The sequence below is a fragment of the Hakea prostrata genome, chromosome 2, assembly GCF_041222555.1.
Source record: "Hakea prostrata isolate BN-2017 chromosome 2, UWA_Hpros_2, whole genome shotgun sequence".
Classification (NCBI taxonomy): Eukaryota; Viridiplantae; Streptophyta; class Magnoliopsida; order Proteales; family Proteaceae; genus Hakea; species Hakea prostrata.
In genome coordinates, this window is record NC_142601.1 from 57,519,908 (window position 1) to 57,587,515 (window position 67,608).

Below are 67,608 nucleotides of genomic sequence, written 5' to 3' on the forward strand. Positions count from 1 at the left end.
TTTGGGTAATACTTGGAAACCCAAGAATATAACTCACAATATGGCTGCAAGTGGCAGTGGTGGTGGAGCAACGATAATGGCTAGCGGAAGAGGTGGATCACAACGGCACATAGGGCTTGGGAAATTTGGAGATTTGAGCCAGGTAGAGTTAGGGACTTGATTTTGTAAATTTTAAGCGTTTAAATGTAAAAATAAAAAATTGTAATTACAGATACACCCCTGTAGTTTATCTTACAACCGTCTGATTTATTTTGGAATACATGGCCAAATCTTGATTGTCAGTTGCAACTGCTGCAGCAAATGAAAATCCATCTGACATCTGACCAGCCTGTGCAACCTAATGGACTCGAAATAGCATGTTTACTTCAACAGAGGTACGATAACCCCCCCCCCCCCCCTCTTTTAAAAGAGCATACAGTGGAGTAGTAGGAACGAGTGTTCTTATATAACAGGTTACACCCCCCCCCCCCCCCCAAAAAAAAAAAAAAAAAAAAAAAAAAAAGAAAAAAGAAAGAAAGAAAAGGTGGTCTTATATAACATTGAGAAAAAAGATATATAAAACACAGATCAACAAGCTACACTAAAAGCATAGACTAAATAGAATATTAAAATACGGTAGTCAAGAGACTGAAGATCCTCCATGGTGAATGAACACTCGCGTCAAAGAGACTGAATATCCTCCATGGTGAATGAACAATTGCGTCAAAGAGACTGAAGATTCTCCATGGTGAATGAACACTTGCGTCAAAGAATCAGCCATGGTCTGCTTACCGATTTGCATCACCTCCATGAATCTGGATCAGCAAGTCAATGTTCTGAACAGACTGGAATTTGCATCACCCTCCTTCGGTCTCCAAATAATATGCTCGAGTTTGCTACAAAAGTTCTTGTAGAACTGCAGAAAAATTACAAAAAAAAATTATTATGAAAATTTGAAATAACTTATACAGCTTTTCTTTTTTGGGCTGAATAAAAATATATTATAGCTAAGCGTGCCTAGGAGGAATCGACAAAGAACCATCCAAAACCTAGTAACGACAATATGCTTGTTCCTTGAGGAATCTATCAGCGGTTTTGCCAGAAGGTGAGACTTTGGAGTTAACATCATTAACATCCTTGCAGATGGCCTTCCAAATCTTAGTCAAGAAATCTGGATTTGGCAGTCCATCAACAAATGTTGCACTCCATCCAAACATGAGCAATAAAAGCATCAAACATCAGCTCTCCAATGTGTCAGCAATTGATGAGCCTCCAAAAGTAGAGATAAGCCATCAACACTCAGTCTCAAAGGGATAGGGGGTGCTTGCAGCCAGGCCAAGGGATGCAAGTGGACAGTTCTAGATGGATGTAGGCAAGGGGTGGGAAGGAATAGGTTGGGGGGGGGGGGGTTGTGTCTTCCATCTAAGGGCAAAAGATGCAGGCGGGAAATCTTAAATTAAGTGGCCAATGAGAGGGATTGGGTGGGAAGGTAGAAGGAAGGGACTCTCCAAGCAAATTGAGGCTTGGGGACGGACATGACCTTTGAACCAGATTAGATTAGCTCAAAAGCCTTAGGTGATGGGGGCGGATGCGATTCTACACGGAGTCTATGGAGAACTGTTTATAGCTTTGTGGGGGCAGATGAGATCCCGGGCAGAGGTTATGGAAGACAGTTCTATAGCTTTGTGTCACAGACAATTGCAAATATGCGTGTGGGCCACTCATTTTCTGAATTGGTTCCACAAGAAGCCTAACCTATAAGATATATTGATCATGTGATAGCAATACAGTCAACATATATGTTGTCAATGGTACAGGTGGTGCATCATAATCTAAACATGCAAACAACAATTAAAGATCGATTTCATTCGGGTGCTTGCTGGGCATCTCTTGCCTAGCTTAATGTATAGTCAAGAAAGGCAAGTACCTGATTGATACTGATCTCTTGGTTGCACCCAAGTCACAGTAGGAGTACCTCTGAATCAAAGGTAACTAATACTCATTTAATAACAATAATGGCCTTTACCCTACTGTAACAGCATAAACACTAAATATATTTTCTTCATCTTGCAATTTTAGCTTCTGCATTCAAACATAAATGAGAATTCTTATAAGGAAAATATCCAGAACAAGACACCCAACCTTATGATATTCAAATGTATCACCAGCAGCCTTTCGAACATCAACCATGAAAAGGGAAGGAGCAACTTCATAAATCTGACATTGAAATAATAACTCTTTTAGCAAAAGTACTTTACTGGAGCCAAAGGCTCTACGTGGAGAGCCTGTTAAAGTATTGCAAATCTAAGACGCTAAATCACCTCTAGGGCAACAGCAAACTGTCCCGCTTTATTTGCAGATATTCCTTCGAACCTCACCTGCCACAAAATGATCAGATTAGGTTAATAATGGTATTGGACAAGAAATTAGTTAACTGCAACCAACTCATCAAGTAGCAGTCAAAGATTAGCAGCAATGATGGAAAAGAGGTAAGTTCAATTATCACAAAACACCGATAAATATCAAAGTGGAATTTAAGCCTGGACTGTAAGAAAATTGCAGTGTTCAGCACAGTTCCTTAACGTTTAATTATCACAAAACACCGATAAATATCAAAGTGGAATTTAAGCCTGGACTGTAAGAAAATTGCAGTGTTCAGCAAAGTTCCCTAATGTACTGATATATATTTGTGAAACTGCTCATATTCAGATCCAAAAAGTAACTGGAGATATCCAAATCCTTACCCAGTGCAATCTGTCGATATTCATTGATATTCCGAAACTTGAATCTCTCAATTCGACTTGCTTGTCGCCCAAATGACAGAAATTTGAGCATATCAATTTATTGAATGGGACTTAAATCATGAATATCATGGGTTCAAGTCTGGAAACATCTCTGCAGTACATTTGACCCTCCTGAAATTACTTTTGGACTATGTACTTCATGCAAATAGAGGCAGTACCAATCTTCCTAAGCAACATTGCTGCCCCTCAGCCAAAAGTTTCTGTTAAGACACCAATATCGTGGAGTACCCCATAGGGGGATAAAGGGGCTGTAGGGTATCAAACCCAAATGAATATGTGAGGGACAAGGACAAGTGGCAGTGGTTCATTGCAGAGCAGCCACATTTCATTCTGGTACCGTTTACAGAGTACGGCCTACGTGGAAAGTAGTTAGTCAGGATATTGGTTATATTAGAAGGAAGGCTGGGGTAGGAGGCTGGCAAGAAGTGAGTAATGGAGGGGCGAGCTATGCTCGCAGGGGAGAGGAAGAGACTCAGGCTTGGGCAAGTAGAATAGGATTTGCAGGGTTTCTGGGGGAGATATTGTATGGCATATTGGCCTTAATTGGGAGTTGATTGAAGTATTTCCCTTGTTCAGAATCCCTGTTCATCCCATTCATTTGCAGAATGAGTGAGTTGTGTGAGGATTGTAAGGTAGTTGCAGGTATATCGCACCAGAAGAGGAGCTCAGTTGTAGGGTTCGGCAGAGGGAGTAGCTGGTTTCTTATCAACTGGTATCAAACCAAAAGGAAAAGGATTATGACAAGAAGTATAAATCAAGGTTCATGCTCAAATCATTGAGATTCTATCCTTCCTGATCTGGTGAAATTTTGTTCAAATTTCAAATAACCAGGTGCTTTTCTTTCTGATCTTAGTTAAGTAAAACCATTAGAAAAAGGATGAAAGGACATTTTTCTTTAACATACCAACCAGAGGGCTTTTTTTTTTTTTTTTTTTTGGGGGGGGGGTGGGGGGGGGGGGGTGGTGACTGAATACAGGGTGAAAATTATTCTAGAATCTATAAAGCCATGCCATCACTGTGAAGGAAAGGTAGTTTCCCTCTTGGTTCATCGAAATCATTTACAGAAAATAATGGTCCAAACTTCCAGTCATCAATTCAGATATATTATCACAAAGAAACCTCATATATGAACAAAACGTATACATGAGAAGGTTCACCTTGTAGTTACGCGCGTGGACCTTGAAGCCCATGGATATACCAACTGCTTCAATAGTTGATATAATGTCTTTTGCTGGTCTACGAGAGACAAAACGAGTATGTCGTTTTACAAAGTCCTGCCAAAAAGAGAGATTTCCCAACACAAATGAGTCAATGAGCTGACATACTAGCATAAGACAAGTATGAAAAAGTAGCTGAAACACTAAGCTGATGCAAGACAACCAGCCAGGAATCTATTCAAACCAGCACCAAAGGCCACCTCAAAACATGAAAAAGACAGGCCAAAATACTGTTCACGTGAGTCACCGTTCACGTGAACAGTTCACATCACATTATTTGGCATATTGGGAATATTCATAGAAGATTTTGTGGGCCCAAGATCAGATTTGATGAAGGTTTATTCTTGGGAGATGGAGGAGCTTAGTTTAGTTTCTATTTTGGTAGTCTCTATTTTAGTTATTTATGCATTTGGCTGAAATATAAAGCCTAGTAGTTTCTATTTCCTTAAAATTCTATGGTCGTTTTTTGGTAATCCATAAGATTCTATTGTTATTAGTTACTAAGATATTAGTTTTTCTTTTTTGGTCTACTAAGTTTCTATTATTGCAAAGCTTTAGCCAAGCTATAAATAGACCTTTAATTGCAAAGAAAAGAAGACTTATGAAGAATTAAAAAAAAAAAAAAAAAAAACATCAAACAAAGAAATTGTTACCTGGTGGAAGTCCCTCTACTTACAGTTAGTGTACCCCTTTACTGCATCGCTCTGAAAATTCAAAATCCACCCCCTCTCAGCCCGGGGTGGGTTTCCCGGGGCCTCCCCTTCCTCCCCCCCCCCTTTCCCCCCCCAGACCTACGGATCTCTGGCCCAGAGCCACCCCACTGCATAATCTGATCTATCCTCAAACCCAAATGCCTACCCAACCACCAAAAACCCCCCCCCAAAAAAAAAAAAAAAAAAAAACAAGCGAACAAGGCTTTAACAAAAAAAAAAAAGAGGAAAAAAAAACCCCAAAAAAAAAAAAAAACCCCCCCCCGGGGAAAAAAAAAAAAAGGGGGGGAACCCCACCCAAAAACAACGAAAGAGCACCAAATCCGCAGGCGAGATTGGAAACCCGAGCGCCCCCCAAGGTGGTGGCCGGCGACCGCACCCCGCGAGCGGAAGAACCTGAAAATCCAAGACCAATGCCTCAAACCCCCGAATGGGGCCATATGGAGGTAAGGGCTTTTCCCCAGATGGATCTGGAGAAAGGGCAAGAAAAGAATAAGTGCTCAAGGTTTTCCACACCACAAAGGATGCAGCTTGGGTTAACAGGGATGTGGCGGCCAGAAAGGAACGATTGGGTGGGGAGGACAAGGTTGAGAGCTCTCCAAAGGGTGAGGGAGTGTCGGGGAATGTAGCCTTTGAACCAAACCAAAGGGGGCCAAGGGGGTTTGGGGTTGTGGGATTTGAGGAGGTTCCAAGCCAAAGACGTGGTGAAGGATTTGGTGGGGGAGGGGAGCCAAATGGGAAGGTCACAAGAGGAGCTAGAGAGACGAGGAAGAGATTCCCAAACCTGAGAGAGAATGGGTAGGGGGGAGGGGGTCCATGAGCCATAAGAAATGAAAGCTGACAAGGGGGTGGATTTGGGAATGCGGGTATCATAGACAGTGCGAGGACCAAAATGGTTATAAAGAATGCCCATTGGATGCACGGGTCTAGCCAAAAGGATGTGGAGGAGCCAGTAGACATGGAGATAGAGATGGCGGAGATGGCATGGGGGCGGAGTAAAAGGATTTTCCTCCAGACAGGGTTGGCAGGCATAGGAACAGTTCAGAAGGAATCCAACCGGAGGAAGGAAGAATAGACCCACCTAACCCAAATAGAGTCATGCTTTGAGGCAATCTTCCAGATAAGCTTGAGAAGGCCAAGTTAACATCAGAGATCCGGCGGATTCCCAGGCCACCCTCGGAGGTAGGGCAACAGATGGAAGACCAATTGACCGGGTGGATGAAGCGCGAGGCTTCCTACCCTTTCCAAAGGAAGGCACAAAATAAAGATTCTATCGCGTGGATGTTGGATTTGGGAATTAAAAAGATTCCACACCAATAAAGATAGGTGGATTGGAGAACAGAGTGAATGAGAATGACCCGACCGGCAAAAGACTGAAGCTTACCCTTCCAAAGCTGCAATTTCTTACTAATATTGTCAAGCATTGGGAGGCAGTGGTGGCAAGTGAGCTGACCGTGAATGAGGGGGAGACCTAGATAAACCACTGGGAAGGATCCGGGCAAGAAACCTGAGAGCTGGATGAGAGAGGCCCGGAGCAAATTAGGGATACCTAAAAAGAACATGGTAGACTTGTCAAGATTGACCCGAAGACCAAAGATGGATTCAAATTGCGAGAGAGCCAAGAGGATAGAGGAGACGGAGAGATGGTCCACTTTAGAGAAGATCATAAGATCTTCAGCAAAAGCAAAATGGGTGAGATTAAGGGACTTGCATTTAGGGATGGGGGAAATGAGGAGTTGATCAGTTTTGGAATGGAGGATGCACGAGAGGACTTCCAAGGCAAGAGAGAAGAGGTAAGGGGAAAGGGGACAACCTTGGCAGATGCCAACCCAGGAGGGGAATAAACCCACCGAGGAACCATTGGTGATGACGGAGATGCGAGGGGTGGAGATACAGGCATCGATCTAGCGGATGAAAGGGAGAGGGAAACCCATGGAAAGGAGGACCTCATTGATGAAATCCCAGCAAATGGAGTCAAAGGCTTTGTGAAGATCAACCTTAAGGAGAGCAGTCGGGGAATGGGAAGATATATCAAAGCCGCGGACAATCATTGCATATAGGAGAATGTTATCCGCAATGCTACGGCCCGAGATAAAAGCTGATTGATTCGGACTCACAAGAGAAGGGAAGGCCGCTTTGAGCCTATTTGCAAGGATTTTGGAGATGAATTAATAGATGAGATTATAGAGGGAGATAGGGCGGAAGTCAGAGAGGGAAGAGGCTCCTTGCTTCTTGGGGATGAGACAAAGGAATGTTTGATTGATGGAAGAGAGTCGAGAGGGGTTAAAAAAGAAGCTGCGGATGGCATGAATAAGACCATTCTCAATGAAGTCCCATGAGGCAAGGAAGAAACTCATACTAAAACCATTAGGCCCTGGGGCCTTATTGGCCTTGTGGGAGCGGATGGCAATAAGAATTTCTTCCGTGGATGGGATTGCGCAAATAGGGGATATTAGAAGGATCTTTATTAATGAGATTGGGAGGAATGGGGAGGCGGGGAGGAAGGGAGGGGGGAGAGAGAAGATTGGAAAAGAAGGAGACGATCTTAGCCTTAATGCTAGCTGGATCGGAAATGCAAGAACCATTGATGGTGATGAGGGAAGGGATGGAGTTGAAATTATTTCGGTCTTTGAGAGAACGGTGGAAATAGGCTGAATTGGAATCTCTGAGGTCAAGCCATTTGATTCTGGCTTTCTAACGAAGGAAGCTTTCTACAGCGATGAGGAGGAGAGAGAGATCAGAGGAAAAGGCTTTCTCATCCTCAGCCAGGGCGGGGTTTGCAGGGTCAATTTGAAGAAGGGATTGAGTGATAAGAAGGTTATATTTGCAGGAGGTGACCCTAGAGGTAATAATGCCAAAGGAGTTCTTCCAAGATTTAAGGGCTTCCTTAGTGTTGCAAAGCTTGCGGGCAAAGGCTATAAGAGGGAGAGAGTGGCAGTGGACCGGCTTGGACTAGGCTTCGCAAACAATGGGAATGAAGGAAGGGTCAGTAGTCCACATATCAAAGAATTTGAACAGCTTAGGGCTAAAGGAGGAAGGAGGTGAAAGTTGGATGAAGCAAGGTGAGCGATCAGAAAGATTGGAGTTAGCGAAAGCATGGGAAAAGGGGAAGGAGGAGAGCCAAGAAGGATTTGCTAGGAAGCAATCCAACTTTGAGGCAATTCTAGCTGGACCAGAGAGACGATGATGCTAGGAAAGGGGATGACCTGACCAACAATGCAGGTAGATCAAGGGAGGAAGAAGAGATGGCTCTAATATCATCCCAAAGGGGGGTGCAGTGGGCAGAGCGGCTGAAACCATAGATTACGGTGAGAAGGAAAGGAGAGGAGAGGAGAGATTGTCTAGGATACTCAGATGCATGAGCTGGGGAGAGGACCTAAGGAGGGAGTTTTGGAATCTCGAGGGATCCCAAAGAATCCAGAAACTACCATTGATAAAAGGGGAGGAGTTAGATATGAAAGACCAGTAGGGGGCAATAGACCGAGCAATTCGATGGGCATTATCCATATGGACATGAGTTTCAAGTAGGGCACAAAAGGAAACCTTAGCTGTTTTGATGGTGTTTCTAACATCTGCTTGTTTTGCAAGGGAGTTTAGGCCCCCTAACATTCCAAATAAAGAAATCAGACATTATAAACACAAAGGGGGGCATCACATTCACTATAGGGGGTAGGGGGTAGGGGCAAGAAGAGGGAATCTCACACAAGGGGGAGTTGAGAGGTGAAGGGGTTTCAAAGATATCAGGGTCTATAGATGAGCTAGAAGAAGGGGATGAGGGGTCGAGGGGGGCAAAGTAGCTTTTGTTTTAAGGGGAAACACTGCCAGGAGAGGTGAGTTGGATTGTTTTGAAAGTGGAGATGTTGGCTAAGGGGGTGTCGGGAACTAGGTTGTTAGAAGTAACACTGGTGGAGGGAATGGTTATATGGGTGTTAGAAGCGGGCTGGGATTTGGGGAGAGGGATTAGGGTGATGGGATTAGTTTTCTTGGATGTTGGGCTGGGCCAGGGTGAGGGGTGTGAAATGAGATGGGGACGTGCAGGGGGTTTGGGGTGTCAGTTTCACAGGCCGTGGGGAGCTCATCAAGGCCATTAACATTGGAGAGGGCTTTTGAAGAGATATTAAGATGTTTAAGGTGTTTTGGTGGTTTTGAAGGCCCATTAGGTATGGTAGTGGGAGGCCCAAAGATGGTAAGAGATTTTAACCCAATGGAAAAAGGCTTGGGGTTGTTGATGGGAGCTGGTCTGCGTGAAGTGGGCTTGGGCTTATGGGAGAGTTCATTGGGTATTGGGTTAGAGGTTAAGAGTGGAGGGTGATGAGGTAATATTAAAAAAAGGGTGATGGAATAAAAAGAGGTCGGTGACGGTGGGTTCAGCAGGGATCAGCGACTGGGTTATCAGGGTTTCGGTGGTCCTGACCAAGGCAATTGATGAGGATTTGGAACCGAGAATGGCAGGGATCATGGTCGCAGCTTCAGTTCTTACCATTTCCAGCGATTGAACAGAGGCTGTCGTGTCATCAGAAATTTTGGAAGCAGCAATCACAATGGAGGAAGCTTTCGATTCGTCGGTGGAAGCAGAGACGACTTTCTGAGTTGCAGGCAGCAGGGCTGAGCAGACGACTCTCACCTTATTTGCACTTCTCTCTCTCTCTTTTTGCTGCTGCTGATTACATTGTTTCTACAGCCTGTTTCTAGTAGTTATATCTATTTGCTGCTAAATCCATCTTACAATCCTGCTTTGCTGCTTTCTTGTTCAAACATTAGAATAATTGTCGGTTGGATTGGGTTCAAGGGTTTGAGTTTTCCTTTTGTCTTTCTACATTGGATGTAAACCTTGCACCTATACTGAGCAAAGTTGATTGTATTATGGCTAGCTTTTTTTTTTTTTGTCTTTGAATGTAATGCCCCTAACCCCCTTGCCTAGTAGCGTGGATTAATCACATAAGGATTCTAAAATTTTCTCTTGAGACTTTAGATATTTACACATTACTTATAATCTTTCTTGCTGAATTTTAATTCCATATTGTCTCCAAGTGTGAATTCAATTATGTGCCGTGCAAACCCCCTCACCTCATCCCTCATACTGTCTTAGTTGGCTTAGGATCCTGTTTCTTGTAGAATACCCTATTTTCTAGGGCTGTCCTACATCAATTTGATACCTGCATCATAAGCACTATGTAGATCCACACTTGTAGAAAATTATATTGCTCAAATGTGGCCAGAAATCATGTTTTTATTGATTTCTTGTAGATGAAGAACGAATCATATAGTATTTATCTTGCCAGATGAGGGATAAACACCAGTTTCAATTATACAATTTTAAGGGACAGGGTAGCCAACTCTTGTCCATTAGCCAGCACAATTAATCATCATCATCATCATCACCAAGCCTTGTCCCAACTAAATGGGGTCGACTATACAGATTTTTGCCTTCCAATCAGCTCTGTTTGAGACCATGCTAGATACAAGGCCTAAGCTATGCATATATTTTCTCACTTCTCTTAAGCTAGCTAGCACAATTAATGAGATCGTTTGATTTTATTCCAGTCATTTCTATGATGATATTGTAGGTGTTACACTAAAACAGCAAATTTTTAACTACCCCCACCCCCCCCCCCAAAAAAAAAAAAAAAATAAGAAAATAAAACAGGAAATTAATTCTAAACCTGTCATTACAGCTCTTGAGATCAAGTAACTATTCCATTGTCTTCAGAAGAGGAATGAAAGGTTAAAATGGATAATTATAGTTGATCAGCTGCCACTTTTACTTCCAGAAATCTGAAATGCCAGAAGGAAAGGAATAGTTGAAAAACTCTTATGAATGGTTGTGCATTAACCTTAGGTAGGCTTGTAAATGGATAACTAAAACCCGCTCCCGAATTCACATCCGCATTTAGGGGTATCCGAATCAGTCCGATTACTAATAGGATGCAGATATGGTATACCCCTTTCTAATTGGTTATTATCCGTCCGATAAAATTATCTGATTAAGTTGCTTATTTGGATTTGTTTTTCTTATTTTTATATGTTTTTTACTTGAGTTCTTTGAATATATTTCTTGGTTTTCTACTAAAATAACTACCAAAGTTGCTAAATTCTTAAATTTTGAACCAAACCCTCACAAATAAAGTGGTAAAGATGTTACCAGGTAGACAAAAACTTGTATTTAATCTGTATTCATTCCCATTTAGAAGAATCTATTCAAGAGAAAAACTATCAGATTATCATCCGAATCCGTTCGAATATAATAAGATGTGGATATGGTATTACCACTGTCCAATCCGTTTACACCCTAACCTTAGGGTATATTCCATGAAGAACCCACGCATTTAGCCTCAAGCCAGTCACACCATGTACTCTCAAAATTTCTTCAACCACCCTGGTTGTTATGAATTCATTACCATAGGTTCACTTTGTTAAGTGCTCAAAGTTAAGTGATGACATCATCTAGTTAACTATTTCCAAATGGTGAAACTACCTTATCATTGGTAAACTGACTGGAATAACCTTATTATCGAAATCCCAAAATAACCTTTCTATGTTGTGTTCAATACTCCAAAGGAGGAGCAATGAAGACAAAGAAAAGCTGAAATCAGACATAAAGCTTACCAAAGGATGGCTCTCCAGGATATTAGCCTCTTTGATTTCTTTCTTCACCTTTTAATGGTGGATGAGTTGCAGCCATTATTGAAGAAATTGTAGTTATTCTGTATGTCCTTAGAATTTTGTTTCATGGTTGTGAAAAGTTGCATGATGTACCACTTGAGTGGCAACCACTGTATGAAGACCAACTCAGTTGTGGTGTTACCATAGTGTTGAGAAAGTCAATTGTGGTAGAATGGCTTAAATAAATCAGTATGATTCCAAGCCCTTTATTTATAATAAAGTGGAAAGAGTACTATTACATAAATAACCTCACTTGGGCAATAAGAAATAAAATTACATGCACCACAACTCCTAACATAATTGAACTCCTAATAGAACTCAACCAACACTCTTTGCCCTAATGTTGAGGCATAGATATTAGTCATGTCTAACTTGCCTACAATAGGAAGAAAATCTCCTTCCTTCAAACCCTTAGTGAAAACATTAGGCACTTGGTCTCCAGAACTCACAAAAGGCATGCAAATGATCCCTTGCTCCAGCTTTCCTTTGGAAAAAAAACCTGTCAATTTTAATGTGCTTAGTTCGATCATGTTGCACAAGATTATTGGCAATACTAATGGCAGCTTTTTTGTCTTAATACAACATCATAGGGTTTGGAACTTGAACTCCAATATCTTCTAGCAGACCTTTTGATTAACTCCAACAAACCATACCTCTATATTCAGCTTTTGTGCTAAATAAAGCTACCACATTCTGTTTCTTACTCCTCCAAGTAACTAGATTAACTCCAACAAAGAAACAATAACCTGAAATTAACTTTATGTTAGGAAACCCAGCCAGTCTGCATCAGTGTATGATTCTACCCTTAGATTATCAGTGGGTGACAAAATATTCCTTTTCCAGGAGTTCCCTTCAAATATTGCAGTATTCTAGAAACAACCTTCATATGAGTTGAATATGGATTATGTATGAACTAGAACACTATCCATAAGCATAAGCAATGTCTGGCCTAATGTGGGACAAGCAAATAAGCTTCCCTACCAGCCTTTGATATCTTTCTCTATGCACTGGTTCTCCCTTACTTCTCCTTAAGTTTGCTTCCAGCCTCAATAAGGGTATCAACTGCTTTACACCCCAACATTTCTACTTCTGATAACAAATCTAGAACATACTTCCTCTGGGATAGGTACATACCCTTCTTTGATCAAGCCACCTCAATTCCTCGGAAGTACTGTAACTTCCCTAGATCTTTATTCTCAAACTCATTGCCAAGAAAATCCTTCAACCTTTGTATTTCCTCACCATCATTCCCTGTGATGACAATATCGTCCACATAAACAATGAGAAGTGTGATATTGGTACTTAACTTCCCAACAAACAGTGTATAATTAGCATTAATTTGCTTATGCCTAATAGAGGTCACTATCTTCTAGAGGCATCTAAAGCAGCATTTAGGAGACTATTTCAACCCATAAGTTTACCTTTTCAATCGACAAACTTTCCCTACAGTATTGTTATCAGAGTAACCATATGGGATCTCCATATAGACTTCCTCTTCCAACTCCCTATAGAAGAAGGCATTCTTTACATCCAGTTGGGGCAAGTTCCAGTCTTTGTTCACAGCTATAGAAAACAAAATTCTGACAGTGTTCAGTTTTGCAACAGGGGTAAAAGTCTCCTAATAATCAATCCCATAGGTCTGGGTAAACTCTTTTGCAACTAGTCTATCCTTCAACTTGTCTACCGATCCATCCATATTTTGTTTAACCACAAACACTCATTTACAGCCCACAGGTTTCGATCGGAATTTTTTTTAAGGGGTGCTGGAAGGCAAAAACCAGAATTAGAGGAGTTAATGTGTCATTGCAGGCTAACAGAAGGGCTTATAAGGCAAACAACCAGAAATCATAGGACTAATGGCACAAAACCAAAAATCATAGGACTTAAAGGTTCAGGTTGGGTTGGGTCTATGGGTTCATTGGCTCAGTTTTCTTTGTTCTTCTTATAGGTTTAGAAAGAGGAGAAATAAAGGCAAAAAGGATGAGTTGCAGGGACCTTGCTATACTATCTGGAGCAAGGAAGATGGTGTTTTCAAGGTATACGAGGTGGAAGGGATTCACGTCAAGCGATGGAAGTTAGGGAGGTGGCGATGGTAGAAGACAAGTATTGATAATGTTTTAGGCGAGGTGATGGTTTGCGATTATGAATGCAGGTCAGCAATGGAAGTTCAGGTGGTGTAGCAGCGGTGGTGGTGGAGATTTGAGAGTCAAGCGCGATCGATCTTTCCCTTTCTACTTTTTTTTCTTCTTTTTCCTAGTCGACTTGAGAAAGTCGATTGTGGTAGAATGACTTGAATTAATTAGTATGATCCCAAGCCTTTTATTTATAATAAAGTGGAAAGAATACTAGTACATAAATACCCTCACTTACGCAATAAGAAATAGAAAATTAAACTTCTATTTATTTTTGGCATATGCTAAATAAATTAGACTATTTTCTTTCTATTTTTAATCAATTGAGTAAATATTAATCTTTCCTAAACTATCCATTCTTTGTTATTAACAAGGACTATGTTTTTTACTTCTCTTTTTTTTTTTTTTTTTTTGGGGGGGGGGGGGGGGGTTGTCGCAAGAGAGAAGGCTGCTATCCCTTGTAACACAACCTAGTCCTCTCCATCTCTTCTCTCTTTTCTCTTCCTTGAAATATTTAATGCCCAAATCGTTTTCTAGCACTCTCAAATCCCATTGGTTTTTTTCTTCTCCTCAGCTTCTTCCATGAATGATACCAATTCCCTGCTATGAAGATTTTGGAGAGAGCTGAAATGGACATCTTAACTTTTATGAGTACAAGTAAGGAGGGCAAATGGACGTTTCAAGTTTTCAGTAAATGGTGTTAAACATCAAGGGCAAGGCAGAAAAATTTCAGTATGGAAGTGGCTTGAGGCCTAAATGCAGGGGCTGCCTAAAGATATACCCTGGACAATGAATATGAGTTTTTTATCCACTGGAACGTGATGCAAAATGTGTAGGGTAATGTCTTATTCTTATTCAAACTCAGAAACTTGATGTTTTATCGTTGAACAATTTCCTGCAATGTACAGATGTGACTGGAAGATGACAACACTCACTGAAGAGCACTCAGTTGATGCTAAGGATTAAAAGTAGCACAATTGGTTGTTAGGCAGAACTCTATAGCTACAAATAGCTGCAGGCAAGCACCTTTAACAAGCAAGCTAGCTTCCACCGAATTTAACTCTTTTCTCAAACTATTATTACTGTTCTACCATCTTGGCATCCCCCAGCGCCTCAAGCGATTAGGCAGGAGCAAGCCTGTAGTGTCTAAGGCACTTAATAGCCCATGCTAATGCATCACAAGTCTTTTCCATGGCTGTAGATTGTGCTTTGTATTCAATGAAGTTCTTGCTCAAGTGGTTGATGGTTTGTTCAGAATGTCTTTTGGACAAGGCTTGGCCATCATTGATCCCGTTGAGGTCTCTCTGACTGATAAATACAGCTACAGAGGTTGAATAACGGCTCACTCCTTCCTCTAATTTCCGCTAATCACTGACCAGCATCCTTAAACTTAACTAACTTGACATCCCGCTTACTCCTAGATGAAGGCTACATGCACAGTTGAGAAAACAGACGGGCTTTCTGCAACAGAATTAACTGACCTTTAAAAAGCTAAAATCTATCGAACTAGCCAGCCTGGAAGAAGCAGGGATTGAACCAGGGCATGTTGATCGACAATATATTCTCCTGTTCGCTAAAGGTTTGGGGGGTGGGGAGGGGGGAATATCGTATCAAAAGCAGGCACTACTTCTTTAGCTCCAAAAACGAAATGGAGAATTTATATATAATAATAATAAATATTAAAAAAATAATAATAAAAAACTCATGGAAGCTGCTCGTTTAACACAAGCTAGAATGGTGTCACCAACCAACCCCACTTTCAACAATGAAGATTTTTGGACTCCAATCCATAGATTTAGTACTCATGAGATATCACACTTTTCCCAACAGGCAAGACAAGATCCTAGGAAAAATAAAAAGGTGCAATATCTCGTGAGATATCTCAGCCAAGTTGAGATATTGATTCAACCAGAAATCCACCCAACTTGATATATGAATACCTCCAGAACTCAATCAAGTTAGAGCTATCTTGGCTCAACTTGATTGAGTTCTATTTGCTTTGCAGGAAGTTGTGTCCTTCACCCCTTGATTCAATATTTCACCAAATTTTTCATCAAAGTTGGCCCCTATGGATGATTGTGACTACAAGACTACATCTAGCCTACTTTCAAGCACACCCAAGAAATTTTAATTTGAATATTTCTAATGTTTAGCGAATTTGTTTTACATACGTATGATTTGATTACTCTTTATTACTAAATTATTTGTAGGATAGGGTATATGAGACTTTTAGTTTATCATAGCGATTATTACAACCTATGGTCCACAATCAAACTGTAATTTAGACTTTAATTTTCATAAATCTAACAGTGATATTGTGTTCAAAAGGCCTAAAATAGGCTATACACTAAGTTTCAGCCCCATCGCCCATCAAAAACCTACAGATAGCCATTTGAGTTGGCCCAAAAAAAATGCACCAACTCATCCATATCTCACTGACAGTTATTTGGGGTAGTGAGTTGGGCCCTCAGTTCGAGTTCAAGCTCTTGTTCATGAACCATCTTCCAATCTAATGCCAACTGGGACCACAACTCAACACAAATAGCTTTTTTCTCCAACACCAATGACATCTCATCATTGTTGACTTCTCTGGTTTTTCTTTAACCTAACAACCAAGCTTTCTCCAGTAGACCTTTAATTGATTCAAGGTTTTCCATTTCCCAGTTGGGCAGATAATACACTCCTATATAAGTGTGACATAGTCCTCAAAAATCTAATGAGTGCATTTTCAAGGTTGCACAGAAATCAACTGCGAAGTAATATTTTAGAAGCCAGTCACAATAGTTAATGTTACAACTAAATTTTGCCTCTAGATTCTGGAAATTTCTGAAAGCATGAAGCTATACCTGGCGCCTGTCAAACAGTGCTGATAGATTTAACCCTTGGGAAAGGGTAATCATCTCAAATGCATTCATCATCAGAGGACCCTTTTCAATGCCTTCTGACTGTTCAGAAACAAAGTTACCCTGCAAGAAATCACAGAACTATCTCATAATATATTAATAATTTGATGCACATAGCAGTGCAGCATTAATGATAAAAACAGATGCAAACAACATCAGCATATATTTCCCACATTGTGATCCCCTCGATGTTTCTTGATGATTGACAAAAATCTGCCTGTGTTTTGTCAGTTGCTGGTCCCAACATAGCTAAAGGAAGCTTGATGGGTATAGTGAACAGCCAGCATGTTAAAAACCTTAGGAAAACCATTTAGCATCAATCCTGTATATTTTACTTTTTCTAAGGTAGAATGGTGAAAGAGGATTCATGTGGCTAACTCCAGTTAGATGGGATAAGCCTCAATTGAATGCCGTTGTATTCAAGGACTGTTAATGAAAGATGGAATACAACCACCAGAAACCCAAAGAAACAAACAAACACCAACCTCAATGTCATCAAAAACTGCACGAACATCATCCAGATTTACTGTTTCATCTTCCACATGTTTGACAGCCAGATAGTTCTTCCTGAACCATGGATCATTTTTCATTTCTTCTATTCGAATTCGCTGCATAACCATGGGAACAAACCATGATAAGTGAAAGAAGCACGAAGAGAAGTTTGTGTTTCAGGGACCAAAAAATAGCATCAAAAGTAGATGGCAAGCTAAGTTTCAGTAAATCTGATTATTTGTGGCCCATTAAGAAGGGGAAGAAAACTATTTCCTTTCCCATGTACAAACAATTTGACCATCATCTAATCCAGTACTTCTGACTAAGAGCAGCTGTTGCTTCCTATGAGCATTATTTAGTATACGGTTGGGACAACTCCTGTTTCTAGTAATATTTTCATTTGCTATCAGGATAACAAAGATACGTTCTTCCTATCTATTGGATTCGTCAGATCCTTTCTTCAATTAGAGGTTAATGTGAATGAACCATAACTATGTAACCCTATTCCTAATAGATTGACCCTGATGTGAAATTTCTTCTTCTTTTTCATTGCTTTCTGTAAATCCATGCCTGGTTGTTTATATTAGAAAACTGATGGCCATTTGAGGTTCTTCTTTTAAGAAAAAGAACCAATATTTCACCCATATAAGTAGCAGGTAAATATTCAAATTCAGTCTACTAAGTAGCAGGTAAATATCATGGTTTGAATTGTCTGCAGAACTTCAGAAATTATCAAAATACATCATTTTGTAAGAACTTGAAATGGAACAATAATCAAATGAGAAAATTTTCTAGAATTTCTCCAAAATATTTCAGTCTTAGCAGAGATCAAACGGGGTGAAATTCAAATTTTGAACCTTGGTAACTGTTCATTGAGCTTGGAAGCATGAAATATGTACAGTTTTAATAATCCAAGTAGAATTCTCACACAATGAAATCAATTTGCAGTTCAGTCTATGAATACCAAGATCACGGTTCAAAAAATTTGCCAAAATTTTTAAGCAAACTGAAATGATTATCAAAATATATGTGAAATCAATCAAATTAAACAGGAATACTTCGTTTACAGCACAGGTCAAAATGGGGGTGAGGTAACCTCCCATTTATCTTGAAAAATATGAAGCTGTACAGTTCTAACAATCCATCTTGAAATGCCACATAAACACACAGACGAGAGAGGAAGCAAGTAATAAGGACAATGATCAGCATACTCACAGTTTTAGGATTAGGGTCAAGAATTCTATTGATCAATGACTTCACCTCCGGTGAGAACCACAGTGGGCAGGTAAATTCTGCTGCATTAATCTACAAAAGAACCAGAGAGAATTGCCAAAATATTATCAGGCCAAAGTATACATCTTGGTTCTCATTCTCCTACTTTACAAGTGACCAAAAACATCTGATCCATGTATGCATGTCAAAACCAATTTGGTAGAAAGCAGATTTTGAGAAGCCAACTTCCAATAAATGCATATTACAAATTAGGCATTGCTGAAAAATCTATTCATTTGACCTTTCAGTTTCTACAATTATGGACTCTCTAAAAGAATAATAATAACAGTAATATTTTTGACAGCTTGGAACTTCACATTTTTTTAAAAACAAATTTGAAACAAAGAAATGGTTCAAGATCACGCTCGAGATCTTGCTTCTGTGAGGTCTCGAGATGAGATCTAAGGCGAGTCCCATGAAATGCAAAATCTCAACTGAGATCACGGTTCGACCCCAGATCTTGGTCCACCCATTCTATTAAAACCAAAGTTTCAATCGAGACAAGTCGAGATCTCGCCTCCCAACTCACCAACAGCTTCCCCAATTCATTTTTTGCCGGATAGTCACCTCTTCTCAACAACAGCTTCCCTAAGCCACAACAAAATGTGAAGCATGATCCCATGTGCGTCAGGGGGAAGGTTGTCAACAACAGAATGTGAAGCATGAGCCATAACCAACATTTATGTTATAAACTTATGATATATATTGAACTTATGATGGTTGTATTATTATATTCTTAAGAGTCGAGAATGTCTATTGTACTCATAATATGGATGGAATACTATTGGTATTTAAGTTATTTGATGTATCTTATCAGCTACTTTTAATTTATATATCATAATAGTTTTATAACCTTGCATGTTCATTCCTGCATCATTTCGGTTTCAAACTTAGGGTCAAGTTAGAACACATACTTAGGCTATTTTCTCACAAATCTAAGGCCACTAGTGTGTTTAGAATTTCTAAAATAGGCTAAGTACCAACTTTGAGCCCAACTTGACCTTTAAAACACCCTAGGAGGGGCCCCTAAGTTCACTTTAAGTCCTTGGACATGATTTTGAAAGCCATCTGCTGTGACGTTTTGGCTAAACTTCAACATATTTCCCACCCCCTTGTTTTGGATACCCAAAGAATATGCTCATTTTTGTTACCTGAGGTTCAGTCTCCTCCCTCCAGCCTCCCTCTTGATGGCTAGTTGTCCCCCCCCCCCACCCCCTCTCCCCCGCTTTTGTATATTCTCTTTCTTTTCCCCTTCTTAGGGTTTTCAATAGTATTTTATTCATCCCTTAAAAAAAAAATCCAGGACCAGGGTGCCTCCTATGTTTTCAATTAGTCTTCCATAGGAAGGCCCCTATCATTTGCTAGGGATCCATCACAACGCAATGCCAACATGCTTGACATATTTAGGCTAAATCCGTAGGCCCCAAAAAAAAAAAAAAAAAAAAAAAAAAGAGAGGACCATACACCATAATGAAAACCACCAAAATCTCCTCTTCTAGCTTGCTATTTCTACAAATCTTGTTAGGCTCTTATCTAAGGCTTGAAAATGCCTCAAACAATGGAGAAACCTGCACATTTGTACCATCCAACAAGTGACCATCGAACGATCGAAGGGGGTTTTGAAAGAAAAGCTAAATTTTGAAAAACCTTGTTTTATTTATTTATTATTATTTTTTTTTGCAAATCCATGCATTTGGGTAATTAAGCATGTGGATACATTAATGTTGAAATCTGAAAGGACCTATTCAAATCCACGCTCCCCCCCGGCCCCAAAAAAAAAAATCATTTGTGAAGCTTTGTTTTTATTTTTTTGGGCCCTTTTTCTTCCTAAAATCAACTCCAATACTTGCAGGATACATGCATGCCCTACATCTACATCAGATTTTCAGTGCTATATATTCTTCTTAAGTATTTATGCATGATAAAGTTGACCACATATTGGTCATTTCTAGTGTTTTGTTCTGTTTATTTTGAACATTTCCATGTAATTCTACACCAACTGGTATGTTCCAATATGATATGACATGATATATCTCTTAAAATTACATGACTGACAAAATACCCAATAACGACGCTTTAAGCGTTGCCATCTCCTTGGTTTGCTCTCTTTACCAACCAAATACTTCTCCACCTTTGGACAGTGTTGGTTCATAGACAGTAGAGTTAGTTCTAATTATCTTCTACTACCATGTGACTATTGTGGCAGTCCTCATCATACTTTGGAGATTTGCCAGAAATTACATGGATGTCCCAAGGGAGCTGAAAAGGAGGAAGAACTAATTCTCCTTGTTCTCATGCTCGGGTAATTTTAACTGAAACTCTTGAGATTACTTGCAGTTGTCTATATTTGCAGAACAAAATGTGATTTAGCTCCAACATATGATGTCTCAAATGGGTAGTGCATCTTCTGTCTGTGGTACCTACCACTTCAGAAACCTACCATCTTGCCAATCAAGCATATTTCTGGCCTCTTTCCAATATAGCTCTCCAGGTTCTTGGTTCCAGGGCCTCTAACCATAGGACTCGTTCCTCAACCTTGAAATCTTTGCATCTCCCTCGTTTGAGTAAGGACAACGTTCAAGTGGCCGGTGGATCTCTTTTAGCTAACTGATGTAAATTCAATTCTAGGTTTGGGGTTTCTTGGGTAGATTCTCTAGAATTCAGGATTGCCCAGAATCTTCCAGCAGATAAAGGTAAAAATATTATGGCTTGCCTAAGATTGGTAGAAAACAAACTAAATAATTTTTGGATGATTAAAAGGATGGCTATGGTCAATCCAAAATTATGGGAGAAGGGTTTTGGAAAAAGGGAAAAACTAAGGATTGTGAGGGGATCGTTTACGAGGTGGTAGGATATTTAAATATTATTAGGGAAGATGGGGAAGGGTAATGGAAACCTGCAGTTGGGTATGGGGAAGGTTGTAGGGTTTTAACAAACCCAAACTGAATGAAGATGTAATGGGTATGGGTTGGATCTTGAAAGGTAAAGATTTCCCTTTCTTGCAATCTCCTCTCATTTCTATCTTTTTTTTCTGTTCTTTTCTTTTTTTTTTTTTTTTCTGCCGCAAGAAAAGAGGGTCTAAGAGATGCAGAGAGGGTTGAGAGCGGAAGGGGAGGGTTGTAGGGCAGGGATGGGTGGGGAGGGGTTCAACAGGGTCGCCTGGGGGGGGGGGGGTAAGGAAGGAATGGGGATATTGCTGGTCTGCCATGCGCAGAAAACAGGGAAGAAAGGGAGGGGGGTCTGCGATTAGGGAAACAGGGACTGAACTTACTTGGTTTTGCTTGCTTGGAAAATTCTGTTGATTGGAAGCTGAAGTCTCCTTCTGAAATTGATGCTTGAAGGCTGCACTTTAGGATTGAATGTTGATGACCAGAATGCTCTCAATTAGACAACCGCAGGGTCCCCCTCAAAGGAAACCTGCCACCACCTTGGCAATAAACACTCAAATTCCATATTCAATCAAAACTGAAAATTATATTCAATGACTAGCTATTTATAGCCTTCAAAAGACTATAACTTGAGTTGGGATTCCCTAATGGACAAGGATCCCACCTCTTGACCAAAACACTTAAAATGGAATTGATGTATCCTGGGTTGGGCTCCCTTAAAATTGGACCAAAAAACCAGACCCAACAAGGCATTCAAAGCTGGCCGAATACCCTAGGGGTATTTTGGTCATTTTCAAGCCCCCTTTTGGGGCTGAACATGGGTCTTGATAGAATCCCCTCAATCCAAGGGTTGGGAATCTATCTTTATTTTTCTGTTTGAGTCAGTTGTTTAAGAGCTACAGTTCATTTCAGATAGGTTGAGTTGTTAGGATAGGGTTCTTAATTATAAGAAACCTTATTTTATAGTTCCATTTTAGTTAAGTCCAAGTTTGGTTTAAAGTTGTTTGTTGAGTCCCAATTCCCAAATAAATGTCTGTAAGAGATTCTGATCCAAGGACTGGAATCTTGTAGTAGTTTGATTCATTTTTAAGTGTTGATAGAGTCCAGTTTGAGTTATAATTGGATCTCATCTGTGAGGAGATCCTTGATTGAGTCAAAATCTTTAATTTTAGGCTATAGATAGCCTCTTTTTGCATTGTAATCAGTCTTGATTATTGAATGAAACCAAAGTGTGAAAAATTGACTTGAGAAGTGTGGGATCCCTGGAAAGGTGACCTGCTGCTGGTATTATGCATTATGTCTTCAACTTCAAGGTTTTCTTCATTATTTCAAGCATCCAAACAAGAAGATTTCTGCAGTTCTTCAACTACAAGGAAGTGAAACACCCCACCCAAACCCCTCTCTCTCTCTCTCTCTCTCTCTCTCTCTCTCTGTGCATCTCTAACAGCCCTTTCCGTCTTTTGTTTGGTTTAGTTTCTACACCCCCATCAGCTAATCCCCTTAGGGCCTGTGGTACAGAGCGGAGATTCAAATATTAGAGATTTCAAACATAGATTTCAAGCATGGAGTAAAATGAAATTAGATGTTGGTGTGGAATGAAACGGAACACCAAAAACAGACGCGGATTGGAAGGCAAGAGCCTTTGAAACCGGTTCACCCTACCCATAAATCTCGATCACGTTAGTGAAAGGTGATCTCTAGATTCAGATCTAGAGATTTTACAACCAACGGGTTATCGTTCTGTCCGAGATTTGAAATCTCTGTTCATGTACCAACGGCCCTTAGACTATCCCCCTTCAGTTTCCTGCAATTCCAGCCACTTCCCGTAGACTAAGAGACCTTCCCCCTTGCAACCATAGGTCATCCCTGCCCCCCCCGGATTTCTGTGCAAGAAGCAGCACCTCACCTTGAATTAAACCCACCACCCCAGTCCCTCTTGAGCCCTTTCCCCCTTTCCTAGAATCTCAACCAACCCTAGAACAAAACCTCTAAGCCAATTAACTTATCCAACCTATTTTACCCTAATCTGAAATTTTCTGCAAGTCTTCTTCAACCTTCAACTTTTGCAGAATTTTAGAAGCTTCATAAAACCCTAAACTAAAACCCTGAGTCCTAAATCTGAAACATAAAACCAGCAAAGTCACTGGCCAAAACTTCTGAGCATCCTAACCCAATCCTAGTTGTATTGGGATTAAAATTTCGAAGCTAAACCTCAAACATCACTTTGTTTCAAATCTGTAACTCAATCACAGCAGGTTTGAACAACAATCCTAGGCCCATCCTATCCTAGGCCCATCCTAAACCCTAACTGAAACCCATTCCCAAAACCCCTAACCCTAACTGAGTCCCAATTGGCCAAGGACTAGAGTTTCCAAATCTGAGTAAATTTCAGACCTGAAATAACAATCCCAGCAGCTTACTGGCCTTTAAAATCCTAGCCGAAACACCAAAAGATATCCTAATTGAGTGTTGGTTCCACTTAGAAGATCCTGAAATCTAACCCTAAACCCTGGGTTACATCAGGAATCTAATTACTTAAAAGACCTCAACCCTAGATTTGGAATCTACTAAATTAAACTTTAACTTAAAAAGCACATGCTAATTTAAATAACTTAGGATTTACAAACAACTTTGAATCAAGATAAAACTCTTCAAACCAGACCAAAGTTGACTCAATTTATAAATTTAAACTCAAATAAACTTCTAAAATATTCTGGAAACAATTTCAGAATTAGAAAAAGGGGGAAATGCCCAAAATACCCTCAACTAGGGGTTTGACCAGGTCATGGGGGTTTCTTGGAGCCATTCTGAGGGCCCCACTTGAGGTTTCGGGACAGGGGTCCTTGTGTTCACATCACCAACTCTAGTAAAAGCTCTATTTCTTGCACCCCAACCATTTTCTTCCTCCATTTTGCATGTACCATATCTCTGTGCCAAGTTACTTTCTACACACCGTCTTACCATGGAACTTAATTGTGTTATGATGTTATCCACTTTTTTCCTGCCCATTGTTTTTCTAAAGAACCTAGCGAAAGGGGCAACAATTGGATATGGTACAGTTTATCATGATTTTTACCATTTGTATCCTGATCACACTACAACTCCCTTACAAGATTCAACTCATATTACTTGAGAAGCCAGTAACATGGAAAGAGTGTGAAAGACACGGGACTTGGTTGGTTGCCAAAGGATATAGTCAAGTCTATGGGTAGCAGTGTCAATTGGTCGGCACGGGCCACACTCAGTTTGGGTTTTTCAGTTTCAATGCAAGAATATATGAAACCAAAAATGCACCTATAAGGATTTCGATTTGTGGTTTGTTTCGGGTTGATTTCAGTTCAGGTAACAGTGTTTGGGTTGGTTAGCCCTGTTATGGAACTGAATTAGAACCATTTCCAGCCCAGGTTTAGCACGTGCCATGTGTTAGGTCTAGGGAACCTAAGCTTATTTAATTTTAAGCATTTCAAATTAATGGCAAATGGACTGCACTTCTACAGTAAACTTTTATTACATTTTCAAACAGGAATGCTGGCTTTGGGAGAACTTCAGAAACAGAAATGAGGAAAATGGGGTTGGGGGGGGGGGTTTAAGAGTATAATCAGAGTATATTTACTAGGGTTTTAACTTGGGTCTTATCAGGTTGTTCATCGGGTTTATTTCTGTTCAGTTCACTATTTTTGGTTCTTTCGGTTGGGCTAGCCTGAAGTCCCCGAGCCACATTGAATCCTATGGCTATAAACAGCTGAAACCAAAACACGAACTGTCAAGGTTCAGGTAACTTTGGCTTGACTCGTTCAGTTCACTTTTTGACACCCTTATCTACGGGATTGATTATCAAGAGAATTGCACCACATGCCAATGATAACTCAATCGAACTTCTTTAATCTGTGGAGACCAACAAAGACTGGCCATTGTACTAACTAGTGTCAAGAATTCCTTTTTTCGTAGTGACCTAGACAAGGAAGTATATATACGACCTCCACCAGGTTTCAAGTTTCCATCTGTTGAAGGGAAAGTGTGCCTCTTAAAGAAGGCACTATATGGCCTCAAATATCTCCCAAAGCTTGGTTTGAGAGGTTTAGAAGACCACTCTAAGGAATAGATATTTCCATAGTTAAGCTGACCACACTGGTTTATACAGTGAGGTAACAATACTAACACAGCTCTTAGCATCTATGTTGATGACATTGAGGTTATTGGGAATGATGGGGCTGAGACTAACAGGCTGAGCTGAACCACTGAAGTCATACTTAGCCCAACATTCAAGATTAAAGACACTGGAACCTTGAAATACTCTCAGGATCAAAGTGTTATGTCAAAGAAGGGAAAAAACAAGGATGCTAGGTTGCAAACCAACAGACTTACCAATTGACAAAAACCACAAAGTCAGAGTTGTGGTCTTCTTACAGATGCAGGAAAGTATTAGAGATTACTTTGGAAGTTGCTATACCTTTCTCTACCTTGGTGAGAAATTACTTGCGTAGTTGGAAGTGAGCCAATTTTCGCCTGCACCCTAAAGTGGCCACTTGGATGCTGTTTAGCGCATGAGGAACTTGAAGTCTTCTCTAGGAAACAAACTCCTTTTTGCTAGGCACAATTATTTGAAGCTAGAAGGCTTTACTGATGCTAATCGGGTCAGTTCAGTTTTTGATAGGCGATCTACATCAGGCTGTCGTATTTGGGGGGAAACCTTGCTACATAGAGGAGCAAAACACAACCTATTGTAGCCAGGTCTAGTGCAGAGGCGAAGTTTCAAGTCAAGGCTCATCAGCTATGTGAACTTATCTAGTTAAAATATACTTATACAAGAGTTGGGGTTTGATTTTGCAGAAAGTATGCCGGTATGCTGTATTGTTGTGACAACAAGGCTGCTATAACCATTGCCTACAATCCTCCCCAACATAATCAAACAAAGCACATAGCAGTTAATAGATATTTCATCAAAGAAATGACTGTCTCTAGGTGTGTTTGTACTCCTTTTGTAAAGACCGATGATCAACTGGCCAATATCTTCACCAAAGGTCTTCTAGTTATCCTTATACCTCACCAGTTCAATACCCTTCTTTACAAGCTGGGAATGCTTGGTATCTAGTATCCAACTTGAGGAGGAGCGTTATAGTTTACTCATTTATTTGTGGTGCTTCTCTCCTAGTTTATGTATACTCAGCTTAAATTGTATTCTGTTTTCTGTTCTTATCACCTTTGACCTCCTTAGGATAACAATAGTAGCTAGTGGAAGATTGCAAGTAATGTATATATAGGTCACCATTTTCACTCTTCCAAACATTTCTCTCATTTTCCTCTCTTCCCTTTCTTCCCTCTTCATCTTTTCCAACCAAAGACACTTGTTCTTCATTCCTTGTTGATCCCTCTTCACTTCTTCCAACCCTTTAATGGTTTCCTAACTTTTGCATGGAAGTAACGTCTAGAATGAAACCACTATTCTAAAACATTGTTGAGTATAAAATTCCCATCATACACCAGCAAAGAATAAAAAAGACTTAGTATAAGTCCCCACATTTCCAAGATTGGATACAGAAAGGAATTCACTAGCATGTACAACAGAACATGCATGTCAAAATTTATATCACTGCACGGTGTGAACACAGTGTGCTTTGCTCTTCCTAGATCCATCTAATATCAGCAAAGAAAAACAAAGTATTGTACCTTTCTGTATAAAGTTGGAAGATCAGTCTCCTCAAATGGAAGGTATCCAGCAATTAGAACATAGAGGATGACCCCACAGGACCAGACATCTGCAGCAGAACCATCATAACCCTGGTGGCTCAGCACCTAGAAGACAAGAAGTTAGTTAACGGAAAGATAAAAATCCACACCAACGTGGAACAGAAAAAATTATTACACACAAGGAAATAGGTCACACCTTCAGCACAGCCATCACTAGGAAAACCTTAAATCCTCAAATTAACAAAACCTATATCTTGGTCTACTACATGCATCTCCAAACAAGTTTTCCTTAAAATTGGTTGGAAGATTTAAAGATGTGGTTACAATTTAGCAGCTGCTTTGCAATAAGTGCTCCTCCAGTTTAATAGGGCTTAAATATGGTATGAGGCAATTCCAGTTCTGTTGAACATACATGGCAAAGACCCAGAATGAAGAGACATCACTCTTATTATAAATGCAAGGGCCACAAGGTCCCATCTTCAGCATAGCCATCACCAGGAAACCTTAAATCCTCAAATTAAAAAAACTTATATCTTGTTCTACTACATGCGTCCAAAACAAGTCTTGCTTGACATTGGATGAAAGACAGATTAAAGATGTAGTTAAGAGTTTTTGCAGCTGCTTTGCTACAAAAAGTCAGCTTATCTTTGTTGAGAAAGTCGAATGTGGTAGAATGGCTTGAATGGATCAGTGTAATCCCAAGCCCTTTATTTATAATGAAGTGACAAGAGCACTATTACATAAATATCCATACTTGGGCAACAAGAAATAGAAAATTACATAAACCAAAATTCCTAATAGAACTGAACTAACAACACTCCCCCACAAGCTGAGGCCTAGATGTTAGTCATGCCCAACTTGCCTACAATAGGAAGGAAAACTCCTTTCTTCAAACCCTTGCTACAAATATTAGCCACTTGATCTCCAAACCTCACAAAAGGCATGCAGATCAGCCATTGTTCCAGCTTTCCTTGGACAAAAAATTTGTCAATTTCAATGTGCATAGTTTGATCATATTGCACATGATTATTGACAATACTAATGGCAGCCTTGTTGTCACAATACAACATCATATGGCTTGAAAATTGAACTCCAATATCTTCTAGTAGACATTTCAACCACAGTAGCTCAAAAACTCCATGAACTATAGCTCTATATTCAGCTTCTGTATTGGATAAAGCTACCACATTCTGTTTCTTACTCCTTCAAGTAACTAGATTACCTCCAACAAAGGTACAATAATCTGAAATTGACTTCCTATCAGGAGACCTAGCCCAATCTGCATCAATATATGCTTATATCCTTAGATTATCAATGGGTGACAAAAGTATTCCTTTTTCAGAGTTCCCTTCAAATACTACAGGATTTTGGTAACAGCCTTCATATGAGCTGAATATGAATCATGCATGAATTGGCTCACCATCCCCACAACAGAAACAATGTTTGGCCTGGTTTGGGACAAGGAGAAAAACTAGGAAGAGTAAAGGAATGATCATATTATACATGGTTTTGGAAGTAGCTCAAATACATGATAACCTAAAAGAAAGTCGTTTGAGGTGGCATGCCATGTTCAATGGAGGCCCTTGAGTTATCTAGCATGGAGGATAAAATTAATCTAAATTGAAGGAACTAAAATAGCTAGGCGTAGACCTAAAATAACCTTAATAGGAGCGAGAAAAAACATGTATGGCTTGGACCTTATGTCAAGTATAAGTGTATAACCTCGATTGGAGGCAAGGAACCTACAAAGAAATCGTAAAATCAAATAGGGTTATATTTGTCTATTAGGTCTAAAACTTTGACCATAGCCACTCCAGTGTAGTAGAATATGCCTCCAAAAATACACAATGATAAACCCACAAGACATAAGGTTCATGATATATCTCCCAAAATATCAAGGTTTTACTGAAACAGAGAAAGCATGAACCAATAAATGGAAAGAATGTACGGTTCCTAAAGGATACTCTATTTGTCTTAATCAACCGACTTCATCACAAAATCTTACTTCTTTTAGAACATGAGATTTAATAGTGACATCTCGAATCAACTTATTAGTCTCATGGTATATATCAGTATAGAAGATGATACTAGAGGTCTATATTTATTTATAAACTCTCCCGGTGGATCGGTAATACCTAGAATGGCTATATATGATACTATGCAATTTATGCCACCAAATGTGAATACAATATGCATGGGATTAGTTGCTTCAATGGGATTTTTTATACTGGTTGGAGAAGAAATTACCAAACGTGTATAGCATTCCCTCACGCTTAGTGCCAATGAGTTTTTTTATTTGTATTTGAGAAGGAGGGAAAAAGAAGGATCAGTCCTCAATACCGTATTCACAATGATTGTCTTGTTATAAGTGTTGGCTGCTATGTAATAATAAGGATAGTTGTCACATCTGCCCAGCCGGTATCGATCCACCCAAATACCCGAGGAGTGATCCACAATCACAAGATCAGGTTCACCGTAAAATCACAAACCAATCCACATAATAACATAATCATAAGCAAAAGAATAGCAAATCCATTAATTTAATGATGTCAAGTACCAAGGAGTCTCAATAGAATCTCAAAATGAAAGGAAGCGTGATCAAAACTGAAAGATTACATCTGTTCCAAGGTTCTCCCTAAAAGTCTCAGTACAGTCTAACTAAACAAAAGAAAATATAAACTATAGCTATCAGAGCCACCACACTCCCCCAAACACGATCTCTTAATGCTCATTAGGGTTGGACTCCATAGGAGCAATCCAGACAAGCGCATGAGTCTCTATGTGCCTCAGAGTCCACTCTTGTTGGTTTATCATACTTTTCCCCCATCATCAAACTCTCGGGTAAAATGGTTCCCTCGTAACCTACAAAGCAGTCTAAAAAGAAAATTTCATGAGGGATGAGTTCCACAGAACTCAGCGAGACACTCAACAACATATATTCACATATTCAAGAACATAAGAAAATGATTTATGATATAATGATATGCAATGCAGTGATGTACCTAAACTCTAGCCATACAAGTCTTCAACTAGGTAAACACACATTAAGGTACGCCACTAGCCTCCTTTGGGTAGTCCCACACAAACCCCAATGGCTCCGACCGAACTGGGCATCATGACCAAGGTATAGGGATATCAATCTACTGATCGACCATGGTTGGGGAAAAATGCCACACTCTCTCACCATGATCATTTGCATGAGAACTGGAATGTGGCAAGGAAACACCTAACCTAATGCAAAGTCATTTACTTAATCACATCGTTCTAGGTTCAGATACCTCCCCTATGGCACCGACCAACTCGGTTCAGAATCTTTGCCTATCTAATGTTAACACATCCTATGACTCTGACTAACTCTAACTACGTCTCTCCTTAACCCTATTGGTCATCATATATAATGGGGGGGAAGCTCTCATGTCCTCTCACGAGGTGGTTACCGGTCTTGAGTGCCTACGAGCCCAACCACACCATATACAACCTTACCAATGAATGGCCCCCACGGGCGGTTGTGTCCCTTCACGAGTTAGCTGCCGGTCTTAGGTGCCCACCAACTCAACACCGCTGTCACGGGTCACTCGGCCTCAATACCCCCGCCAATGGGATAACGACATGATGCAGTTTTTCCTAGCCATTTAAAAGTAGATTCCCTAAATATACATCGTAAACTACATGTCCACTTTATGGTACCAAGAGCAATGGTCAAGCCACAACCCCAAGTCATGTCCATGCAACACTTGGTATAGCACACCATGATTCAGCAAATTATAGATAAAGCATGATTCTAGATAATTTCAGATTCATTTAAGAGTAAAAGAACACATAGATACATTACATTGCACATTATGGACATTTAATAGTAAATCATGCTTTAAACATATGCATACATGGTTGAATTCCCTCACCTGATAAGTAGAATATAGCCTTTCAAAAGTATACCAAATGATGGCTTAACACGTCCCAAAATAGCCTAAATAATTTATGATGTAGGTTAGAATTACATCAGAAAGTCATGCCTTAAACCTGGGTTAAAAACCTAAACAAGAGGGAAGTGGTTGCCTTGGGGGCCCCACCAATCAACCCGGAGGGTGGTTGCTTCAAACAGAGGGGGGGTCACCTGGGGTAACCCCCTTGGGTGATCCCTATTGGATGGGCGGACAGCAACCAGACGAGGTTTCCGTCGGCTTCATTTTCTTACTTCAAACGAATTCCAGATCACCCAAGGGTTCTCAAAACCTTCCCCAAACATGGTTAACTACTATAAACAATACTAGATCTCAAATCCAACAATAAAATTAAAAGATCTTAATCTAAGCTTTCTCAGAGATCTTCCCTTGAAGGAAAATTCAGCAACTTAGAGTGACAAAACCACTCATATCGCTATATCCAATCAAGGTTAAGGTTTCCTCAAAAGCGATGATTCAAGTAGTTAGGAGAGTAACTTACCTTCAATTTTGCGGAACAAATCATGGATAACTTTTCAGATTAGTTAAGGAACTTCCTCCTCCGAAATGGCTTCTAACCCAATTTTTCCTTTTTCCACTCCTAGACACCAGGGGTGGTCGCCCGAGGCAACCCCACCCCCAAAATTCCGCCAAGAGGGGTTTCTTAAAGTGGTTGCTTCGTGGCATTGTCTCACCACTTTGCACACATTACTAGAAGGTCTTACCTGAACTTGGGGACCTTCCAAACACATCGTCTGTGAAGTCTTAATCCACCTTCCCAGTCTATCCATGTTCATGTCAGATCTCCTTATAAAACATAGTACAACACCAGATTTTTCATCTTCACAATCTACATCCATTGGTTCTGATTTTGATCCAATGATCTCTACTTGGATGGCCCACAACTGTCTTCTAAAGTTCTACCAGCATTCCGGGTTCTCGGACCTACAAAAATGGATTTTGGGTTAGAATCCTAGGGGATTTCACAATAGTTATGTCACATGTCTATTAGAAGTCATGTTAAATTGTAGTTCCCTTTGTCTTTTATCTTTCACTTCCCTAGGGAGGTCTTGTGTAATCTGTAACACTTCTAAGTTGAATGAAATAGGTGAATGAATCACTATGCTAATCCATGATTTGCCTTCTTCCAAAATTGCTTTGTCTCTTCTCTTCTTCTCATCTCCTTTCCTCTCCTTCATCTGCTTCCTCCTTTTCCTTGCTTGTTATCATCATTCTTGATTTCTAACTATCCTTGACTTTCCAAACGAGCATAATATAGCAACACCACCAAAATACCACAACAAGATCAAACCCTCCCTGATGCAATAGAGAGAAATCTCTCCTGCAGGTGACGTAACAGGAAATCTAGCACAGTTGATAAACATTTCAAGTGGACTTTTTCTTCACAAAATGCAGATCATCATTCCTCCAGTAATCACAACAATAGTACTCGAAGAAACCCTAGTTGGGCATGTTCAAAAAACTAGGATTCTATCAAACAAATTCAGTATAAATGACTAGACACCATAAGATAGAGAAAGACCTTAACAAGCACTCAGAAAAAATACAAAAATGTTTTTCCTATTTTCTTCTAGATTTTGTTCCCATACTCTCCCTCTTACTTAGCTCTTGCACCCCCTATGAGTACGCAAGCTGCATCAAAGCCCGGATGTGGTAAGAAGTAGGTAAGGGTTCTTGCATTAAGGACACATGCAAGTAAAGAAGCGAGTCTAGACAACAACAACAACAATAAGCTTTGTCCCAACTAAATGGGGTCGGCTACATGGATTCTTGCCTCCCAATTAGTTCTGTTCAAGGCCATGCTAGATACAAGGCCTAAGCTATGCATATCCTTTCTTACCACTTCTCTTAAGGTTATCGTAGGTCTACCCCTAGCTCTTCTAGTTCCTTCAATCTGGATTATATCACTCCTCCATGCAGGGGCATTTATAGGTCTCCGTTGTACGTGGCCGTGCCACCTCAAATGACTTTCTCGAAGCTTATCACTTATGGGAGTAACTGCCAAACCAACTCTAATATGATCATTCCTTATCTCATCCATCCTAGTTTTGCCACTCATCCATCTTAGCATCCTCATTTCTGCTACATTGAGTTTATTTATATGATTCTTTTTAACAGCCCAACACTCTCCACCGTATGTCATAGTTGGATAAACAAAGGTCCTATAAAATTTTCCTTTAAGCTTTTAATGGAATACGCTGATCACACAAGATCCCAGACGCACCTCTCCACTTCATCCACCCTATTTTAATTATTTAGGAAACATCATCCTCTCAATCACCTCTTTTACTTATGATTGAACCTAGGTACCAAAAACAATCACTCTGAGGAATCTCCTTATCGTCAAGTACCACTACCTCATCGTCAAGCCGATCATGACTAAAGTTACAAACTAGATATTTTGTCTTCGTTCTACTTAGTTTAAAGCCTTTTGATTCCAAAACTACTCTCCATGATTCTAATTTGGTAATAATCCCCACTTGAGTCTCATCAATCAACACAATATCATCAGCAAAAAACATACACCAGGGGACCTCATATTGAATGTCTTTAGTTAATTCATTCATTACAAGTGCAAATAGATATGGGCTTAAAGTTGATCCTTGATGAAGCCCAACTGTAATTGGGAATTCATTACTTTGTCCCCCCGTCATTCTTACACTTGTCACCGAACCATTATGCATATCCATAAGTATATCTACATATTTACTTGCAACACTTCTTTTCTCTTGTACTAGCCAAATTAACGCTCTAAGGACTCTATCATAAGCTTTTTCTAGGCCAATAAATACCATATGAGGGTCTTTCCTACATTCTCTATATCTTTCCATAAGTCTCCTAATCAGGTAAATAGCCTCCGTTGTAGATCTTCCCGGCATAAACCCAAACTGGTTCTCCGTAATTGTGGTTAAGTGTCTCAAATGGGTTACAATTATTCTCTCCCATAATTTCATAGTATGGCTCATCAATTTAATGCCACTATAGTTATTACAGCTTTGAATATCTCCTTTATTTTTGTAAATTGGAACCATAACGCTTTTCCTCCATTCATCTAGCATTTTCCTTATGCTCATAATCTTATTAAACAACTTAGTCAACCAAACTAGTCCATGGGTTCCTAAGCTCTTCCATACTTCTATTGGGATTTCATCAGGACCTTGTGTCTTGCCGAGTTTCATCCTCCTTAGTGCTTCTTTTACTTTGGACATCAAAATTCTACGTATATAAGTTCGAAAATTGGTGCTTTGGTGAAAGGTGTAATTGTCCGAATCATAAGTGCTTGAAGTATGCTAATTTAGTAAACTAGAGAAATAGATTTCCCATCTTTTCTTAATGTCCTCATCACATACTAATACTTTACCATCTCAATTTTTAGTATATCTAAAATGGTCAAGATCTCTTCTCTTCATATCCCTCATTTAGCTATCTTATAAATAGATTTTCCCCCTTGTTTCGAACACAACTTATTGTATAACTCTTCATACTTCTTTTCCCTTGCTTTTCCTGCAATTTTCTTAGCTTCATTTTTATCCAACCTATACCTTTGAAGATCCTCAACATCCTTAGTTCTTTGCCATGTCTTAAAACTAGCTTTCTTATTCCTAATGGCAGCTTGAACCTCACTATCCCACCACCAAGTCTCTCTATAAGAATGGAGCTTTCCTTTTGATTCACCTAGGACATCTTTAGCCACCTTCTTGATACACATAGCCATCTCATTCCACATCACATTAGTATCCCCCTTAAAATTCCACTTTCCTTGTTTGACTACGTCATTAACGAAGGATTTCGAGTACTCTCCTTTCAAGTTCCACCATCTTATCCTGGAATAGTTAACCTTGGACCTTTTATGAGTTTTTGGAGTTAGAGTCCAGAGTTATTGGAATTTTTTTTTTTGGATGAATAAATAATCTATTAAAGAGACAAAACAAAACAAAATCACAAGCTCGAGTCAGCTAGCGGTGGGGATTTGGGAGTTGATCCCCCAGGAGACAACAATAAGCCTGTTCCTTGGGGAATCAACAACCGGGGGGAGGGGAGAGGAAGAAATCCTAGCTGAAACATAAAAATAAATAGCATTCCAAATGGAATCGATAGAGCGGGATTTGGAGTTCCAGCGCCTGAGATTACGCTCCCACCATAGATGGTGGACTGTGGCACCAAAGACGAGCTTGCCAATACGATCACAAATAAAGGTACCTGCGAATTTGCTCAGAATCCAAGACTAGTCACGGGTAAACCCAAATGAGCGACGGGAACGGGGCCAAATATAACTCAGGGCTTTCCTCCACAGGACACTAGATAAAGGGCAAGTAAAGAACAAATGCTCAGTGTCCTCAATACCATTCCAACACAGGATACACTTTGGGTTCACAGGGATGTGGCGGGAAATAAGGAAAGACTGGGTTGGTAGGGCTAGGTTTAAGGCTCTCCAAAGAGTGAGAGAATGTTTGGGGATGTGGCCTTTAAACCATACTAGGGGTGGCCATGGAGGGGCAGGGGAGGGGGAGCGAAGGAGGTTCCAGGCCGAAGCCGAGGTAAAGGATTTGGAAGTAGGGGACCAAATGATAGTATCATGAAGGAGGGGGTAAATAGGGGGGGAGGGAACTCCAAACTTGCGTGAGACTATGATGCAGGGAAGAAACCCAAGAACCATTGGAGATAAACTCCGAAAGCAAAGTGGATTTGGGAATTCGGGTTTCATAGACGGTGTGGGGGGGGGGGGGAAGAGCGAGAGGAGAATACCCATCGGATGCCACGGATCTTGCCAGAAAGAGGTGGAGGAGCCAGAGGAGATGTGGGAGGTGATGGCGGAAAGAGCTCGGGGACGGAGAAGGAGGAGCTTCCTCCAAGTCCAAGAGGGATAAGAGGGGCAAGAGACAATCCAGAAAGAGTTGGATTTAAGAAGGTATGAGTGAACCCAATTGACCCAAATAGAATTATCCTTGGTGATGATTTTCCAAATGAGTTTAAGCAAAGCAGCGGCATTGACATCTTGAATCCTACGAATTCCTAGGCTCCCTTCGGATTTGGGCCGACAAACCTTGGACCAGCTTATGGGGCGAAGGAAGCGGGATGAATCCTGGCCCTTCCAGAGGAAAGCACAGAAGAGAGATTCCATAGCAGATGAGATGGCTTTAGGGATCGGGAAAATGCCCCACCAGTAAAGGTAAGAAGATTGGAGCACAGATCTGATGAGCTCAACCCTACCAGCAAAGGAGAGAAGCCGGCTTTTCCAAAGTTGGAGACTTTTGCGGATGTTATCCAACATAGGGGAGCAGTGATGGCGAGTAAGCCTACCCGGGATGAGAGGGAGACCAAGGTAGATAACTGGGAAGGAACCTGGCTTGAACCCATAAATATTCAGAAGGGTCGAACGAAGGGGCTCAGAGACTCCAAACAAAAAAAGAGAAGATTTATCAATGTTGACTTTCAGGCCAGATAAAGACTCGAAGAAGGAGAGAGTAGAGGTGATAGTGGAGATGGATCTGGGGTCAGCTTTAGAGAAGATCATGAGATCATCGGCGAAAGCAAGATGAGTCAAATTGATGGCTTTACACTTAGGAATGGGAGAAATCAGGAGTTGATCAGTCTTGGCTTGAAGAAGACGGGATAAAACCTCTAAAGCCAGGGAGAAGAGAAAGGGAGAGAGGGGACAGCCTTGGCGGATACCAACACTAGAGGGAAAAAATCCCGCCGGCGAGCCATTAGTAATGATAGAAAAGAAAGGGGTGGAAATGCAAATCTCGATCCATTGGATAAAAGAAGGGGGGAATCTCATAGCTAACAGAACATCACTAATAAAATCCCAGCGAATAGAGTCAAAAGCTTTGAGGAGATCAACTTTGAGGAGAGCTGCAGGGGAGTGGGATGCTCTATCAAACCCCCTGACAATCTCAGCACAAAGAAGGATATTGTCCACGATGCTACGACCGAAAATGAAAGCGGACTGGTTCGAGCTAACCAGGTTAGGCATAATCTTTTTGAGCCGATTCGCTAGGATTTTAGAGATGAACTTGTATAAGAGATTACAGAGGGAGATGGGGCGAAAATCAGAAAGGGAGGAGGCGCCTGCCTTTTTGGGGATGAGACAGAGAAAAGTTTGGTTGACAGAAGAGAGCTGAGAGGGATTGAGGAAGAAACTGCGAATAGCCATAATAAGATCATCCTCAATGAGGTTCCAAGCACTGGAGTAAAACCCCATACTAAAACCATCAGGGCTAGGGGCACGATTTGGTTTGTGGGAACAAATGGCCTGAAGAATTTCATCATGGGATGGAATGGAGAAGAGAGGGGAGATCTTGATGACTAACAAATTTGTTAATCAAACCGGGGCGCGGAGGGAGAGAAGAGCAAGGAGGAGAAAGGAGATTGGAGAAGGAGACAACCTCAGCTTTGATCTCCGGAGGGTCAAGAATCCAAGATCCATTGCTCGAGAGGAGAGCTGGGATAGAATTATAGTTATTTCTTGCTTTAAGGGAACGATGGAAGAAAGCCGAATTGGAGTCTCCGAGTTGGAGCCATTTAATCCTAGCCTTTTGGCGGAGAAAGTTCTCTTCAATAGAGACCAAAGAGGAAAGTTCAGAAGAGAGAAGTCTCTCACAATCCGCAAGCGAAGGATTGAGGGGGTCAGTTTGGAGATTGGCCTGGATTTGCAAGAGATGAGAGCGGCAATCAGAAACCCTAGAGGGGATGTTTCCAAACGTGGAGAGGTTCCAACGACGGAGAGCATCCTTGGTATTCCTGAGCCGACGGGCAAAGCTAATGAGGGGAAGGGAATGGCAATGAATAGGCTTCTCCCAAGCTTCCTTGACCGTGTCGAGGAAAGACGGGTTGGAGGTCCACATATCAAAGAATTTGAATGGTTTGGGACCGAAGGAAGAGAGGGAGAAGATATGGACTAGGCAGGGAGAATGATCTGAGAGGCCTGCAGGGAGAAGGAAGCGTGGGAATCAAGGAAGGAGGAGAGCCATTGATGGTTGACAAGGAAGCGGTCGAGCTTCGAAGCAATCCTATCCATACCAATCCTATGGTTATGCCAAGAAAGAGAGTGGCCTGACCATCGGAGATCAGTGATACAAGAATCATCAAGACAGGAATTGAAATCCTCAACCGCTAAAGGGTTAGGCCGGCGACCACCCACTCACTCATGAGAGTAACAAACAATATTAAAATCCCCCCCCACACCCCAAGAGTGATTTACGAGAGCGGAGGAAAGAGAACGAATAGAGGCCCATAGAGGGGCACGCTTAGCAGCCCGATTGAAACCGTAGACAATAGTAAGGAAGAGGTTGGAATTGGAATTAGGATGGGACAAGGAGAGATGCATGAATTGGGTAGAAGAGTCGATGAGGGTGATATTAAGAGAAGAAGGGTTCTAGAGAATCCAGATTCTACCATTAGAATTATGGGAATAATTGGAAAGGAAGGACTAGGAAGGGACTAAGAAACTGGCAATCCGATGGGAGTTCTCAACTTGGACATGAGTCTCAAGAAGGGCACAAAAATTTGCTTTAGAATCCAAGAGAAATTTCTTGACTTCACTTTGCTTAGCAATATTATTTAAACCTCTAACATTCCACACAATACAATCAGACATATAACATAAAAAAAAGGGGTCAAGAAGCAAGTTGATGGGGCGAACTAGACATAGTCTCACATAAGAGGGGGTTCCCATGGGTAGTGATTTCAGATGTATTAGGGCCAATAGAGGGTGCAGGGAAGGGGGAAGAAGGTTCATTTGGCAAGGTTGAGGGTTGGTTGGCTGTAGGCAGGTTTAAGGCTTCGGTGCTAGTGTTTTTAGAGTTGGAATGGACTGAGGACAAAGGCTGAAAAAGCCCATTAGAAGAGTTGGGCTTGTCTTTGGGAGGCAAAGATCGTTTGGACCTAGGTCTACGGTTCAGAGGCCCAAAAGAAGGGGTTAAAGTGTTAATGGGCTTCGGCCCATGAGAGGGAGGTTTGATAATGTGGGAAATATGGGGATGGGCCAAAAGACGGTGGGGAGTAGTTGATAGTTTTGGAGCAGCACCCAGCTGTATAATGGAAGAGATATTTGAGGTGGGCCCCAGCTGGAGAGAAGGAGAGGGTAAAATCGATTTAGAAGGAGAGATAGGGATTAGGTTATTCAACGTCTATGGGATGCAATTAGCTCTGGGCGAAACTTCTTTCATGGTCAGGGTGTTGCAATTATCATCAATTGGGAAAAACGGTGACTGAGCGTCAACGGAGCAAGAAACAGGTACCTCAGTTTATCGATCTGGGGCTCTATCAGTGGCAGCAGCTTCATCAGGAGTAGGAATCTCAGGCGCTTCAAAGTCCTCATCCGCAGAGTAACTATCAGGTATAGCATTCGATTTTGATTGGTCTTCGTCTGAGGGGATGACGGCTTTCGAGACAGTGACCAGAGCAGCAGGTAAGGCATCAGCTTTATTCCTTCTTCTTCTTCTTCGGTAAGTACTGGTTGCCGGAGTTGTGTGTCCGGCAGCCGACGGCAGAGTTGCAGCGGCGGTGGAAGTGGTGATTGAAGCAGGAACCGAAACCAACTCAAGAGCGTCAATAGACTTCATTTTTAAAAGGGCTTCGGTGGAGAGTCTTGAATCATCAGATGGCAGAGAGTGAACAGGAACGGTGGTCTTCGCATGTGGATGAGTCGCAAAGGAACAATCATTAGAGGCGTGACCGAAAGTGGAACAATGGTCACAACGAGAAGGGATCCAGTCAAAAACGATGAGTTGGCAATATTTAAGGCCAAGGTCATCAGCAATGGTGACATTTGACGGCAGATCTTTTGCAGCAGAAAATTCAAAGCAGATTCTCGCGTATGAGAGACGAGAGGAATTCAATGTTTTCGCATCAGTGCGCAGAGGCTTTCCAAGTGCAGAACCTATTCTACTTAGACAATCAGAGTTCCAAAATTCGAGCGGAAGTCCTGGCAAATTGATCCACAGGGGAAGAGAGCTGAAGTTGACCCTGCAGAGTGGGAGCGAAGGAGTCCAGGGTTTAAGGAATAAGGGTGATTTTCCTACGAACCATGGGGAGCCTTCAAGAGCACGAGAGCGGCATTCAGGGGAATCGATTGTGAATACGAAAATGCCAGAATCAATTTGTCGGATGTCCAGCATTCCTTGGGCTTTCCATTGTTTGGTGAGTGAAGCTTTCAGAATGGCGAATGGGGGAGGGGGGCCAAGAAACTGGCCAAGGAAAGCAGAGGACCATCTTTGGATACTTGCAGCGGTGGAGGCGGAGGGGCAATGAGCAACCGGACAAGGGTCATTTGAGGTGGAGGGAATGAAAGAAAGGTCAAGGTCAGTGGAGGAAGGATTGTGTTGGTTGGAGAATAGAGAGTTCCAAGGCTTGGGAGGGGCAGAGGGGGAAAGGTGGGCAGGGGAGGAGAGGAGGAGGGGAGTGGGGAAGGGGGAGCCATGAGGGGGTCACCGGAAGGAAACAGGGGCGGCCATGAACACAGAGGGGGACACCGGAGTTACATTAGGGCTTCATCGAACCCCCTCGGACTCTTCGTGGTTCCTGTTTGGGCCCTTTGGTGGTGCTAGTTGAGTTGGTTTTGAATTGATATCTTGTAATTTAACCTAGTCATAGTTATTGGAATATATTAGCATTCTAAAACATTGAATTTTTTAATAGGTAAGAGTCTAGAATTGACAGATGTTATGAGGAAAAGCGTTAATATAGCTTGTATTCATGACACTAGATGGAAGTTAAAAGTCTAATGAGTTGTGACTTTAAACTTTGGCAGTTTGGTATACAGAAAATTATAGTAATAGAAGTCAAGCAAGAATACCAGATGATAAGATTTAAAGAATGACACAGTGGATCTAAGTAACAGAAGTTTTTGGAAAGATGCCTTAGTCACATGGGGTATTTTGACTCATGGAACAAAAATCAATCGATATGGTCAAAATATCGATCGATATGTCTGCATTTTTTGAATTCGAAACGAAATGTAGTAGTCGGAACAGAAAGTATCCATATCGTTTCGTATCGACCGATATAAATATCGGCCCGATATGGTATCGGGCCGAAATGTTACCTACACAGCTTATAAAGTGTCCAAACCGAGCCACTTTTCGACCTATCGACACTATTTCAACCTATCGAGCGATATCACCCTCTGCAATTTGACCTCCTTTGGAAATTTTTGCTGATTTCTCTTGCGCTTTCATCCCCTTCTACACCTAATTTCTAGTATTCCATTTCGTTCAAACACTTGATTTGCTCCTCCATTTGTGCATTTTCTCAAATCTTACAATATTAAATTTAGAAAGTATTGGGCATTACCTTACACCAGATGTATATTGAAGAAGATTGATGCAAACCTTGAATGCCAAATCTGCAGAGTGATGAAGCCTTCTCCAATCTCCTCGTCTTTTTACCATACCTCTTTCTTGTGGAGAGAGAAGAGAACAAAAGAACTTATAGGGTTTTCCTCAAAACCCTAATCAATAATAAAATCATGCAAGAACTAGAATATATGTCTCATCACAAGGTGAGTAACCAACTTCCTCATTTTTTATTTTTGTTTCATTTGTGCCTTAAATCATGTTAGATTGCTTCCAAATTTATGTATGTTTACTTTAGAGTGTATATCAATGAATTTGTAGTGTCAAAATTATTTTTTTATTCTTCCTACTATTTATGGTGTCCCTCCCACTGTCGATTATCGGAGTCAGCCACTGGGACCTTATCAATATCCTTATCCTTCTCCTAGTCTTGAGAGCCAGGGTGCTCTTTCATTTGTTGAGTAGATCTTCCACACTATTCCACAACCACAAGGCCCACCACCACCAGTTCCTTTGGAGATTCACAACTTCCCACCATTAGGAAATCTTATGCATGTGGATGAGGCCACATACAGAGATGCAGTTGTTGACTATGTCCAAAACTATATGGGACAAACATCATGGGAGTTGTATTGTCATTTGTATGGGGTGCAATCGGAAGAGGGAGACCTTGAGGCTTGAATAGAATAGACTTGTAACTCACTAACTTGTAAGTAATAACATTCCCGCTTCTTCTCTGATTCATGTACTATATACTTGGAATGTTGGATACTTGGATGTTAAATTTTCATTAGTTTTTTAGTAAACTAGTAGTTCTATAGTGTTTATTATGCTTGAAATAGGTAGTATGCAAGAATTAAAATCAATTTGAGTGCATTTGAGGCTCGAAATTGACTTTTCAAGAGTCAGATAAAAAGTATACAGTTTCGGTCGAAATTTTGACCGAAACATGGAAATTTCGACCTTTTTCAATGTCAAAATTACCATATCGATCGAAATTTTTTCCTTGTTTTGACTCCGCCACTACCTTGGATAACCGTGACAACCATGATTGTGAAGCCCAAATTTGATCAATTGAATGAAGTTGCTTTTGTCCAAGGGCTGACAGAACCAGTTCGCTGTGAGCAACAGTAGAGGACTGAGACAGTGGTTTAACTGGATGGCCTTTGTTAAGAAATCAAGTCCTATCTCAGTGGTTGTTATTTGTATTACAAGTAAGTCACCATTTACTTTTCCGTTGATTGAGCACTTGTGTAAAAAGGACTTCAATACAGATTCTGGTAGGTTATTCCTTAGTTCATCATCCATAAAACATGGTCAATAATACTGGTCTCTGCATATAAATATCTGGCTCAGATGTGCCCATTGAATGCGCTGTTTCATAGCATCTTTCCTGCCAGTCCCAACCACTTGAGGAGAAACTAACCAGCACATCACCCCCATCTTTAGGGACATTCAAGGTCTCTCTGATAGAACCCTTAGACCAAGACCTGGTACAGACCAGGTTTGCTGATCTGAAGATAATTGAGATCTCCCAGTTCTTCCCTGTCTGTCTTCTGAATTTGGTTCATTGTTAATTAATTTCATTCCAATGATTTTGTTGACATCCTTTAGGGATTTCATTGAATGTCCAATCACTAGGTCTGACTTTCATACAGATCTGAGTTACTGATTGCCAGTGATTACAGTTCTCTTAAATTCTGGTTTTGTTATCCAGATTTTGCTATTTCGTCAGTTTTGGGTTAACTCTCACAATTGAATCATGGCAGTCTTCTGGAGCTTTGTTAATCTAACATCATTCTAACATGGACTATAATTTTAATTTGATCCAATAAAGTTGAATTTTGACCTTATTCTTCCTCCATTTCTGTTTTGGGCTTTCTTGGGATCTTGTTTAAAGGGACAAGTATTCCGAACACAAAGTACATCCTACTTACTTTACTATCCGAGGTTTTCAGATACCAAATTAGTCAAAAAATCTATTATTATTATTATTATTATTATTATTATTATTATTACTATTATTATTATTATTATTATTATTATTATGACTTATGAGAACTATTAGCCTATAAAATATATTTCCTGACATCTTTAGAGCATAGACTGCAGAAAGTTCAAATTGCAACAGTAAGAAAATTAAAATGGCATGTTTGTCTTATCTTGCTACTAAGAGTTTAACATCTTAACCAACTCAAAAAGAATTACATAATCTTCAAGATGCCAAAAAAGAATGAACCTCTGGTGCAACATAATTTGGGGTTCCACATGTCGTATGGAGAAGTCCAACACCCTGCAAATGGGGATATGTGGAAACAAACAGTTAGAAGCAAAACTACCTGGTATGAATAGTACAATATAGGAGGTTGGAATGCTTACCTGTTGGGGCAATGCACTGAGTCCAAAGTCAGAAACCTTCAAGTTCCCTTGAGAATCGAGAAGAAGATTTTCAGGCTACAAATAGAAAATAAAAAAATGTAATGAATAATACACAATTGAGAAGCTATTGCAAGAACTCACCAAGTATCAACAGAAATAGCTAGTAGTTAAGAAATAAATTTCATCCAGATTTTCAGTGAGTGCAGGATCAATGCAGCAGAACGCATCTTTGCTTCAAGAAAAAAAAAATGCTCCTCCCAGTTTTGTCATTATAGTCCTTGATTATTTTAAAGGGAGTATATCCCAGTGTCTTCTATAGTTCCATTGTTCTCTCGTTTCCTCATAGTTTCCACAGCATCTAGGCATCCCGAAAGGATGGTGTAAGGAAATAATCAAGCCGACACCACCAAGGCATCAATCCGTTGCCTAGGCAACCATACTGCTCTTCCAGCAAAGGTCACCTAACCAATGTTTTTGGTAGGGAATAAAACAAATCATCACTGAAAAAGAAATAATATTGCAGTCCAAGGATTTCAACCCCTAGCACCCCTTTTGAGGGATTTTGAGGTGCTGGGGGATTCAGCTAATTTAGTATTTTTACACAAAACTGGTCCACTGACTCTTTTAGGGTTGGTTTTGCTGCTGGACTTATGAGCAACATCTCAGGCTGGGTTATTTAGTCTTTTTTTTTTTTTTTTTTTTCAGTAAAATATTTATCATGAAGCACCAAAGGGAGGGGGGAAAAGAAGAAAAGAGAAAGATGAGGGAAGAAAACTCCAGCTAAGACAAAGGCCTAGGAGGAACCAAAAGAGAAGAGTATAGCCTGTTCCTTTGGGAGCCTAAGAGAGTGTGATTTGGAGGCCACTGTTAGAGAGGACACTGTTAAAGATGGCCTTCCAAATCAGATCAAAAGAGTGATTCGGAGGCCCACCTTCTAAGATTACGCTGCAGCCAAAATGAGAGATCACAACACCAAAAGCTAAGTTTTGCCAATGATGTCGAAGATAGAGGAGACAGAAAAGGCCAAGACCAGCCAGCACCATTCAAGATAAAAGGGAAAGGGGGATGCCTGCAACCGGGCCTGAAGGCTAAGGCTCAATGTCAAATGGTACATGGAAGGGGGCAAGAGAAGAAGAGATGGTTTATGTACTCAACCTTTTCCAACAAATGTTAAAAGGGGATACCTGGATGGGGCTGTAGAGAAGAAAGGATTGGGTGGGAAGGCAGCAGGTGAAAGATCTCCAAACAGTGAAGGACTGGTGGTGTATGCAACCTTTGAACCAAAGCAGCTTGGCACAGGGCATAGGGGTAAGGGGCTTGATGAAATGCTAAGCAAAGGAGGTGGAAATGTACTGGTACAAGAGCGAAAGCTGACTACTTATCCTCCGAAGGGGGGAAGGGAGGACCCAACTAGGTCAAGCCTAGGAGAAGGGGAGAGGGGGACCAAACACCACTAGCGACAAATGAAGAGAAGGGCACTCAAAGCAAACCTAGAAGAGTAGATAGTTACAAGCCCCAAACAGGTTGAAAATAGTCCCAAGGGGATCTGTTGGAAAAGCCGATTGTGGTAGAATGGCTTATTATGATCAGTGTGATCTCAAGCCCTCTATTTATAATAAAGTGGAAACAACATTATTACATAAATACTCATATTTGGGTAACAAGAAATAGAAATTTACATGAACACAAACTCTAATTTAACTCCTAGTAGAATCCAACACTCCCCCTCAAGTTGAGGCATAGATATTAGTCATGTCCAACTTGCCTACAATAGGAAGGAAATCTCTTTCTTTCAAACCCTTAGTGAAAATATCTGCCACTTGGTCTCCAGACCTCACAAAAGGCATGCAAATAAACCCTTGTTCCAGCTTTCCTTTGACAAAAAACCTGTCAATTTCAATGTGCTTAGTTCGATCATATTGCACCGGATTATTAGCAATACTAATAGCAGCCTTGTTGTCACAATATAACATCATAGGGTTTGGAACTTGGACTCCAATGTCTTGCAGCAAGCCTTTCAATTATAGTAGCTCACAAACTCCACAAACCATAGCTCTATATTCAGCTTCAATAGTGGATAAAGCTATCACATTCTGTTTCTTACTTCTCCAAGTAACTAGATTACCTCCAACAAAAGTACAATAACCTGAAATTGACTTCCTGTCTAGGGATCCAGCCCAATCTGCATCAGTGTATGCTTCTACTCTTAGATTATCAATGGGTGACAAAAGTATTCCTTTTCCAGGAGTTCCCTTCAAATACTGTAGTATTCTGGTAACAACCTTCATATGAGCTAAATATGGATCATGCATGAATTAGCTCACTATCCCCATGGCATAAGCGATGTCTAGCCTGGTGTGGGACAAGTAAATAAGCTTCCCTACCAGCCTTTGGTGTCTTCCTTTGTCCACTAGTTCTCCTTCTTTTTCTTTAAGTTTAGCTCGAGCTTCAATAGGGATATCAACTACTTTACACCCCAACATTCCCACTTTTGATAATAAATCTAGGACATACTTTTTTTGGGATAGGAATAAATCCTTCTTTGATCGAGCCACCTCAATTCCTAAGAAGTACCGTAACTTCCCTAGATCTTTAATCTCAAACTCTCTGACAAGAAAATCCTTCAACCTTTGAATTTCTTCACCATCATTCCCTATGATGACAATATCGTCTACATAAACAATGAGAAGTGTGATGTTAGTACCTGACTTCTTGACAAATAGTGTATGATCAGCATTGCTTTGCTTGTACCCAATAGAAGTCATTGCCTTCAAGAGGCGTCCAAACCAGCATCCAGGAGACTATTTTAACCCATAAATTGACCTCTTCAACCGACAAACTTTCCCTGCAGTATTGTCATCGGAGAAACAATGTGGGATTTTCATATATACTTCTTCCGCTAACTCCCTATGTAAGAAGGTATTCTTTACATCTAGTTGGTGCAAGTTCCAGTCTTTGTTCACAGTTACAGAAAACAAAACTCTGACAGTGTTTAGTTTTGCAACAGGGGCAAAAGTTTCCTGATAATCAATCCCATAGGTCTGGGTAAACCCCTTTGCAACTAGTCTAGCCTTCAACTTGTTGACTGATCCATCCATATTTTGTTTAACCACAAACACCCATTTGCAGCCCACTAGTTTTTTTCTTGGAGGAAGTGTAACCAACTCTCAAGTATCATTTTTCTTCATTGCCTGCATTTCCTCTACCATAGCTGCCTTCCATCTTTTATTAGCATAGGCTTCCTCCCAACTTTTGGAGATATAGATGATATAGAGGATATAAAAGCACGATAAGAGTCAGACAAAGAGTCATAAGAAACATATTTAGCTATGGGATGCTGAGTGCAAGATCTAACTACTTTTGTCACAGGAATAGGAAGATCATAAGAAGATACCTTAAAGGGAATAGTAGAATCTGATTCTGGAGCAAGAGATTGAAGTGGTAACGTGTCACCTTTCTCCACCTACTTTAGCTAGTTGTAATTCTTCCTCTGATAAGTCTGCACCTCCTTATTCTGATCAATCTGATTTTAAAAGACCTCAACAGTGTGCCTCACAGGAGTGATCTCCCCCTAGCTAGGCTCTTCACATGGTTCAAAAAACGAAGGGAGAGGATTAGAGTCCTCAGGTATACTGGCCGAAGTCTCCCCCTGGTCAGGAAACTCTTCTTGAACTCTTAAGTTGTGTTGGTATGTGATAGGAAGATCTAGAGTTGGAAAGAACATCTCTTCTCTAGGCCTCTCCCCCTGGAGAAGTGTATAGTAAGGGCAAGACTCATTAAAAATTACATCCATGGATACAATGGTTTTCCTGGAAGGAGGATGATAACATTTGTACCCTTTCTGAGTAGCAAAATACCCCAAAATATGCAACGTAGGCCGCGGGGAGCAGCTTACTCTGGTGGGCTGTGATTCTAATCTACAATGGGTTTTGCGAAAGAAAAAAAAATAGAAGAAGATCCTAATCAAACTTAGGCTCTTATACCATGTTGAAAAAGCCGATTATGGTAGAATGGCTTATTATGATCAGTGTGATCTCAAGCCCTCTATTTATAATAAAGTATAAACAACATTATTACATAAATACCCTTACTTGGGAACCAAGAAATAGAAATTTACATGAACACAAACTCTAATTTAACTCCTAGTAGAATCCAATAGGATCCAACAAAAATGAGGTGCCAATCCCCTTAACAATTACCAAGGTGGAGCTGAGGGCAAGGAAGGACTTTCCTCAAAACCCAAAAAGGATTGGAAGTAAAAAATGGCACAAAAAGCTCTTCAAACCTAACCCCACACCAAGCTGAGAGGATCTGGACTCCTTAGTCATGACTCTTGTGAGGCCTTTGGACTCCTTAGTCATGACTCCAGTGAGGCCTCTTTCAAGTTATCTCCACGACTGCACTGGCACCACTACTGTGCATCTTCACGCTCATACCTAAGGCATGACACACCCCACATTGGATTCATCCTCTATAAAAACCTGACCTGCAACTGCTTTTCTTCCACTTATAATGGTAATGTATTTTATTTTCCACCTCTTATGGTGTGTAACTCTTAGCCTGATTTCCTTTACCAGTTAAAGCTTCGGTCGTGCTTGTTTTCCCTCCCTTCTACTCTCAGTGACTGTTTGAGAAATGTGGAACTGGACAATAAAAATGTTTTTCTAGTTGGTGAGAACATGGAAATACAAACACAAAGGGATCTTGAATTAACTTTTCTAGGTCATATTATGCAAGGGAAACCATACAGGTGACAAGCAGTTGAGGAAGCTTATGTTAAGGCTTGGAATACCCTATTTCCTGTTGAAGTTAAAATGTATGAAACGGATCTGTTTGTCTTCCAGTTCCAACATAGACTTGATCGGAAGAATGTTTTAATGGGAGGGCCATAGGCAAGTCTCAAATAATCGATAATTCTTCAAAGATGGAGACCAAAGAAGGATTGGAGTTTCACACATGTTTGATTCTGGTTACAGATACATGAAGTTCCAGAAGAACTAGTGAACTTGGAATTTGCTCCAAAGATAGCAAACAGAAACAAAGCAATGATAAGTTTTCTCGAGGGACAGTCAAGATGCATTTTATCAGCGTAAGGATCTTCATTGATGTGCAAAGTACAAAATACAAAGAAAATAAGGATCTATGAAACAGCTATGCATCAAATATGAAAAACTTCCTTTGATCTACTACTACTGCAGGCTCATTGGCCACGAAGAATGAGATGCAGTAAGGGTGTCAATTGCGTACCGAAATCCTTTAACCGTACCGAACCGCACAGTCTAAATCCGCACCGTACCGTACCATTTAAAATTTAGTACGGTATGTACTGAAACCAAATTTCTTCGGTACGGTTCCGGTTTTAGGTACTCATACCATCGGTATGTACCGAAACCATACTGAATTGGTCATGTACCAAATTAAGGGATATAAATGTAATTTTATAATGAAAACACTTCATGTTTACCCTATCTATAATTTCCTATTTTAGTTTTTCTTTCCGTCATTCACTCATCTTCTTAGATTTACTTGCTTTGTCTCTGTTAATATCAAATTCTATCAATTGTTTGGTCGCATTTCATTAGGATCTTAATAAACTAATAGCAAAAGTGTCATGGGTTTGTTTGTACCAAAAGTGTACCGCACTAGATACTGTTTTTAAACCGTTTTCTTATACCGATTTAATACCGAAACCGTACCATACCATGTAAATTCGGTACGGTACGGTTCTGGTTTTCAGTATTCAAAGTTGATACTGTACCGATTGACACCCTTAGATGCAAGACACTACTGAAAACAAACAACAACGCACAGAAGTTCATGGATGTTGTGAACAATGCTGCCCAGATTTAGTAGGTGAAACTCTAGCAAAAATACTTCATGGAGTTTCCTCTAAACCCAAGAAGGATTTGGGAGTAAAAATCTTCCGTAGAAATCTCTTCTTGGGGACCAAGGAAGTGAGCTCCAAGCATGGTACAAATTTTGGTTGAAACCACTGAAATTTCGATCGAAATTTTAGTTTTTGAAAAAAAAAAAAAAAAACCTGGGTGATGTCGAAAAGGTACCAGGTTTCGATCAAAAGGTCGAAATTTCAACCAAAACCTATCGAAACTCAAAGCTTCTACTAGGTTTCGCCATTTGAGTTTCTAACCCCAAACCATTTTTTGGCTGGATTTTCTGATTTCAACCTCTGTTTCACCCTAAATCACTAACTCATTTGTCAAAACTTGTCGAAACTTGGGGGAAAATGCTGGGAATTTGTAAAAACTTGGGGGAAGAAATTCAAGCAATGGCATATCTACATTATGTGGATGATTCCACCTATAAAAACGTAGTGCCTCGGTTCATGGCAAAATGTCATGGCCAACTTTCATCTAATACTTGGAGTACTACTCCAAAAAGGGGATAGATCCACCAGTTCCAAGTAGGCACTCAACATGGAACTGAAGTCTGGGACATTGTAGTTGCAATTTGGTCATTGTATTTTGATGACTTATAGTACATGGAACCACTTTATCAAACAATTCATGTATGTTGATAACTCTATGCCTGTAAGCAATACAATTTGTACTTCTCAAGACAATCATTTGTTAGTATACTTGATTGATAAATTTTCAATATAGGGTGCAAACTACTAGTTCCATTGTGTTTATTATGTTTTAAATAGGTAGGAGGCAAGAAATCAGATGAAATGGAGGCATTAAGCCCTGAAACCAGGGTCAAAACCTTCCTTGAAAAGTACCAGGCTTCAATCGAAATTCCGTTGAAACTTGGAAATTTCAGTTTTTGGCCAGGTCAAAACGGGCCTTGAAACCGAAACTACGATCCTTGGCTCCAAGAAAAGTTTTTTTCCCTCAATTTCTAGGCGAGGGTGGAGAAGACCTTACTAGAGTTGTCTTGGGATAAAAGGAGAGATCAAAGTGACAAGAGGAACCTTGGAGAAGATGTTATCCAGCCGGAGAAAGAGTTTTAGGATTTAAAAGTGTCCCTAGAGTTATGGAGCTTGCACACAAAGGCAACCATGTGTCAAAGAGTTTGAAGTGCCTAAGACCAAAGGAAATTTAAGGCTGGAGATGAATATGGCAAGGAGAATGATTAAAAATCCAAGAAGGGAGAAAATTGGCATGGGAGGGAAGGGGTGGAGATCCAGGCTTCATTAATTAAGTAACAATCAATTTTGGAGGCAACTCTGTCCTAACAAGCTCAATGGTTTAAGTGGAGGAAGTCTTCATAAAATTATGCATTTATAATTTATAAATCAGAAGGGCGGGCCTGGCGCAATGGTGGAGTCTCTCCATTGTGCGCTGGAGGTCGCGGGTTCAAATCAGCCTCTCTGCAAAGCAGGGGTAAGGCTGCCTAGAAAGTCCCTTCCCCAGACCCCACAGTGTGGGAGCTTCGGCACTGGGTACGCCCTTTTATAATTTATAAATCAAACTAGCCTTATTGATAACCATGGCTCATCCAAAGATTATTAGGGATATATCTAAGTTTAAGAAGGAGAGACACACCTTCAAATCTCTGTGGTACACACCCTTACTATGGCAGTACTCAACTGCGTCTATAAGATGTTGAAAGTGTTTCCTTGACTCATTCTCAGGGAGTCTTCCAAGTTGAACCTGCATAACCAGTAGGCCCAAACAATAACGCAAAAGAAATGATAAAACAAGATATGAAAAACAACTCAAATAACTGCTGCCAATAAATTACACTTCCAATGATGGCCTCCAAAATTGTCCAGCAGAAAAGAGAAGGCATAACATGAGGAATAAAAATTACAAAGAAGACAAAACTAAGAAAACCGCCCATAGCCAAATACTTTCACTGGGATGCACAGACAAAATCATGCACCAATATTTGGAAGAAACAGATCTGACCTTGACAATATGCAGTATGATTTCTTAGGAGAACATCTGAATATGGAATAACTATCAATACTCAAGAGTCATTGATGAATACATCTGCCATGTTGTCTAACAGTGAAATCAACCACTTGTCAGGCAGGATATATATATACATCGGAGACTCACTACCAACTACTTGTGGCAAAAATCAGGTTCACTGATTGTTTCATCTATTGAGAATTCAGGTTGTAATGCCATTATGTCAAATCTGAGTTAGTCTTAATGTTAAGTCTCTGAATTCAGAACGTTTAAACATGAACAGATTTTCTGATCTTCATTTCTGTCTAGTTTTAAGAGTTGCATCAAGTGAATTCTAGTTAGTCCTAATGTAAAGTCAGTGGATTCAGAACGTTTAAGCACAAAAAGATTCTCTGATCTTCGTTTCAGTATAATTTTAGGTTGCATGAAGTAATTTTCTAAACATATCACTCCTTCATGCTAAAAGTAAAGGAAAATGAAGTGAACTTAATTGAAGAAACCTCCAACATCATGTCTCAAGTGAAATTAATTGAAGAAACTTTCGTGTCTCTCATGTGGTATCAGCCAAGAACAATAGATTCCAATCCAATGCTCCTGCATGGACTGGAGCTAAAAGGGGAAAATGAATAGGTTTTTTAAAATGTCGTGTGTTGTTCTAGTTTGGAGGATAACAATCTGATCCCAACACTGAGATTCTGAACCTTGCTCAAGGCTCTTAATTAATTGTCAAAGAGATCCATTCAGGGACTCTCTGTCAGGGTTTAAGACTGAATTTTTTAGGGTTTTCAAATCAACTTTTTCAGGATTTCAGTGCTTGGATAGACTTTCTTATGGTTTTGTTTGCCCTCCAGCCTTTTATTGGTCCAATTGTGCTGTTTCTTGATCTTCTCAAGCCTTATTCCCAGATCTACACCCTTCTTCAACCTGAGTATCATGACACCTTCTCTGCATCTATCGAAGGGAGAAGCCGCAATCATCATAGTAACTTTCCCACAATTTCTGCTAGCTCCATCAGAATGGATGAGCACAACTATTTATTGTGGTTTCACTTGTCTTATGTTTCTCTTGCTGCTAGCAACCCCACCAAAAATCTAATAGGTAGAATTGCGAGGTCGCCCACAATGTGTCCCTCCGACAAGTAGGTTTGTGATGATGCCACTTATTGTAGCTTATCAAATCAACTATGCAGTTCAATATTGCTTCCTGTTATTTTTTTTGAGGACTTCATTGTGACATCTGGAAGGTTGCAAATTAAATTTACTCTCTAGCTGAAAATGCAGAAAAACTTTACAAACTGCACAAGCGTATTCATGACACCACTCAGCATGAGTGTTCACTGAAACTTGACTTCTGTGAGATAATCCATCCCACATTTTCTGTTGGTAATATTAGCTCCAAGAAAGTGCAAGGATGAGATTAGGGTCTATGATTTCTTTGCTGGTCTAAACGTGGAGTACAATCACATTCAATCCCAAGTGTTGAAATCTTTTCCCTCTTCGGAACAGACTCATGTACTTTGTCAGCTTGAAGAGAGTCAACAGACTGCTATACTCCAGCCTTTTATGACTAACCAATCAGCTCTCTACACTCGCCCTGGATTTCCTCCCAAGAACACACCTATTCGACCAGCTAAATGTTTTTCATTCAGTCATGATCCAGTGAAATGTGAGTACTGTGGGAAGGAACACCACACAAAGGATTGCTGCTGGAATCTATATGGTCATCCACCCCAACTTGCTCTCATGGACATGGCCAGGGATGAGAACATGAGGGATCAGATTCAACCCACGTTCACCACACAATGTTAACCACCTCTACCAACTCCAAAGGGCCAGTTAATGCAAGATAAGATGCTCATGCTTTGCTGCATGATTTATAAGCTCAATGTTTCAACCTCCTCTTTAATTGCTCAGTCTCCTACTTTTGCCGCTTCTGGTTTGACATCTTCTGGGGGGTGAAAACATTTGTTGTTAATGAAATATAAAGCAGATGTGAGTTACAAGTTTGACGAATTTGACATAATTAATATCTAATCTAATGCTAACTATCATTAAATATGTCAGGATGTCTCATCACAACTTGGGATGTACTCATTAGCATGACGCTACTCTAAGAACAAATAGCATCCCGTGATTCAGTATTTCAGCAATGGAACTCACAAAATACTTAACCTTATGATCTTAAAAAAATGTTAAAAACTAAACAAATAAAGAAAACATTTATATTCCTTCAAACAAACTAAATTCCAAATAGCAGATTTTTTAACCACAGTATTTATCCATGTTATTATGATTCACGATATGCATAAAATCCATTTGTTTCATGCGTCCTCAATTTTGGAAAAGCATGAACTTAAACTTTTAGGTTCCCCAAGTCTCTAATTCAAAGTTTCACACCAGAAATGTTAGGTGTTAAACCCTTCCTTATTGCCCAAGCTCTTACCCTTGACGAAATCCTCTACGATTATCAAACAGTCAGTACTTCTTGATGAACAATGGAATAAGAATTCGCATTACTCACTGCATATTTCAAGCTTTTGGTAATTTGTAAGGCAAATACCGACAACAATCTGCAGCTTAGCAAACTTTTAAGAAAGACACTCGGATGAAAAAGAATAGTTAGAACACTATAAGAATCAAGCTTGGTTCGAAAAGTTTGACAAAAGGCTTACTATTTTATCAAATAATTCTCCACCAGTGACAAATTCTAAAATAATATATATCTTTGTCCGGCTAGCCAAAACCTTCAAGAAAGATAGAAGTTCATGTCAGTACAAGCAACAAGCAGCAAACGTTCACATACAAAATGCCACCTATGATTGATATGTATACAGAGATTAACTATCATACCTCATGTAACCTGACTATGTTAGGATGCCTAACAATCTTCATTATGGATATTTCTTTCCTAATCTGAAAAGAAATGCCCAAAAAAATTAGCTCAACAGACTATATAATGAAGAAGGGTTTTTTTTTTTTTTTTTTTGGGGGGGGGGGGGGGGGGGGGGGGATACAAAAGAATCTAGAGATAAAAGAAGAAGAAATAAAAAGGATTCAACTACAACAGAGAACCAAGTTTCAAAATCTTTTCATCGAGTGAAATGAAATCCCTTACCGCTGAAATGTGTGATTAAGAGATTACATGACAATCACATATAACCAATCTTTCCAAGAGAAGACAACAAAATGAGATCCATAGGAGCTGAGCAATGTTACGCTAGCAAAATCTCTCCATTCTTCAATAGTGGAACCAAATTGAGTACAACTTGTGAAGCCCACCATACAACAATGGCAAGCCTTATACCAACTCAAAAGGTTGGCTAAATGGATCCTTGCCTTCCAATCAGTTCTATTTGAGGCCATACTAGATACAAGGCTTAAGCCACACATATCCTTTCTCACCACTTCTTCTAAGGTTATCCTAAGTCTGCTCCTAGCTCTTCTAGTTCCTTTGATCTGAATTAAATCACTTCTCTGTACAGGGGCCTTTAAAGGCCTCCCTTGAACATGGTCGTGCCACCTCAATCAACTTTCTCAGAGCTTGTCATTTATCAGAAGCTTAGAGCTACATGATAAACTACAAAAAAGTCGATTGCGGTGGCACGACCACCATAATGGTGCAAATACAACGACCATCACGAAATTATGGGTTCTAACTTCTAACACAACATCAGCAGACAGCAGTAGAATAGGGAAGAGAGTCACCACCACTTTATTTATGATTTCCGATGATTATAAAAATGGAATTATACCTAATCCATATCAAGCATATTTAGCGTGCATGATGAACCTAAGAACTACAATGTACCTAGATATGTTGCACACTCAAACTATAGAACCAGACCAAATATTTCAAAACTCACCCTCAAGTTGGTGCACAGATATAGGACATTCCCAACTGGAGACAATAGGATAAAAAGGCTTAGAGGGTAAACCTTTAGGAAAAATATATATCTGCCAGTTGGTTCTCAATAGTAAATTGTGCAATGAGCTCATTACACGACTGCTCTCTCAACCCCTTCTCTTCTTCTCTTTTCTTTCCATCTTGTCTCCTCTAAGCTACTAATCTTTGCTGCTACCTTATTTGAACCATTCACCTTATCTATCTATCCAGTCCCAGGTGGACCCTTGCTATAACTGAGGAGTTGTTGGCATTGTAGGAGGAATCTAACTCGGGATTTTGTTTCTTTACCCTCCCAGAAGATTGTTACTGGTTCCCATTAGGTTTATGTGGTTAAAGTCAAATCAGATGTCTCTCTTGTTCTTTGAAGGCTAAATTTGTGGCCAAGGGGGATACTCAAGTATACCATGTTGATTTCTCCATTGGCTAACATACTTATCAAATTGTTGCCTTGGCATCCAAGTGTTTTCTTGAGGGACTCGGTAGTTGGTTGCTTTATTTTAAGGCACCTTGTGCTGTTTATTTGACATCACATCCTGCATTGGACCTTTATGCCTAATATCATTTAAATAAACGTTCTTTTATCTTGAATTTTGTTTACTTATGATAATATCTAAGAATAAGACCATACCCCTTATTAGAATCCAATATAAATAATTAAAATAACAAACACCGGGAGGAAAAAGTTAACTAAGGATGTAGAGACCTACAAAAGTAAAAGTTGGCTTGAACTAAGAAAATTGTGGGAAAAGCAAGGGAGAAGAAGAGACCATATTACGTGTAATATGATGATGACATCAAAAAGAGATTGGAGATTTATTTCTCTAGCCTACTAGAAGAAGATATTTCGAGTATCTGTGACTCAAAATATCATACCATTCGTCATGACAACAATTTTTTAACATAAATGTACAGAGAATAACGAATTCTAAAGTAAAAGAAGCTCTAAGAAGGATGAAGCAGGCAACGAACAAGGTCCTTATGAAATCCCAATAGAAGTATAGAATTGCTTAGGAACTTATGGGCTAGCTTGGCTGGCCAAGTTGTTTAATAAGATTATGAGTACAAGGATAATGCCAGACAAATGGAGGGGAAGTATCATGGTCCCAATTTACAAAAATAAAGAAGATATTTTTAAATTATAATAATTATAGAGGAATAAAACTGATAAGTCATACTATAAAATTATGGGAGAGTAATTGAAACTCGAATGAGACAATAAACCATTATTAAGAAGAACGAATTTGGTTTTATGCCGGGAAAATCTATAATGGAAACTATTTACCTTATTGACCTAGAAAAAACTTATATTAGAGTCCCAAAAGCATTGATTTGGCAAGTACTAGAGAAAAGAAATGTTATAAGTAAATATGTGAGCATAGTTAAAAATATGTGTGAAAAAGAATGGTGGATTCATGCACCAAAAAAAAAAAGTTTAAAAATGGTTGATGGATAAGGTGGCGAATTCCATATTACAGTTGGGCAGCATCAAGGATCAGCTTTAAGCCCATACTTATTTGCACTTATATGGATTATTTAGCCAAAGACATTCAATACGAGGTTTGTTGTTTGCAGATGATATTGTTTTGGTATATAAGACACAAATAGGGATTAATATCAAGTTAAAATCATAGAGAGCAACTTTAGAATCAAAAGGCTTTGAACTAAGTTGAACGAAGAGGAATATATGGTGTGTAACTGCAATCGTGTCCGGACCGATGATGAGGTGGTGAAACTTGATGACAACGAGATTCCACAAAGCAATTATTTTAAGTACATTGGCTCAATCAAAAATAAAAAAAATAAAAAATATGATATAGAGGATGATGTTTCCTAAATAATTAAAATAAGGTGAACCAAGTGAAGAGGTGTGTCCAAGATCTTGTGTGATCCATGTATTTCTTTAAAGCTTATAGGAAAATTCTATATGAGACCATCGTGCAACTAGCTATAATTTATGGTGCAAAGTGTTGGGTTATTAAGAAACATCATATAGATAAACTCAAAGTATCAAAAACGAGGATTCTAAGATGGAGGAGAGGCAAAAACTATGAAGAATAAGGTAAGGAATGATCATATTAGAGTTGGTTGAAGAATAGCTCCGATAAATGATAAGCTATAAGAAAATCGATTGAGGTGGCACATGCATGTTCTACAAAGTACAAAGGCCTTTGAATGCCCCTGTATGGAGAAGTGATTTAATCCACAAAGAAAAAATTAGAAGAACTTGGGGAAGACCTAAGATAACCTTAGAAGTGGGTGAGAAAGGATATGCATAGCTTAGGCGTGTATCTAGAATAGCCTCAAATAAAGCTGATTGGAAGGCAAGGATCCATGTAGCTGACTCCATTTAGTGGGAACAAGGTTTGTTGTTGTAATTGTTTTCCCAATTTCTATAGTGCAGAAAACTATCTAACCCCCTAACTCCCCAAATGCTTAAGAAGTGACCAGACATGAGAATGTTAATTAAATCCACCAGTTGCAGCTTAAACCAATCTATGAAGAGGTGAAATGCCTTCAAAAATCAAATAATAAAGGAGAAGATATCTAGGAAGGGGTCTAACAACAATGTATCCACCCAAAAAAAAAGATAAAAATGAGATTGTCCTTCTTCCAAGGTTAAGGAAAAATGGGGGAGGGGGAGTTCCAAGTTACCCTTCAGAGTTGCATATGGTAACTAATAACTTTTATTTTTCACTAAAAGGAAAATCTCATAGGAATGCCATTAGACCAGCTATGATGTAAAGGGAAAGTGTCATATGACCCAACTGGTGTCGCGTCAGTGAGGATGCTGAAATGGATGTGCAAGAAAACTAGAAAAGATGAGTAAACAGATGATCATGTTAGACCTGTGTTAGGGGTACTCTGGTAGTAGATGATAAACTTAGAGAGAGTCACCTGAGATTGTATGGCCATGTTCAACTAATGCCCCAGCTCAGAGAAGTGACCAGTCCTAGTTGAGAACCAAGAGTAGGCCTAAGATAATGATAGAGAAGTGTCAAAGTTTTTGAAGAGACGAAAAAGAAGTTCTGAACAGTAGGTTCAAGTGGTTCAGTTGCAGGCTACAACCTAGTCCATGGATGAAGGCTTCCATGAGTTACTTTACTGAATAAGGTGTGAACTTTTTATCTCATTTACCTCTATTCATAGGGTCCTTTATGAACTTTGAATCTTATTTACCTCTAGTCGTAGGGTCCTTTTAACATCTTTAATTGAACCCTGATCTAGATTGGAGTTACAACTTTGGAATAGGACTCTTGATAAGCTGGATCTTGTTTTCTTGGTTCGGTAGACTTGAGACTCCAGTCTTCTTTAGAAAACTTACTATTTCCTTAGTGTGAGCTGCAGTGTATGAGTCCAACTGAGTTTCTAACACGCCCCGACAAACTCAACGGGGTCTTGGGCATGTTGAGGTTGCGTAGAAAAGTAGAAAAACTGCTGGTGTGGCAATGGCTTACTAAATATGCTGCCAAGCTGATATTTTGTAGATAGGAAGCAAACCTCAAGCTTCTTCATGGCCACTATGTCAAGGACAAAATGAAAACCCAATTCGACATGCCGGTTCAAGCATGCAAGACCAGATTTGCAGTTACATATGTTCCCCCAACATTGTCACACAATTGACTTGGTGCCTGTGGAAGAAAAAAATTTAATTCCTGACAAAGAGATTGAATTCATGTTAACTCTGCTACTTCATTATCTAAGACCTTGTATTCGGATTCAGTGCTTGATCGTGCAACTGTAGGTTATCTCTTTGAACTCCAAGAGACCAAGTTGTTTTCCCTAAGTTGGATTCCCTCCTGTAGATCTCCGACCATCAGGGCAACCATGTTGAAGTGTTAAAGAAGGATATGATTACCTTAGGGCTTGTGGTCAGTATGATCCTTAATAGAGACAAGATGGTCGACCGCTTGTAGTTGGTACGATATACGTCTCTGCCCTCTGTTTTTACACTCTAGGTGAAGGCCTGGTGTAGGTTGTTTGGGTCGTTAGACAGCGTTCAGCAAGGTCAATGCCCTAGATTGTGGTTAGGTTGTATGTCATACCCCTTTTAATTATTAATTCCTTCGTTACAGTCTCTTCAAGGATCCATGCAACGGAAACCATGTTGTTATTGTTGTTATTTTGAGCTAAAACAATCAAAATCCAATACAGAGTTCATGAATGCACACCTGATCCACCATCTTATGCTTAAGGATTGTAGTCTTGGCCAGAACTTTCACGGCGACACTTTCCCCAGTCAGTTTGTTTATGGCGAATTTAACCTTTGCAAAGGTTCCTTCTCCAATTGTTCTGCCAAGTTCATAATGACCGACTCTTCTTATGGTCATTGTCGCAATTTCTTCAAGCTCATTTCATTCACCTATTATAGAAACTGGCTTCAGGGAAAGAAGACAATTCCCCAAGGACCTGAGAAACAAGAATTGGTGAACAGAATTCATCAATCAAAGAACAACAAATACAGACAACATCGAAAGAAAGAAGAAAAAAAGCGAATTTTCAGCTTTGATGGCATAACGCACGCGATTATGGAGCCAACTGAGATACTTACCTGTATCGATGCTTCTGAAAACCACCTCGGCTGATAAATCTTACGATCAGGAAGATCGACAAGCTCTGCTAAATGCTGACAGCTTTCGATTCCTCGCTTGACACACTTGAGTTTCAAAATTTATGCAAATGGAGGTTTCGTTCCCTAAGTTCGTTCCCCCGTAGAGATTGCAGCATATGAACATTTCACATTCTAACCATTTACAGAAAATTAATTTAAGTATTCACATGTATTCGACCCTCCAAAATTGAGTAAAAGGGTCTACCAGAAACAGATTTTTTTTTTTTTTTTTCTTGGTAATCGTCTACCAAAAACAGCTGAAAAAGACTAGAAGATTAAAGGACAAAGAGGAAAATGGAAAGTAAAAACTTTTTCAAAAGGCAACCGAAAATTAGAAATAATGTGATGACGTGATGTAGGCATTTCTATCTATTTATTAAATAGTGGTTACCACCTTTCTACCAAAAAAAAACATAGTGGTTAGTACCACTTCCCACCTTAACACAACAAAAAAGTTACAGACGTCACACCATATACACGTGATGCGGTGATGGGTTTCATTAACATCAATGTCAAGGGAAAAAAATCATCCGTCATGCGCGTCTCTCTACTATGTACAGCAATGCATCACCACAGCGCACCACATGGAATATGCAAAACAAAGGATTAAGATTAAAAATCTGATTTTAAGTGAAGGAACCCAATTTTGAGATCCATTTTTTAAAAACCCAGTTAACACTACTCACGTCGGAGATAGCAATCGGGAAACTGAGAAGAGACAACAAAATGAGTTGCGTTTCATCGAAACTGTTCAGGGAGGATCTCAACCTGAAAGTTGGAGTTGTGAATGGCATCAATTACATGAACCATGTCGTCTCTTTCACATCAAGCACATATGGAGTTTTGAAACTCAATCAAGAATCCTTGGAGGAAACTATTAAACAAGTAACGATGTCTCCTCCTTGTCTTGTGTCCCCAAAATTTCAAAAAAGGGAAATAGAACATCCACAAGTCATCAACACCTGGAAATTGATGGAAGATCTAGCAAATGAATCACCAATTTCAACCCAGAACATGAAAAGCCCCAAATCACGAGTTGCAGAATTTTTCCTTTCTTAAGTCACTCAATATGCTGAAAAAGTATTCTTTCTAAGCTCTCTCATGTGCTTTTCGAACCGTAATGAATATGTTCATATAATTTTATAAGCAATGCAGTATAGGACTTGGATTTTCATTATTCATCACATTTGGAAGCATATAGGAAAAGAAAAAACGAAAAAACCTAAAAGATCCATGTTGGAGACGTTGGAGCATTTTGGGTTTATACTATTTCCCTCAGACATTTGGTGCTTTTACCATTGAAGATGTTTTTAGGAATACGATGTCATTTAGAAGTAGAAATGGAAGAAAGATTTCTGAAAGAGTGATAACACTGAAGAAGAAAGATGGAGGAAAGGGTAGTCCTTGACTCCTCGTTGAGTTTGAAGTGTAACTTTTAGAAATCAGAGGGTATAAGCTAACGGGTTTTTAAAAATGGGTGGATTTTTAGCAAATGGGTCTCAAAACTGGGTCCTTTCACTTAAAATTAGACTTTTAATTTTAACTCTTTGTTTAGCGGATTCCATGTGACGCACTGTGGTAGTGCACTGCTGTGTACACAGCGGAGAGATGTGCACAGCAAAGAATTTTTTTCAATATCACATTTCAAGACATGACAATTTGATTGCACTACGAATAATAATCTGTATTAAAAACAAAATTCAATAATCATGTCATCATCGGGGTTTGTGAGCTGTTAATGATTTATGTTTTTCATGAAGAAGTAAGAGTGGGATTATCTTTAATAATATATTAAAATTGTATATAAAAATTACTGGTTGAAATGCTGGTAAATTCGTTCAAATGAACTACATGCATTTCCAAAAAAGAAAAAATATCAAATGCTTATCTTCCGATTGTTTTTTTTTTATGTTGATGTTGATAATGATGATGCTATAATAATGGTTTTCATTTTCGTAGATTGATGTCATAATAATCTATAGTATATCTTCTTAGTATGAGCATGCAAATTAAAAATTCTCACCCACTTTGACACGTGTAAGTTGCTGGTGTGCAATAATGAAAAGAGTAAAGGCATTAAAGGAGGTAAGTGGACGTATATCCATGGCCTGTTATAGAATCTTCCATGTTGCTTTTTTGTGTTTTTTTGTAAGCTCCTCCCTGTTGCTAGTGATCTTGATTTTTTTTAATCCGAAAATACGATGATTGATTTTGCCTTTTTATCTGTAAAATGTCTTTAATGCCACTGTCCCCTTCTCTGCAACTCCCCTTTCCTTTTTCCGACTCCAACAATCGCTCCCTTTGTTGCTTCATGTACTTAAATTTATTTTGTTAACCTTTGTCTGAATAGGTGGTTTTGGATTTGGATCGATGAAGAGTGTGAAGGGAGTAAAAATTGAATTTTTTTGTGAAGTTTCTTCATTGGATTTCTCTGTTTCCTTCAATTCTGGAAAATCGATGTACAGTTAGGGCTTCTTGCTCTTTGGCTACTTCAAAGATCGCATATTTCCTATCTGAAATGGGTTATTTTTGTTTCTATTCCATATGTAAATCAAGCGTTAGGGTTCTATTCTTGACTGATTCGTTTGATTTGGTTTTGGCGTGGGAGACGAGACCTTCTCCTTGGTGAGTCAAAGTGACGTTCCGTCCTCCCTTGGTATTTTGTTTCCTCAGTCTTCTGCTTTTAAGCTTTTAATGAACTCTTACTCGGGCTACTCGGCTAACTCTGGTTCTTTCTAAGAAAACCTTGATTTAAAAAGAGAAAAATCAACACTTCGCTTGATCCATTGAATGATCAAACAATTTATCTTTGCATTCTTAACGGGATTATGAGTACCAGCTAGGCATGGGGAAAGATCGATCGATCGATCGATTACAAATCTCACGAATCAATTCAAGGGTAAACATATGTAGTGGTTCCTAATCGAGCTTCTCTCCTACATCAAATTGCATCCAGGTACGTCTGTTCATTTTTATAACAGTAAGGGGCAGAGAGTACCATTTCTTTTCTCTATCGCGATATACAGGTCTTGATGTACAGTTTTCTCTTCTTTCTTCCACTCTTTCTGAAAACCTCCATGATACTATCCGGTTCTCTTGCAGACGATTTCAGAGCTTTCGAAGGGAAGTTGCAGAGGTATGTAGATGAAGATGAAGGCAACCTAGTGGGTGAGAGTGAAGGGGCGGGGCATTATAGACCTTACAAAACCGTCATATTAGATTATTTAGGTATTATTTAGATTCAAGCTTAATAGCAAACGAGCAAAGCACCACAAAATAGAGGCCTTACACCCCCACTTAATGTTAAAAAAGTTCAGAGACCTAAAATCTATTTTTATTAGATATATTTGTCAAATGTATCGCTGAAAATTTATTTTAAAAAATATCCCAATAATAAACAGTGTTCAAAAAGATTTTTGGTGAAAAATTGAACAAATATATCTAATGAAAATATAATTTTTAGGGTCTCTGTGCTTTATAAATATAAAGTGGGGTGCTAGTGCATTAGAGTCTCTATTTTGGGAGCCAGTGCAATTTGTTCATAGAAAAATAGTTCAAAACTAACCGTGTGTAATTTTAGGATTTGTGACAAAAAGTGCTTAGTCATTCATTTTTGCCACTTAAACAGGCGACAAGTAATTGTATTAATATTAAATAATAAAAGAATGTATTATATTTACTCTATATAATATTTTCCCCTTATATCTATATTATATGAGCATAGAATCTAGAAGGTTGAGGGCCATGAAAAATTGGAAGAACTAAAAAAGTGGGATCCATCACATTTTTTTTTTTAAAAAAAGAATTTTTGTATATATGCAAATGATAATATTACATATGCGGTCCGCAAAAGTTAAACTCACAATCTCTTCACTGAGAAATATGAATCTTATCAATTGACCAATCCTACATTGGCATCCACGATATATTCGACCATCTATAGATTAAAAGACGATAACTTGATTATCTTCGTAGGTTAACCTTAGAAATAGTAAAGTAATGACCACTTATAAATTTCAATACGAAGTCCTCATCCATATCTTATTCTTATCAAGGTCCGAAATGTTGGACAATGTTGTCGTGTCGGTGGCTGACGACACCACCAACATGGCGACATTTCGGCGACATGTCGGCGACTTTTGGCAGGAGTGTTAATGAAAATTTGACCTTGGTTTCGAGGAGTATTTAGTGTCGTTTTGGCTTGAATGCAGTCTAATTTGAGGCCAATAAATATACTGGGAGCATTATTTTGGCTTAAAAGATCACTTGATTTAAAGTTTATGATTGACACATGCTAGACTATATACGGGCAAAATTGAAAGTTTGAAAAACTCATATAAACTAATGTAAACATGCAAAGATACAAATACCACCTGAAAAAATAATCAAGCAATTAGGAATATGACCAGCTCCATTTGGCCGCAAACACGGGGGGGGGTCTTATGCCGGGAAAATTGAATGAAAAACCGAATGAAATTCTGTTAAATATGGTGAATTTGACAATATATTGCCGAAAAATCGACTTTTTGCAATATATTGCTGATTTTTCGGTTATATATTTTCGAACATTTGGTATATGTCGTGTCGCCCCTCGGCCCAGGGTGATATATTGCCCAACACTTTATATCGTGATTCTTATACATGGTAAATATGGAGGGGGAAAAGAAAAGAAAAAAAATCCATCTACATATGATGATGGTGATATGACCGCTTACATGTAGCTCCTCTTTTTTTCTGAAAAAAAATAAACAAATTATAGCTTACATTTATAAGATTATTTTTAAGAGAAAGTAATTAAGAACAAGTGTTCACCAACGGAGGTGGTAGTCTAGTGGTCCTAAGCTCACTCCAAATTATTTGGTAACTCCCATGTCTTATATTTCAATCCCCTCTATTTATATGTTAATTGCATTGGACAGTTATGTGTTCTTTAGCCTGAGTATGTGGTCACTACCGACTTTTTTAGATTATACTAGACCTTTGATAAAGCTACACTGAGGAGGTTGCTTGTGCTGATACTTCACAAGATTAGAAGAAGGGGCGCAAGGACACAACTACTGCATCTTTTTTCTTGAAAAAAATAATCATACAAACATTGACATTTATGTTACATATATTATAAAAGTCAAGAATTACACAAGGTTCCCTCACTTAGGTTTATGATACAGCGACATCTGCTTTGCATGTGATTGTGTACAATGATTCTCGTTGTCTTCTTAATTGTTTTCAATCTTCTTGATGATTCTAGAAATTGATATTCTAAAATTATACAGTAAAGCGCATTGCTTTTATGGTGTATTCACCTATTCATTTTGACTCATTGATCGATTGGTTCGTAAAATTGACTGGAATCAACCACGATATTCCTTCCTTTATTCTAAAAATTCAAAATATAAATCAATTGATACGAATTAAAATCGGCGCCGTCATTATCAATCCAACTAAGCTGAGATAATTGCAAATGCTTTTCATTTTTCTTGATCGATATGCATCGTCCATAGAGTCCCATACTGTAAGAAGTCACATCATGAAATCAAACCAAATACGATAAGAAAACTACACAAAAATATGAAATTAAGGCAAAACAAGGTGTGGCCAGCTAGCCACCATGAATAAATGTCAATTAACACTTATCTGTTTTTGGTAGCCACGAACCAATTATAGCCAACTTCTTATCACACATTCACACTGCCATGGATAACCAATTATAGCCACACTTCGAATATCATTATATCATACTGCCATCATTTCTAGTTGACCAAAAAAATATAGGACAAAATAAGTCTTTGGGTTAGGTAAATACTATGGTGTCTATTCATGAGCTGACATCCAACTATGTTGAAAATTGAAAACCAAATGCTTGGTGGTAAGTCATGGCTAAAGTTCTACTGTATATTTGAAAAAAAGAATTGATAACGAATTATATACATTACATAATTATAATAGAAGTCACATTTTTTTTATATAGAAATATTCGAATCTACAAGGATATATAATATAAATAATTCTTACACACAATAAGATATCTTAATATGGAATGATGAATTGTTGTGATTTTCAGTTATTATGAGAACGCAAATCTTCAAAATTATATACGCTTAGGTGGCTGAGATCTTCATTTGAAAACATCTATTGATATGATCTCTTTGAGAATGATAGACATATATAATCAATATTATTTATAAAGAGTTCAATGTTGATTGGGTTTCTAGGCAAAGATGCCATATAACTGAAATGGTGTATGGTGTATGGACAACCTATAGATGAATAACCTAATTTAATTGAAAATGGGAACAAAGAGTTAGATTAAATAAACGAGAGAAACGAACGAGAGAAACGAAGGGTATACATTTGAGTTTAATTCCAGTAGCACCAGAGGAAGGTGGGATGTCCTCCCATCAATGATATGGTGGGCGTCCCAATCTCCCACCTCCAAGATTATATCTCCTTGTAATTTGATGACATTATCTAATTACAAAGATGCTTCATCCATCTAAATCTGATTGTGTTTTTAACCCTCTTCTTCAAAAATTGGGATTCAATATTGATAAAAGAATTTGAGAATTTGAGAGATCTGTGGAACCAAGGTAAAGGGGAGGCAGAAGTAGAAAATATAAAGAGAATAAGCTATGATGAATCTAGGAAGTTTGGCTTAGTGAAGACTATATATCTAGTGGTTTAAATATGAATATGGATGGGAATAAGGGCTAGGGTGGGGTGTACACTATAGTGGCTTGTAGTAGTTGTAGTAGGCAGCTGGATCGGAGAGTAGATCAGTAGTTGGGCATGGAGTGAGTGCATGTCGCCATTATTATTGAGATTCCAGATTGCCTGGGCGTTCCTCCATGAATCTAGCAACTGGATGCATGCCCTGCCCGTGGAACCTAGCAATCAACCTTGAAACTATGAGAGCAACGATTGTGTATATTCAAAAATGGCGCGTCTCTCAGACACAGAGGTTCCCTCTCCAGTCTCCACACTGACGTTGTTGCTTGTGGACTTTTCCTCTTCCGACATCGTTATCTCTTCTGTTATCCTTGTTGAACCCTAGTAGTCCGCTGCACCTCTCATGTCGCCACTATACATTACAGCCACACACCTTCTCGGCGGTCGCCACGCCACGAATCCTGGTCGCCTGTCTCCGGAATCTGGATCTTCTTTTGACACGTATCGATCTCATGTCAACTGCAGGTTCGAATTTCAATAATTAGGTTGAGGCTTTATCTTTACTTTTAATTTGTATTATTATAGTTCTCCTAGGATCTGAAGTCCTGTTTGATGCTGTCTACTTTTATGGTTCTAAATGTTTGATTATATGACGTAACCGGTATTAATATTTGAATATGGGCTTGGGTTTGTTCTGAATTCGATTGAAGGCTGCGTTTGTTTGCAAATGTGGAGTGGGAAAAAAGGGGTGGGAAAAAAAAACATGTGGGTCCCACATGTAGTGGGGTGAAGGAGAAGAAAAGGAAAGGAAAGAGTTTTGTGGAAAAGTGATCGGGTGGGTCCCACTTTTTTACTTTTCCCAACTTTCCCACAAAATTCCACCAAATATGTGGGGTTTTAAAATAGCATGGGGTGGGAAAGTTGAACTGCCACATCAGCAGACAAGGTTCCTTAATTCAAGGAACCTTGTTTCCTACTTTCCCACCCCAAGCAACCAAACACTCTACCATTTTAGGATTTAAAGGAAAAGTAAGAAATTTACACATTTTTCAAGAATTTTCCCACCCTTTTTTCCCACCCCACCATTATTCCCAGCAAACAAACGCAGCCTAAGGGGGTGACTGGTGAGGGATTTTCAAACTACAATTTAGTTATATTTGAGGACA

General features: G+C 39.5%; 1 protein-coding gene across 2 annotated transcripts; it reads right to left on the reverse strand.

Annotated features, from left to right (window-relative positions):
• Positions 1–519: 519 nt before the first annotated feature.
• LOC149025170 (CBL-interacting serine/threonine-protein kinase 24-like) lies at positions 520–60,086 on the reverse strand. Of its 2 annotated transcripts, XM_089145397.1 has the most exons (15): positions 59,717–60,085; positions 59,337–59,574; positions 54,114–54,176; positions 53,936–54,007; positions 50,893–51,000; positions 43,388–43,462; positions 43,248–43,301; positions 26,728–26,853; positions 18,116–18,205; positions 16,894–17,016; positions 16,352–16,471; positions 3,941–4,057; positions 2,301–2,357; positions 2,122–2,196; positions 520–895 (listed from the first exon to the last, which is right to left on the reverse strand). In XM_089145397.1, the coding sequence occupies exons 2-15, from the start codon at positions 59,493–59,495 to the stop codon at positions 800–802; spliced, it is 1,335 nt and encodes a 444-aa protein (XP_089001523.1). In that variant the 5' UTR covers positions 59,496–59,574; positions 59,717–60,085; the 3' UTR covers positions 520–799. The 2 variants fall into 2 exon arrangements, with proteins under 2 accessions (XP_089001523.1, XP_089001524.1); XM_089145398.1 differs by lacking the exon at positions 50,893–51,000 and having other exon boundaries at positions 59,717–60,086.
• Positions 60,087–67,608: the final 7,522 nt, after the last annotated feature.

Excerpts from the sequence above, each read along its gene's own strand:
- LOC149025170 (XM_089145397.1), bottom strand. The coding sequence starts at position 59,495 with ATGACCATAAGAAGAGTCGGTCATTATGAACTTGGCAGAACAATTGGA. Across the intron at positions 43,463-50,892 it reads TGTACCACAGAGATTTGAAG|CCTGAAAATCTTCTTCTCGA; the intron begins GTGTGTCTCTCC and ends TTCTATTTGTAG. Across the intron at positions 4,058-16,351 it reads CACTGTTTGACAGGCGCCAG|GACTTTGTAAAACGACATAC; the intron begins GTATAGCTTCAT and ends TCTTTTTGGCAG.